The following is a 72,089-nucleotide window of genomic DNA, read 5'->3' on the forward strand; positions in this document are numbered from 1 at the left end:
ATTTAGATAAAAAGTATCTCAAGGAGTTATTATCTCAATCTCTCGATTTGATCTTTACTCAAGCAAATAGAAATCTGCGAGTCTTTATCAAAGAGAGATAACTTGGACGGTACCAAAATCCAATGTCCAAGGATCAATCAACTACAATCAACAACCAAAGGTTGGATTAGAGAAATTGATGATCTTAACGCAGAACCTGTATTATTTCTATTATATAAAATATAATGCGGAAAAGAAATAACACAGACACCAGAAGTTTTGTTAACGAGGAAACCGCAAATGAAGAAAAACCCTGGGACCTAGCCCTGATTGAATACACATTGTATTAAGCCGCTACAGACACTAGCCTACTGCAAACTAACTTCGGATTGGTCTACAGTTGAACCCCTACCAATCTCCCACTGATACAAGGTACAGTTATACTCTTGCGCCTCTGATCCCAGCAGGACACTGGGTACTTGATTCCCTTAGCTGATCTCACCCAAAACTAAGAGTTGCTGCAACCCAAAATCACAAACTTGATAATAAACGAATCCGTCTCACACAGAAAAGTCTATCAAAAGGATAAATTTGTATCCCACAGATAAATCCTAGGTTTTGTTCCGTCTTTAGATATAAAATCAAGGTAACAGGAACCAATTGATAATCCAGACCTATATTCCCGAAGAACAACCTAGATTAATCAATCACCTCTCTACAATCCTTCCTGACTACACAAGCGGATTGTCGAGGAATCACAAACAGTGAGACGAAGATGTTTGTGACTTCTTTATCTTGCCTATCGGAGAACTCTCACGATATCAATCCAATCAATCAATTGTAATCGTACGATAGAAGATGCAAGATCAGATCACACAACTACGATAAAAGTAGTATCGGTCTGGCTTCACAATCCTAATGAAGTCTTTAAGTCGTTAACCCGATTTTAGAGAAGAAAATCAAGGGTTAATGGAGATCGACTCTAGCGAGCTCACTAGTATCACACAGAAGTGTAGGGATTAAGTTTTTATCTAGCTAGATGTCTCCTATATATAGCCTTTCAAATCAGGGTTTTTCCTTAGGTACAAAGCAAACTCTATCCACCGTTAGATGAAAACCTGATTTAGATTCAAGCCAATATCTCTCAACCGTTAGATCGAAAGACATAGCTTGTCACACACACTTGGGTACACGTTTACTGGGTTTGAGAAAACCATGCCCAAACGAGTACACGTATGTTGGTTCAACATGATAACCCAAAAGGTCAACCATATGAGCATCTCATATTAATCATGTTCTTCTTCACCATAACTAGTTCAATTGACTTAAATGAACTAGTTAAGAGTTGTTCAATTGCTATGAGATCTTATGTAACTACACAAGACACAATTGAAACAAAGATGATTCGATTCGATTAGAATCGGCTCATGAACATTATAGCCACGGTTTGCATAAAGCATTCCTTAATAATTAATGTTTCATGTTCAGAGCACATCCTTAGATCATAACCTCTTAAGCTCACAAAAAAGTTCGCGGACTTAAGTTAATCGGTTGAGTTTTCCAAACTCAGTAGAAATTTTCGGGTCGAGAACTTCCGCCAGTTCGCGTACTTAGCACACAAACAAGTTTTGGAAATCTCAGCAGAAATTCTCGGCCGAGAGCTTCCGTCAGTTCGCGGACTTGCAAACCAATTCCACAATCTTACCGATTTCTCTTGATCAACAAAGTTCGAAAACTTCGGTTCAAGGAATACATGGTTATATAATCTAAACTCTCATTCCAATCATTGAAACATTCTTAGAGGGCGATATTCAGTCGTGAAGAACAACGGACCTTTCTCGTCAGAGCAATTTCCAAAGTGATTGAACCTTTCATGACTTTCGTCACTAGGTGAAGATAAACCTGATCAAAGTGAAACGCTTTACCAACACATGATTTCGAGTAAAATATAAGCAATGAATATTCAGCTCGAATTATCAAGTGTATATGATCTAGTCTATATAGCATACGACTTTTGTCTCATAAGAAGTAGGAGAAGAATAGATAGACTTTGGAGTGATAGATAAGTTCAAGTCTTCACATACCTTTTTGTTGATTAAGTTCCACGGTTCCTTGGTGTAGATCTTCGTCGTTGTCGTTGAATCACCATGAAGTCCTTGAGCTCAACTACACTTTTTCTATCCTGGTCCGAGACTTAGCTAAAAGGGTGGAAATCAAGACTTTATAGTTTTGATCACTAACATTGACAAACATGCTTGATATAGCAACGCATGCGAGGTTGACCGAGCTATGCTCTAACAATCTCCCCCTTTGTCAATTTTAGTGATAAAACTATTAATACACATGGAATACAAAAAAGATAAACTCTAGTGGCTCCTATTCCATAGTCCAATCTTCAACGTTCCTTGAAATCTTCGTCCTTACAAGTACTCCAATGATCCCAAAGGTTGTAAGTTTAGTATCACCGTTATTGAAGATTCGTAGCTATAACAATGAGAGAAATCTAGATTCTCGATCTTTATTATACAGTGTCATAGTATTATTATGAACATCAAAGTCCAGTTGCATCACGACTTTAACAATAATACTATGGTGATATGTATCACTCCCCCTTAGTCAATACTCCATCTCGATCATGGAAACCACTCCCCCTTACACAATGATCCTAAAACCATATGTATTTGTTGCGTGACCTACAATATTTCTCCCCCTTTTGTCAATAAAATTGGAAAAGGTACAAGAATGGGTTCATAATGAAATTTCCACAAGAGACATTTCATGACCAAAAAAAGACAACATATCATCTTAATTTAGATGCAATCTTATAGGCGAAGCTAACAACATTCATCAATGAGTTTTAAGACACAAGATAACCCCTTTAAAATTCCACAGTCGCACTCCCCGCAAGATATTACCATTAAGCACAAGTTCAAAAGAACTCTCCTCCATTTGATGTCATTCCCAAAGGAACAACAAGAGCGACCTTAATTTCGAAAGAAAAGAAGGATTTTGAACACTTAAGAGATACTAAAAAGATGACAACGACAATCCTACAGAAACTGAACTGGAAAGTACCTACTGGGGTTTCAGACTCAATTGCCCAAAAGATAAGGATAAACGAAGGGGCAAAAGTCAATGAAACGTTTTAATGGACCAAAACAACACCAATAGACTGCCTCAAGTGTTGAAAAGTTGCAGTGTCTAAGGGTTTGGTGAGAATATCAGCCAATTGTTGTTCGGAAGGCACAAATTCCATACTGATGATACCAATTTCATAAAGATTACGAATAAAATGGTACCTTATGTCGATGTGCTTTGTGCTTGAGTGCTCAAAAGGATTCTCAGTAATTCGAATCGCACTGGAGCTATCACAAAAGATTTTCATTATCCCAGTACCAATTTCATAATCAGCAAGCATCTGTTTCATCCATAGGAGTTGAGTACAACATGATCCAGCTGCAATATATTCTGCTTCACATGTAGACATGGATTGAGAATTTTGCTTCTTGATATGCCATGATACAAGATTGAGACCTACATAGTAGAAGCCTCCTGATGTACTTTTTCTGTCTTCTACAAAACCTGACCAATCAGCATCAGAATAAGCAGAATAATCAGCATTAGTATCAAAAGTGTACGAGAGACCATACCCAGCAATATGATTTATATATCGTATGATTCTCTTCGCAGCTGTAAGATGAGATTCTTTTGGATCCTCCTGGAACCTGGCACAACAACCAACACTGAAGAAAATATCAGGTCTAATGGCTGTAAGATACAAAAGGCTACCTATAATGGATCGATATAATTTCTTATCCACTTTTTCTCCTTTCTCATCCCTGTGCAATTTACCAGTAGTAGGCATATGATTCAGTTTTGGAGACGACTTATCCAGACCAAATCTTGACACAAGATTACGTGCGTACTTCTCTTGGGATAAGTAAATACCCTCCTTATGTTGTTGAATCTGTAACCCTAAGAAAATTTTTAACTCACGAACATTGCTCATTTCGAATTCTTTAGCAAGAGAGACTTGAAAGTCTTTTGCAAATTTTTCAGAGGTTGATCCATAGATGATATCATCTACATAGATTTGAGCAATGACAACATCTTTCTCACTCCATTTAGCAAACAATGTTTTATCAGCTCCTCCTCTTGAGAATCCTTTTCTAATAAGAGAGGTAGTGAGTTTCTCAAACCAGACTCTTGGTGCTTGTTTCAATCCATATAACGCCTTTTTGAGCTTCATCACATGATCAGGGAAGTCAGGATTTTCGAATCCTTTAGGTTGAGCAACATTAAATGGAAAATGATTCTAAAACAACATTTTAGACAACACTAAAACAACCCCCTCACATGGAATTAGTAGGGGGTCCGTTTTTGGACCCTGCAACTAGAAAGTTATGTGAGAGGATTGTTTTAGTGTTGTCTAAAATATTGTATGCGTCAATTTTTGTTAAATGAATTCTCGTTAAAGGGGAGGCCCACTAACTGAGTAATCTGGAATGACTTTTTTTAGGTTTATTTTTAGTAAGATATTTAGCAATAAATCTAAGCCACCTTTTATAGATTAAGAAGATCAGTTGAGAGGGTACATAGATTCATAGATAATGGGGTATCACTAGTGTTTCTGGGGGTATATAAAGGAACACCCTAATATTAAAGTTCCCCTCTGTAATTAAGTTTGTATAATGATTAGTTAGTGTAATTATTAGTTAAATGATTATGTTAAGCTAATTAATGATTAGCGTAAGATTAAATGGATGATTTTTTTAATTTAGTTATTGAGAGAGAAGAAGAAGGAAAATACAATAGTTTTGGAAAAACTCAATTCTTTTCTTCTTTTTATTGAATCTGAACCTTCAGACTACCCTTGCATACTTCAAATTTAGTTTTTTGTCGCTTGAATAAACCAAAATTTTCTGAAAATGAAATTTTTTATTGTTTGATTTGGGATAAGTCAAACACATTTGACTACAAGATCTGAAGAACATGTATCCGAACTTATCTACAAATGTTGTTCCGCTAGTGTTTATGAAAGCACATGTAGTTGAACTTATTTTTAATGGAGTTTTTGATTTCAGAGAAAAGTTCGGTTAGGAGAAAAAATTGCGACGTAACAGAACTCAATAAATAGGTTTTCAAAGAAAAGTCTGGTTTGGAAGAAATTTTTTTCGAAGTAACCGAATTCAATATATAGGATTTCAGAGAAAAGTGCGGTTTGGAGGAAAAAAATTTGCAACGTAACCGAAATTTTATCTGAAAATTAGGCTAGGAAATCAGAAAGTTCGGTTAGGAAATAAATAGTTCGGCTGGGAAATTAAAAAGTTAGGCTATAAATATGTTTTGCGAAATAGTTGAATTGTTCTTCGTGTTCGTCATATCCAGCAGGTTCGGCTAGTTCGATAAAGTTTTTTTCACAAATTTCTAGCCGAACTTTTCTATGCAGCGTCAATTTTTATGATTACTACTCCCTCAATTTATCAACCACAAATGTATCAAAAGACATTAGTTAGTTGGAAAGTACCTCTGGCATACAAATTTCTAAAATTCGTATTTAAAACGATTATAAAAATAGAAGAGAAACAAAAGGATGAGAGAAGAGTTTAAAATGAAATTTGGTTATTAGAAAAAATTATGTTTTTTTGTTACTCAGTTCCTTCATTATCCCTGAGCTTAAAATCAATCTTATCTGCGCACGTGAATCCTAAGATAGAGTCCACTATCTCAAGTTGTTCCACCTTCAATAAGGTACTTCTTTTATCTCAAATCCTTTGGATATAAACATTAAAGGACCAACCTATTTCAGTAACCACCTCAATGTGTATCGTCCAATCCTTTATTTGAGTATAAAGGATTTCCGTTTAATCAATATATACTCCTTTGATCAAAAGATCAATACCAAGACAAAGATCAGTCAATAATCTTTTTCTCGAGGAAAAGCCACTAACCAGTTTTCCGGATCTTTTCAAAAGTCTGACTTTCATTAAATAAACAACTTTTACATCCCGGAGAATTAAGTATGCAAGAAGTATCACAAAGAACATAGTACCAAAAATAAAAAATCTTGTAGTTGTCAATCTTGGAAGTACGCGTGCAAACAACTTGATTCCTACTAATGATCGATCACACAAAAAAGAAAAAAAACGAAGTATGTTTACGTTTGATGATCATTAATCCTATCTCCAAATCTCGAATCAAATAGATCTATAATAATCAACCCTCTTAAATAAACTTGACTACCCCCATATGAGAAAAGAAAGACCATCAAATAAACAAGCTTGATTTATTAAGGATTACTAACCACAATATTTTCAATATCAACCTATGCAAGACATGCCTTGTGTAATATAATGGATATAAGAAATGTCCAGGAGATTACTTTTTAAAAAATGTACACTTGGTATATAACGTAAGTTCGAACAATAACGTAAGGAAGAAAAACTATTCCAGTTTTGAATAGTCTCGTAATTAAGCCGTTATACAAAGACTACTACAACTTCGTATATTTGAGACCAAGTAATCTAACTCCAAATTACTCATTTCGTTCAGTATGCCTTCACCTACAACCAATATTGTTTATGCACGTGAATCCTAAGATAGAGCAAGATAGTAAATATTGGTTGTACCGGCTGATATTATAGGTTTTTATCCCGTATCGGAATATATCTATACGATATCGAAAATATCAGCGATACAAAGATTGAATGGTAATATCGTTCGTATCGGCCGGTAAAAACCGATATATCGGCTTCACTGATAGACCGATATTATCAAAGTAAGAGTATTTGTGTAATAAGAAACCATAATTTTGCTATCTCTACCTCCTGAATCTCTTCTTTTGTTTCTTTCAACCCAATTTTTTGAGGTTTTTATTATCTTCACTTCCATCTTCTTTTGTTTTTGTGGTTAGTCCTGTTTTCAGTCAACGACAATGAAACGAGGGTTTTGTTTTTGATTGTTTTACAAAAAAGCCTCTGATAAATCACATTTAATTTTAAAATTTTGAGATATGTTTATGGTTATTATTATTCTTGAACATGGTTTTGTAAATATTACAAATTCCACTTTTAATGATATGTATGTATCACCAAGGAAAACTGATAATATCTTTTTTACAGGTGTATCGGACCCGGCAGATACGAGACCAATACACAATATTAACTACTTTGAAATAGAGTTCATTATCTTAAGTTGTTTCACTTGTTGTGGATACTTCACCAATTCTACTCATATTTCTGTATGTAATCCAAACTATCAGGTAAAAGATAATCTGACATGGCTTCACGAATCCCTAAGTGAAGTACTATCTTTAAGTCGTAAACCTAATTATACATGTTCCTCGAAGGAAACCTAAGTTTTTTAAGGAACACTATAGCTAGCAACTAAGACACATAAGTGTCAGAGATTAAAAATCATGTTGCATGAGTCACGCAAACGCTTACTCGGTTTAAATTTCATTCTTATTAGGAATTATGTATGCATATAAGAAGTCCGCCTTGAAATCACACAGAATAATATACATCATATGGGTCATGGGTCGTAGAACCATGTACAAAGTTCACATTGACAAGTATGCCTTTTGAACTTTTAAGCATAAGACATGTTCATTATCACTCAAGACTTAAACGATAATTCACAAGCACAAATTGATTTAGTGATCAAAGTTGTTTTAGAAGTGTTTATGAGAGCTGTAGCAACACCAAGTATATTTTTGAAATTAGTTTATATGCATCTTTGTTGTTTGATACTGGGTAGTTACGCATACATATAGACCAGTCTGTGAAATCAGGCAGTTGGCATACGCGTGACTGTCTATTTTTTTATGAAATCATGAATTGTAAAGTAACTCATTTTTCAATTCTGAAAGAATAGTATTTAAATGGTGAAGCGCTGATTCGTGATTGATTTTTAGATGTAGAGTAGAAATTTATATGCATTAAATAATTAGCTTGAATAGTATATTTCCTAGCATCTTGATATTGTCACATTCAAAAATTGAAAAAGCGGGGGTCTAACAACACCACCCAATATTTAGCTTAGCAATCTGTATGGAATAACTCCGAAATACTTTGCTAGAGAATCAACTAGACAGTCATACTCAATCTAGATAAAAAGTATCTCAAGAAGTTATTATCTCAATCTCTCGATTTGATCTTTTCTCAAGCAAATAGAAATCTGCGAGTCTTTATCAAAGAGATATAACTTGGAGAGTACCAAAGACCAATGTCCAAGGATCAATCAACTACAATCAACAACCAAAGGTTGTATTAGAGAAATTGATAATCTTAACGCACAACCTGTATTATTTCTATTATATAAAATATAATGCAGAAAAGAAATAACACAGATACCAGAAGTTTTGTTAACAAGGAAACCGCAAATGCAGAAAAACCCCGGGACCTAGTCCAGATTGAATACACACTATATTAAGCTGCTACAGACACTAGCCTACTGCAAACTAACTTCGGACTGATCTATAGTTGAACCCCTACCAATATCCCACTGATACAAGGTACAGTTGTACTCTTGTGCCTCTGATCCCAGAAGGACACTGCGTACTTGATTCTCTTAGCTGATCTCACCCACAACTATGAGTTGCTGCAACCCAAAATCACAGACTTGATAATAAACGAATCTGTCTCACACAGAAAATTCTATCAAAATGATAAATCTGTCTCCCACAGATAAACCCTAGGTTTTGTTCCGTCTTTAGATAAAAAAATCAAGGTAACATGAACCAATTGATAATCCAGACTTATATTCCCGAAGAACATCCTAGATTAATGAATCACCTCTCTGCAATCCTTCCTGACTACACAAGCGGATTGTCGAGGAATCAGAAACAGTGATACGAAGATGTTTGTGACTTCTTTATCTTGCCTATCGGAGAACTCTCACGATCTCAAGCCAATCAATTGATTGTACTCATACGATAGAAGATGCAAGATCAGATCACACAACTACGATAAAAGTAGTATCGGTCTGGCTTCACTATCCCAATGAAGTTTTTAAGTCGTTAACCCGATTTTAGAGAAGAAAATCAAGGGTTAATGGAGATCGACTCTAGCGAGCGCACTAGTAACACACACAGACGTGTGGGGATTAAGTTTTTCTATAGCTAGATGTCTCTAATATATAGCCTTTCAAATCAGGGTTTTGCCTTAGGTACAAAGCAAACTCTATCCACCGTTAGATGAAAACCTGATTTAGATTCAAGCCAATATATCTCAACCGTTATATCGAAAGACATAGCTTGTCACACACACTTGGGTACACATTTACTGGGTTTGAGAAAACCATGCCCAAACGAGTACACGTATGTTGGTTCAACATGATAACCCAAAAGGTCAACTATATGAGCATCTCATATTAATCATGTTCTTCTTAACCATAACTAGTTCAATTGACTCTAATGAACTAGTTAAGAGTTGTTCAATTGCTATGAGATCTTATGTAACTACACAAGACACAATTGAAACAAAGATGATTCGATTCGATTAGAATCGGCTCATGAACATTATAGCCACGGTTTGCATAAAATATTCCTTAATAATTAATGTTTCATGTTCAGAGCACATCTTTAGATCATAACCTCTTAAGCTCACAAACAAGTTCGCGGACTTAAGTTAATCGGTTGAGTTTTCCGAACTCATCAGAAATTCTCGGGTCGAGAACTTACGCCAGTTCGCGGACTTAGCACACAAAGGATTTTTGGAAATCCCAGCAGAAATTCTCGGTCGAAAACTTCCGTCAGATCGCGGACTGAGTCTGCGGACTGGGTTCGCGGACTTGGCAAGACAATTCCACAATCCTACTGATTTCTCTTGATCAACAAAGTTCGAAAACTTCGGTTCAAGGAATACATGGTTATATAATCTAAACTATCATTCCAATCATTGAAACATTCTCAGAGGGCGATATTCAGTCGTGAAGAACAACAAACCTTTCTTGTAAGAGAAATTTCCAAAGTGATTGAAACTTTCATGACTTTCGTCACTAGGTGAAGATAAACCTGATCAAAGCGAAATGCTTTACCAACACATGATTTCGAGTAAAAGATAAGCAATGAATAATCAACTCGAATTATCAAGTGTATATGATCTAGTCTATATAGCATACGACTTTTGTCTCATAAGAAGTAGGAGAAGAATAGATAGACTTTGGAGTGATAGATAAGTTCAAGTCTTCACATACCTTTTTGTTGATGAAATTCCACGGTTCCTTGGTGTAGATCTTCGTCGCTGTCGTTGAATCACCATGAAGTCCTTGAGCTCAACTACACTTTTCCTATCCTAGTCCGAGACTTAGCTGATAGGCTAGAAATCAAGACTTCATAGTTTTAATCACTAACATTGACAAACATGCTTGATATAGCAACGCATGCGAGGTTGACCGAGCTATGCTGTAACAAAAATACTTGACTGGAAAAGTGGTGATGGTAGAGAATTCAATTTAGCACTTAAGGGTGAGGCTTAAGGCCAAGAACTATGGTCGGCTTCATCCCTTCCTTATCCCTCATTTGTAGGAAAGGGATACATGTCACAAGGAAGCTCCACAATGATGGCGTTACATCCCTTCCCTGCATGAGTTTCCGTCTGAATAGTGCCATATAGAAACTTAGTTTTCGTCACAGTCAATGGTTGACTTGACCAGGCAGAGACTCTGTTTTCGTCGCAGAGGAATAAAGTTCCAGGAGATCGATGCTTCCTCCCACTTCTTCTTCTTCTCTATTTTATTTGTCCCTAAAACCCCTCTAACCCCCTTTTGATTTCATGTTGATTCATTGCGATTCTTCAGCTTAAATTAAAAGGGTTTGATCATTACTCCAAGGTGAAACAAAGTCATCCTTCAATTTCAGTTTCCATCCAAAAAATCATCAAAGGTGAGTGATTATAATTTTAGGGTTTAAAATTAATTTGATTTTAATTTTAGTTGATATTAGGTTGGTTGGTTATGTAGTATGCAATTCAATAGTATTATTAAGACATTGATTTAGTGAAAAATTCATGATTATGTATTGTTGTGTGATGCATCTCTTGATTTATTAAATGAAATGTTTGTAAACTATTATTTTATTGATGTATTATCACGTTGATTAGCTTGTATTTATGTATGGTATAGACAAATTGATATTATGTTTGTCGTTTGGGAAGGTACAAAATGAGTCTTACGCGTGCTTATGTGAGAGTTAAATACGGAATATATTTGGATACTTCTAAGGATGAAGAAGAAAAAGCTTTGCTAATGTTTACACAATTATGTTTGGATGAACGCCTACGTATCATTCGACAACCGATACCCAGGGAGGTGCAGACATGTAGTGTAATTACCCGAGATAGAGCATGGCATGATGCGAAAATGATGATTGATTATTTTACAGCGGGATCTGGTTATACCTCGAGATAATTCAAACAACTTTTAGGCATGAGGGAAGAATTATTTGAGAAATTGTTAGGAAAATTGCTTAAAGTGGATCTGAAATGGCATCAACGTCCGGATGTAACTGGTACTATGGGGCATTCTCCACATATGTAATTAGTTTTTGTGATGAAATGTTTGTGCAAAAGTACGACAGCTGATAGTGTTGATGATTACACTCGTATGGGTGTCACCACAATATACTATTATCTAAAAAGATTTTTCCACATCGTTTGCATGACTTTTGTACAAAGATATTTGCGTTAACCCACTCCTGAAGATGTTCAGAGGATGTTAGCTGAGAATGTCGAACGAGGATTTCCAGGAATGCTTGGTAGTGTTGATTGTATGCAGTGGCCATGGAAGAATTGTCTGGTATCTTGGAAAGGAGTTTATTGTGGTAAAGACAAAGAGAGTACTATGGTATTAGAGGCGGTAACATCATATGATTTGTGGTTTTGGCATGCTTTTTTCGGAATGCCGACTCTGGGATTTTTTCCATACCTTTTCTAGAAAAAGGAGGGTAGCAATGAATGCGAAATCGCTCAACCAATTTGATGAAATGGAAAGATCTTTCTTCAATTTCCATTTACCAAGTTCGTATCTTTCTTTCGTATGTGAATTCGATAGCGCATACATTCTCATTGGATTTCAATTGTTCTTAACTGCGATGGCTATTCATTTAAGTCTTCGGGATTTAAATGTGTTGGCACATTCACCCCTTTTCGATAACATGCTAAAGGGTGTAGCACCTCCATGTAATTATGTCATCAACGGTCACCAATACAATATGGGTTCTTTCTTAGTCGATGATATCTATCCAAAGTTGACTACAATTGTACAAGTTTTCAGTCAGACATTGGACATTCCAGAGTGTGTGATATTCAACAAGTATCAAATGGCTAAAAGAAAGGATCTCGAGCATGCTTTTGGAGTGCTTCAAGCTGAATTCCGAATTGTCGGATCACCGTGTATGTATTGGTATGAATCTGACTTGAAACTAATTATGAAATGTTGTCTTATTTTACACAACATGATCATTGAGCATGAACGTCGAGGTACGGATTTGGGAAGAGTTATTCATGTTCTGATTCCATAATCTACCAATGAAGGTCGTGTTTTTATGTCATCTCTGAAAAACCTAGAAATGCACATACAATTAAGAACGGATCTTTTCAAGCACATTGCTACGCGTCCTGGTAGAGGAGGCCAGGCAGAGGACTTTTCTAATCTGGAGGTTTCAGATATGGAATAAGTGGTACTTCCATCATCAGATGGAAATTATGACGATACGAATTTAGAAGAAGAAATTGTTCCGGTGAAAACGAGGATGTTGCATTTGATTATTATGGAGATTACAATAACCAAATCCCAGATGACTCTGAACATGCAGATGAACATTTTTATGGAGACGGACATGGGGTAAATGAATATGAAGATGATGAAGATGATGATGGTGATGACGACGAGGAAGAAGGGGATGAATGATAACCCTTTAAATTTTGTGTTTGTTTAAAAGTTTTAATGCTAAGGCATATATAAGATGGACTTTAAATTATTTTTGGGCTTGAATTATGTATTAGAATAAATACGTTTTTATCTTATGGTCATGTTACAATTATGACTTGCTTATTTCAGCCTAATAGTAGATTACTCCATGCAATCTTTTTTTTACATTTTTTGGATATATGTATACTTATCCATGAAGTATCTTTGTACAGTATATAGATACATATATTACCAAGTGAAATCTCTTTACAAAGTAAGTGTAATCTTTTTGTACAATATATATGGATATGTATACTTATCCGTGAAATATTTTTCTACAGTATGTGGATACATATATTTCCAAGTGAAATATCTTTGCACAGTAAAGTGTAATCTCTTTATATAGTATATGGATATGTATACTTACCATGTATAAATAGATCACATATGGTTTACCAATGAACACATTAGTTCGACCTACTTTCATATGCATCTCAAAAAAAAAACACTTCCATTTCCAAGTTATATTTACAAAACAACACACATTTTTTCTTAAATAGAGTGGGTTATAATCTGGCAGAAGACGAAGTGATTGTTATTTCATGGATCAAAGTTTATCAACAGAATGAAGAAGGAGATAACACAAACATTTGGAAGAAGTTGCTCCAAAGTTTTACCATGAACACCGGAAATCCAAATGAAAGAACCAGTAGTTACTTAAGAATAAGATTAAACATTATAACTTTTGAAGTGACAAAATACATAACTATTCAAAAAACGTTATACCTATTTAGGGTTCCAGTACCATCCGATATCGTAATCCATTAACCTATTTATACCTAAGTATGGGTAGTCATTAATGTTTAGTAATTAAATTATAATTGATATTATTTTCTGTGGTCGTAGGAGGCGGAGGCTATGACAAGTTATTTCAAAAGTACCACTAGACTTTCCGCTTTTATAACTGCTACTTGATGTTGAAAAACAATATCCATAATGAGTATGACCCACAAAGTGCAAAAGATTCATCCTCTGAAGATTCATATGAAGGGTAAACAACTTAAATGATGAAAAGTTTTGTTGGTATATCTCTATTAAACCCTCAAGAGATACAACTCGTCCAATAGGATCGCATATTGGTTAAATGCTTGTTGCACGTGGTTAATTATTGTAAAATCACAGTACATCGTGCTCATCAAATTTAAACTCTTTCAAATAAGAACAACAACGATTTTACTAATTATAAAGCACATTACATCATTTCATATTCAAACTATTAATGATTAAACTAAAACATAACAACACTTATTCAGTTCATTCCACCGTTTCACATTCAGGACATTTCCAGAAACGTTTTCCATATGTTTTCTTTGCACTGGACCGATGCATTTCCATAAAGAAATTACAACCTCAGCTTCACATGGAATCCCCTTGATGCATTCAAACTCCACCTTTCCTTTAAGTTTGACGTTCTTGCAGAGTTCGTCAACTTTTTCTTGTTTGATTGCATCTTTCATCGCATCCTCCAAACATTGTGCTTCTCTAGGACAATTAGCATATTCGCATTCCAAATACCGTATCTTATCCGGTATGGACTCCTTCACCTTCCTAGTGCCGGTACAACCTCTTTGTGGACATTTTGTATATAGCCATGGGCATTGAAGCAAACTATGGCTATCCATGAAACAACATGGACAAACCTATGTTGTTTCCACACGTATTATTTGTTTTTCTTTTCTATTCGCGATGTTTGAATACATGATTGAGGTTTATATTTGAGAGTTATTTGAGTTTATTTTTGGTAAGACAAAATGATTTTCTTTAGTCTAGTTTTGTAGGAAGAAATATAGCAGTTGGGCCCGTGTTCTAAGAAATATAGCCGTTGGGAACGAGTTCTAAGAAATATAGCCGTTGTGTTCGTCTCTTTTAGAGATTGAGTATCCGTATATATAAGGAAGATACCTCAATTTTGTGTTCAGAAGATACTATTGAGGTGAAAATCAAAGTTAAACAAGATTTCAATCGCAAATCCATCATCAACTAGCAATTCGATCGAACACATACTTAGAAAATGCAAGCAAACTATCAAATCAATTACTGCAATGGAAGAAGAGATACAGAAAATAAGAAAACAAGCAACCAAGAATGCAACTACGTCTTCATCACCTTCCAAATATGAAGAGAAACTCAAGGTAAAGAATAAACATGGAGAAGAACAGTTCCAACTGAGGGAAAGATTAAAGGATGTTGAAGAAGAGACCCGATGGATCATAAATTATTACATTGTTAAGGATCTTTATAAAGAAAAAGAACATGATAGTATATTTTGGATTGAAGTTTCTTTGGGTCCTTTCGTTAAACAGATGAGCGAGTAAAAGGAACCATGCCATCAGTATACAACATACTACATTTGCAGAAGGACACTTCATATTAAGAATTTGTGCGTCAAGTATTGAGTTTCTCGCTAGAAACATAAGGGTGAGGTTTGCGGCATAAGATACATATACCAAAAGGATAAAGGAACCGTTTTATCATTTCGAAGCGGCATTGATAGTTGAATCCCGTACCGGGAAAAATAATAACATGTAATGTGTTCAACTTAACATTCTACTAAGATTAAATGTCTGGGTAGGGCGTGTAATTTATATTCTTAGTTAAACGTCTGGGTAGGGCGTGTAATTTCTATCAGTTGTAATTTCTATTCTTAGTTATTAATGAACAATGGTTACTCGAAATTCAAACCTTTCATTAATTCAAACAACAAATAAAGACAACACTTTTAATTTTAAACTAGACTGAAAATTAAAACTAAACTCAATTAAAGGAGAAAAAAAATTTAGAGATGGATTGCATCTTTATCTCCTGAATCTTCAACGCTGATTATATTCGACCTCTTCAAGACATCCTTTTGCTTGCGTCAATAATATATATTTTTCGATTTTGACCCAACTTACTAAGATCCATACTCATTATCACATCATCTTCGTCGCAATGCATTTGTGGTTGATGCATTTTATAAGCTTGGTGGTGGAGGTTCTGCAAATTGAGTTGTCACCCCATTTGATAACTCGGTTGTTGAGTAGATGCCCAAATTGTTTGGTATTGGGATTCTTGTTCCGCTTTGATTACTTCTTTCCTTGATCGTGTTTCCTTAAGATAATCCAAAATTTTTGCACTTTGTTGATAGATATTATCTTCTTCCATCTTAACCGAAGAACTCCCCTCATCACCTTCTCTGAATATACCGTTCCCCGATCCTTCTTCTATCTTGCTTGCAATTTGGATTTTTTTGTTCCTATAGGACGAGCATTATACTTGTAATTCCAACAAGTCTCTCCGTTAGAAAACCTTTTATACCGTCTTCGACAAAGTTAGAATGATTTTCAAACAACGGACTATTTTGGGTTACAGTGAGTTCATAATTAAATCCCTCGACCTTTTATCCAAACAATTCATAACAGGCATCAAACTTGAAAGGTTGGCCAGGTTGAAACTGAAATTGCTCCCTACCTTCTCGTGTCTGAAATGTTGTGTAACAAAATTTTAGTTAAATGCAACAAACAAAAAATTATCTAATAAATGTAAAAAAACTTACCAAATCTTCATGTGGCGCACCGCTTTTGTGTTGTCGATATATATTGCATTAAGAATGCCGACGAATTCTCTGACATCTTTTTTTATTGCTTTCATCTTTGTTTTTAAGGCACTTCAATCTCTTTCATTAGGATTTTTGTTGCGTTGGAAAAATACTTGATGAATACGTGTCCAAAATAACGATGTTTTTTGTTTCGCACCCACAATTTCATAACAATTTACATAAATATAGGTAGTAGTAAGATCACCTCTTCCTGATGTGTAAAATTATTAACCTTTTCAAATCTAACCAATAAATATAAGAACTTGAGTACAGTAGAACCTCTCTACATTAATATTCTTGGGCATCCATAAAATTATTAATATATGGAGGTTATTAATATACATACGTACCCATAGAAAATGTAAAAATTTAAGGTCAATGTATGTCCAATGTATTTGTAGTTGTATATAGATGACGTATATACACTTTTATAATTCTAATATACCAGTGGATTATATATCTTGGAACTTGTAGTTCCAAGAAGCTTGCAAGCTTTCAACATGCTCGACAAGTTGGAAATACTTTGCCTTCAACAAGAAGGTGTCTATGTTGATGAGATGTTACGCATCCGCAAGTTAAAAGATATCGTGGTAATCCAAAAAATTACTTATTTTTCTCAAACAACTATAGATAAGTATTTTGTTTGATTATAAATTTAATGTAACTAAATATATATATATATATATATATATATATATATATATATATATATATATATATATATATATATATATATATTAATATAATATTAATTATTACTATTTTGAGGTAAATTCTTTAAGACTGAACTGGAAAAAATCATTAATATTAAACTGGAGAGGTTATTACTCTTTCCCACTGACCCAAGTTGGGACCATAAATTTTTATTAATATGTAGAAGTTATTAATATATGGAGTATCAATATATGGAGGTTCTACTGTAGTAGAAGATAAGGGTAGAAATCAAACAAATATGGTAGAAGGAGAGAATTAACAAATCGATTGGAAGAGAGATAAGAAATCATTTGATTTGGAGTGATTCGAATAGAGAGTAAGGGTTTTATTTATAGAGTATTTTTGAGAATATGACCGTTGCGATCCGACGGTGGAGAGGATAGAGCCGTTACTAGTGATAGATGGTTAGGATGGGGTGTGGGAGAGGTGTTAAAAAAAAGGTCAAACAAATATATTTCCGAATACGGAAACTCAATTTCCATCAATTATGCTACGGAAATTCGATTTCCGACTCGGCGGCTTTACGGATACTGAGTTTCGGTAAAGCAGGAATTTTGACGCAAACTCAGTTTTCGTCACATTTTTCTTGGATCGTAGGGATACGGAAGACCATAATGGTTGCATTGTAAAATTTATCCCTACAAATGAGAGATAGGGAAGGGATGAGGCCAAGTCGGAATCCCCTTTTTGAAGTCAAGGGAAAGCATCTGAATCAAATATTTCTATTTTCAAAAGTCACGGTCGTGTAAGGTGAGATTCGATTCACTCATCTTGCCAAACGTGCCAAACGTGCCAAACAGGCCCTTGTTGTTTGGATTACATGCAAAAAATAGAAATTGGACGTACAATGCTTTAATCAAAAAAAATAAAAGTATACCATTTTTGGAATGCATATCTTTATTTTATGTTTTGATTTTGGGATACATTTCTTAGCAGTTGTCCATCTAGAGACGCCTTGCTTTGTGCTTCATTGCCCATTCATTTGCACCACTAACAAAGCTTTGGCCCTCATCATTTTCCATGTCCACAACTACTTAATGCATCTTGTATACAAAGTCTAAAATTGGGTATTGCAGTCCAACACATGGAAGCATTGCAAGATTGCCTGGTGTATGCTTTTGTATTTGATACTTGAATGGATATTTGCTCTAGTTTATGCTTCTGTATCTATGGAGCATGAGCATGACCCAATTTAGAATAGCATACTACTAGTTTTACCTTATCTTGATAACATATTTATATACAACCAGGGATATATTTTTTTTGTTATTCGAAAATATGTTCTATGTTTGGATATCTGATTTTATTTTGTTTCCTATATATTTTTGAGATGGGTGAGATGGACAAGAACAAACCTATGAAAATCTCCTCCAGTGGGGTGGAGCACTAATGGAACTATCTGTTTATGAAGATGCTGATGCTGCCAGAGAGAGACTAGCAGGTAATACGAAACCGTAATCATTGTTTCTATACTGGTGTTTTAAACATCCAAAAATATCAAATATTTGATTTATTTCTATATAATCGATTATGCTGTCATTACAGATGCAATTGTGAAGCTAAATCTTGCTAGACATTTGGAGGGTGGTCAGTCATCATCAAAATTATTGGCTGCGCATGCATTCAGACTAGAAATTAGTCCAGAGGATTATCACTTAAAGCAGCTAGACAAAGATCTTTCACGTCATTATTTCCAAGTCGCAAGAAACCTTGAACCAACAAATAAACTCTATGTCGAGTCAAATGAGGTAATTTCGATTCTCTTGCTGAATTTATTGTCTTAATCGTATGTATATGATTATAAGCATTTCTTTTTCTTTCTTTCCTTGTTATGTTCAGAATGCTGTACTGGCTTTTCTCAAGAACAAGCGTACGTGGGGTACTTTAGGTGCTGGTGCTCTTGGATTCTGTGTCTACAAGCTTGCCTTTGGCCTCGTCACTTTTCTTCTCTTGGCTGGGGGGAACTGAACTTTCATAACTTTTCTTCTCTTAACATATGCACTTTAGGTGCTGGTGCATTTCTTCTTTGTGTCTGCAAATATGCCTTTGGCTTGGCTAGATGAACGTAAGCAATATGTCGAGGGATATTGAACTTTCATAACTTCTATTCTCTCTCGAATCTCTGGAAAACGTATGCACGGTATTGTTATGTTAAAGGGTTACTTTATTTGGGTTTTCTAGTTTGTTATGACCGCAACATTTGCTTCTCTTGATTCTTCAGTTTACCCATCTTCTTCTTTTTTGTGAGCATCTGGCTAGGAGGTTTTCTCAAAATTTACTGTTGAGATCTTCTAAACTGAAAGTAAATCAAATGCTAATGAACTTCATGACCTACTATGAAACATAACACACTGACATTCATTTGGTCTCGTAATCTACTAGTGAACATCAACTTGACATTCACTTTAATTTCAAAAACAGTGGCGTGGCATGGTGGTTCACTTTAATTTAAGCCGGAGGTTCCAAACCCCTAAAAATGACTGGACTAAGTCAAAAAACGCATCAATTAAAGAAATCGCTTCGGAGCGAATTGGAAAAATCTGAAGCCAAGCGTAGCGTCACGATAGATTCGAGAGCGAATTAAAAAAATCTAGAGGGAAGCGATGCTTTTAAAAACCATGCGAGGAAGGATGGGCTAGCAGCTAGCTCTTGCTGATTGATATCTTCTTAATTTAATCATTCTCTGGTAAATCCCAAATGAGTTGGCACGATTTTCAAGTGGCTCATACGATTTCCTTCTGAGTTCACGGTTCTACTAAAATGCAAAAAGATCTAGAGGTGGCACTGTAAGCAAGGCGAAAGTTAGGGATACTTTTTCTGATTTTGCCCTGGAGCTTGCTGTTCAGAACTGAATTCCATTCATGCCGTCATGATTTATGCCAAGTCCCAGCAATCCATCCCAAGATACGCAAAAGGAAATTCATCAATACAATTAAATTTGTTTCTGCATATGAATCCCTAATTTTGATTCGGTTCAAATATAAGATTGAGATAAACAGAAGACCGAAATTGAAAACACACACAACCCATAGATCGACGTATCATTACATCAAACATAAAACATAGATAGATTAGATTAGTTGTTGTTGCTTTTTTTAGGGTATATAAAACCCTAATTCCATTTTTTAAAAAAAAAAGGCTTCTTAATTAGATCTCTTTTTCTTCAGCCAGAGTTGTTGTCACCATCTTCTTAATTTCTTCTTCATATTCATAAAGACCCCCTTCGCTTTGCCTTGACATATTCCATGGCAATGTTAACAGCGAGCGTCGCACCAACAGTTATGAAAGTAAGCTTAAGGATATTTTCTTCCTTTTGTCTTGTAGCCTCTTTAAGTTGCTCGTATTCCTCAAAGGATTCATCGAAACTCTTTTCCTTCGACGAACCACTCATTGTTTTACCAGTAAGAAAGAAAGAAGACATATCCACAATAACAAGAGATTTCAGATTTTTAATTAGTACTATAAAAAACACAAAGAGGAACAACTATGTTTCTATAACCTTCCTCGTATACGTGTCGCAATATAAATGGTCATTTCAGTTTCATACGGATCGACACTCACAGCCGTCCATCTATGTGCCAGTGCAAATAGCAGAGATTGTGCCTGTGTTTTTCTAATCATCCTAAATACTTGTTTTTTAATCATCCCAAGAGTAACTGCAATGATGCCATCAAAATCAAAGACAAAAAAAAAAAGAAACACGAGCAAATTTGAGTTTAATTTGCGGCGCTACGCATGGTAGCAGTGGTCGAGCGTGGATATAATGCTAGTCTGAAATGGGCGTACATATAACCCACATCTGTTATGGGGTGTGGATTAAATGAACGTATGTTGTGGAGCTAATATATAACTCATGCCCGAATAACATGCGGATATATTGTTCACGCCTGGTGGCGCGTGAGGTTAAACATACGCCTGATTTCAGGCGAACATATTAGAGCATCCCAAAATCACACACGTACATCACACGTGTGAGGGTGTTAAACCCTATTCTTCTTCTCGAGTCTTCTCCTCTTTTTCTACTTGTTTCTACCGCTTAATCAAAAGCACTTCTTCTATCTGTGTTCTTCCATTCTCAAACAGCACCAAGCAATAAAAAAAAACGAGAAATTAACCCTGGTATTTCAATCCCAGATGAGAGGTATGTTTCTTTAGTTTTCTTCTCCTTCCTTAAAATTTTCACATACATGTACATGGCATAATTAGATTTGACAATTGTTTATAATTTGTTCTTTTAACTTTAATTCTTGTGAATCAACAGTATGAGTTCGTGGAGTTTCACCCGATTTGTGTTGTATTGAAAGGAATATGTGTTTCCATCTCTTTTAACTTGGCAACTCTAGAAAATGTGATTCTCTTTTATTGATATCTTGAAATCTAATGGTTGGATCGGGATGAATTTTATGTATGTGGTACTTGATTGTGTAATGGAGGTACTGTTAAATTTTCAAGAAAATCATGTATCGTTTAAACAGTTCGTGTTGATTCATCAATAATATGGATGGTGCTTAGATTTCGTTTAAACTATACTGTTGATTGTACTGTTAAATTTTCAACCATATGCGCATATTGGGTTTCTGAAAAAGCGGGGGTCTAACAACACCTCTCAATATTTCGCTTAGAAATTTGTATGGACAAACTCCAATATACTTTTTATGATAATCAACTAGACAGTTAGACTCAATCAATAAAAAGATATATCAAAGAGTTTACATCTCAATCTCTCGATTTGATCTTTACTCAAGCAAATGGAAATCTGCGAGTCTTTATCAAAGGGAGATAACTTGGACGGTACCAAAGACCAATGTCCAAGGATCAATCAATATCAATCAACAACCAAAGGTCGGATTTCCAATTGATGATATTTAACGCACAACCTGTATTATTTCAATTATATAAAAAATATAATGCGGAAAAGAAATAACACAGACACCAAAAATTTTGTTAGCGAGGAAACCGTAAATGCAGAAAAACCCCGGGACCTAGTCCAGATTGAATACACACTATATTAAGACACTACAGACACTAGCCTACTCCAAGATAACTTCGGAATGGACTATAGTTGAACCTCAATCAGTCTCTCACCGATCCAAGGTATAGTTGTACTCCTACGCCTCTGATCCCATCAGGATACTGCGCACTTGATTCCCTTAGCTGATCTCACCCACAACCAAGAGTTGCTGCAGCCCAAAATCGCATACTTGATAATAAACAAATCTGTCTCACACAGAAAAGTCTATCAAAGGATAAATCTGTCTCCCACAGAAAAACCCTAGGTTTTGTTCCGTCTTAAGATATGAAAATCAAGATGAACGTGAACCAATTGATAATCCGGTATTATATTCCCAAAGAAAAGCCTAGACAATCCTTCCTGACTACACAGGCGGTTTGTCGAGGAATCACAAACAGTGAGACGAAGATGTTTGTGACTTCTTTATCTTGACTATCGGAGAACTCTCACGATCTCAAGCCAATCAATAGATTGTACTCGTACGATAGAAGATGCAAGATCAGATCACACAACTACGATAAAAGTAGTACCGGTATGGCTTCACAATCCCAATGAAGTCTTTAAGTCGTTAACCTGGTTTTAGAGAAGAAAACCAAAGGTTAAAGGAGAATAGACTCTAGCGAGCGCACTAGTATCACACAGACATTTGGGGATTAGTTTTGCACAATGCTAGATGTCTCCTTTATATAGCCTTCAAATTAGGGTTTTGCCTTAGTTACAAAGCAATCCATATTCACTATTAGATGAAAACCTGATTTAGATTCAAGCTAATATTTCTCAACTGTTAGATCGAAAACTTAGCTTGTCACACACACTTGGATATACGTTTATTGGGTTTGCGAAAAACATGCCCAAACGTGTACGTGTATGTTGGTTCAACATAGTAACCCAAAAGGTTAACCATATGAGGATTTCATATTAACCTTGTAATTCTTCACCATAACTAGTTCAATTGACTCAAATGAACTAGTTAGAGAGTTGTTCAATTTCTATGAGATCTTATGTAACTACACAAGACACAATTGAAACAAAGATGATTCGATTGAATCGTCTCATAAACTTTATAGCCACAGTTTACATAAAGCATTCCTTAGTAATTTAAGTTTCATGTTCAGAGCATATTTTTAGATCATAACCACTTAAGCTCACAAACAAGTTCGCGGACTTAAGACAACCGGCAGAGTTTTCCAAACTCAGCAGAAAATCTCGGCAAAGAGACTTCCGCCAGTTCGCGGACTAACACGCAAACGAGTTTTTGGAAAATCCCAGCAGAAATTCTCGGTATGAGAACTTCTGTCAGTTCGCGAACTGGGTTCGTGGACTTGGCAAAGCCAATTCCTCCGGTTTCTCTTAATCAACAAAGTTTGAAAACTTCGGATTAAGGAATACATGGTTATGTAATCTAAACTCTCATTCAAATTATTGACACATTCTCAGAGGACGTTATATAGCCGTTATTCACTGACCGTTTCACGTCAGAGCAATTCTCAAAGTAATTGAAACTTTTCATGACTTTCGTCACTAGATGAAGATAAACTTGATCAAAGCAAAACACTTTACCAACACATGATTTCGAGATATAGATAGGAGAGATATACTCGGCTCGAAATATCAAATGTGTATGATCCAGTCTATATAGCATACGACTTTTGTCTTATAAGAAGTAGGAGATAGAAGAGATAGACTTTTGAGTGATAGATAAGTTCAAGTCTCCACATACCTTTTTGTAGATGAAGTTCCACGGTTCCTTGAGTAGATCTTCGTCGTTGTATGATGAATCGCCATGAAGTCCTTGAGCTTAACTACACTTTTCTATCCTAGTCCGAGACTTAGCTATGTACGCTAAAAATCAAGACTCATAGTTTTGATCACTAACATTGACAAACATGCTTGAGATATCAACGCATGCGAGGTCGACCGAGCTATGCTCTAACAATCTCCCAATACATACGGAATACAAAAAAGATAAACTTTAGTGGCTCCTATTTCATAGTCTAATCTTCAACGTTCTCTGAAATCTTCGTCCTTCCAAGTACTCCAATGATCCCAAAGGTTGTAAGTTTAGCATCACCGTTGTTGAAGATCCGTAGCTATAACAATGAGATAAATCGAGATTCTCGATCATCATTATACAGTGACATAGTATTATTATGTAACATCAAAGTCCAATTGCATCACGACTTTAACAATAATACTACGGTGATATGTATCACTCCCCCTTAGTCAATACTCCATCTCACATGGAAACCACTCCCCCTTACACAATGATATGAAAACCATATGTATATGTAGTAGAACTACACATTAATTCTCCCCCTTTTTGTCAATAAAATTGGCAAAGGTACAAGAACGGAATCCTAATGAAATTTCCGAGAAGAGACGTTTCATAGACTAAAAGAAAAAAATACATACCAACTTAATTTAGATGCAATCATAAAGCCGAATCTAAATGCATTCATCAAGGAGTTTTAAGATACAAGATAACCCCTATAAAATTCCACATCCGCACACCCCGCAAGATATTACCATTAAGCACAAGTTCAAAATAACTCTCCCCCCATTTGATGTCATTCCCGAAAAAACAACAAGAGCGACCTTAATTTTGAAAGAAAAGAAGGATTTTTAATTGGACACCAAAAACCATAGGAATGATTTTCTATATCCAAAACTCAATCAAATTAATCACAAGTAAACCCATGACTAATTTAATTGGAAAATACGCAATTAAATCAAACCACAAAAGTGATCAATTTAATTGAGAGTGCTCAACATAAGTAAACTTACGGAGCTAAGATTAAGGTAATCATACGGAGATGACTAACTTAATCGTTCACATACTCAACATAAGGAAAACCTTACGAAATATACGACTACATCAACCAATAGAACATGGTTAGTATGGATGTTCATATACTCAACACAAGAATTTGTGGAATATACGAAAACTCAACTAGACTAATTACAAGAGAACCCATAATTAATCTAATTGGAAAAAAAACAACCAAAATAATCATGAAAGTAATCAATTTAATTGTCAATTGTTTTGCTCGACAAAAGAAAACTTTCGGAGCAAATAACTAAACAAACAATCAAGATGATTAATTTAGTTCAAAAGTGTTCGACATAAAGTACCTTACGGAACAACCAACAAAGCTAATCACAATGTAATCAACTTAGTTGTATCGTGCTCGACATAAGACACATTACGGAGCCTCACAGTAATAATAAGATATGGATCAGTGATGATCATTTCTGTGGAATACATACAAGGATCTATTCTATTTTTCCATCACTATTTGCATAACGACATAATGATAAGTGCATAATTCATATGATTTTAGTGTCCATTCCATACTTGTTTTAGCTATTATTCTTGCATATTTTCGTATTATTATTCTTGTTTTCTCTTGTTTGCCTCTATTAGGTGAATCATCCACAAAGGAGTTACAAAGTGCTGAAAATAGGTAGGAAGAGAAGTATCCCAAGTATCCAAGTGCCAAAGTCCAAGAGAAGTGGAAGAAAAGCCACAAAAAAGAGCAAAACACACATAATCAAGAGAAGGGCCAAAGACTGATCTTAACTCATTCAAATTAAGTATTTCTCATCACCATCTTTAAGATAATTCAAATATAAAAATAATTCAAAAAGAATTAGGTCATTCCGAGTTCGGATGAAGAAGTTGTGGCCAAAACAATTTTATTGAAAACCGAAGATAGTGCAGTCCGCGAACTGGGTTTGCGGACGGGGTTCGCAGACTTAATTCCGAAAATTTCTGCTGGATTTTGAAGTTTGCGGACTGGGTTCGCCTCACTTAGCAAAGGGAAAACGTATATTTACTCCTTGGAAGACTTAAGGACACGCTTGGGAACGTTATTTCGTTATTTTGGGTCAGTTCCTAAATCTAAACCTAATACGTGAAGGCCAAGAAATGTAAACCTATAAAAAGGTATTAGGTTATGAGACAAAATACATCACATCTTTAGGTCACGAAATTGTTAGGGTTTGGAGAGAAGAAACGTCATACGGAGCGATTATCAATCGTAACGTTATCTCTTTACTTTTCTTATATGTATATCATGAATGTTTCTACATCCATGTGTAGCTAAACACCTATTGATTGAGGATGAATTCTAAGTTGTAAACTTGATTTGATTTAATATATGAATTTATTTTTATTTCTTCATATGATTATCGTTAGCGTTTACTATTAAAATACTTACGATTGATTGATAGATTGTTTAGGTGGACAACTAAATATATTTGTTAGTCCAATCTATTGCTAGTAAGGATTAGGATATCCGTAATTGTCGAATAATTCCTTACACGAGTAGAGAACGCGAGACCTTGCGGAGGGATTCTATAAAGCAATCGTGTGTAGACACACCCTAGCAAGTAGACCGAGCGTACTGAGTCTAACTACTAGGATCAAACATAAATTCACAAAACCTAAAGCATTCGGTTGAGTTACACCTTGTAAGCGTACCTCGGGGTGGCTCAGTTGAATAGAATCTGGTAACTAAGAATACATGTTATCCAGTGATTTAAGGAATTTTGAGAATAGCTAAGCGTACCTGTTATTCTACGGTTGGTGATAATATATGATTAATGACGAATAGATAAATATATTAACTCATTGACGGTTTATATACGAAGAAGGATTCCTCGATCATATCTCTCTCTCTATTGATTGCAATACAACTTTATTTGCTTTGATTATTTATTTTGTTCATAATCTAAAAACAAAACCCCCCTTTTTGTGACACTTTGACAACTAAAACTCACTGCTCTTCGTGGGAACGATCCTTACTTCCATTATATTACCAGTTAATTGTGTGGAAATAAGATTATTAATTTGTTGAGGCTACGACACCCATCACATAATAGACTTTATCCTGTCACACAAAAGATTTTTCCCTATTTTCCGTCAAATAAATGACTGCATAGGCATAATTTTTGTATTTGTCAAAAGTCCATTCGTCCTTTCATCAATACGAATACCAATTTATGAATGGCTTTACTTTTGACAACATATGGGACCTTCAAGTTCACGGACGCAAACAATACATATCCCATAAAAAATATTGCAATACTTCAAAATCAAACAGATTAATACTGCAATAACATCATCCTCCAAATATTTTTAGAATTTAAACCAATAAATCTAAAAATATGAAGATGAAAACATTGGACATAGCTATGTGTAATCACAATAGTGGCTATTCCAAACTCTAGTAATCCTTCTCAAAAACAAGAATAAATTCTCATAAGAGGTTTCCTAGGCATCAAGACAAACTCGTGATGCACATATAAGATGATTTGTCCTTAAAGAGTAGAATCAATCTTTTTCGCCCGGATTTATACCAAGAATAGCTACCAAAGGCGTATAAAAATATTTTCAAAGAAGAACATACAAAGTCATTAACGACCATGCACCATAGTTCACATAAAATGATTGTGAACATTCAAGAATCTCATAGTAATGCGTACTACTTCCCATTCTTGAACTTCCTTCTTTGTGATTCACCAACAACATTCTTGTAAAAGCTAAAAATGACCTTAGATGAGTAGTACTCCAAGAATCCAAGTGCCCAATTCCAAGAGAAGTGGAAAAGTGACGAAATAGAGTAAGACACTCAAAAACAAGAGACAGGACAAATACAAATCTTAACTCATCCAAATTCAAGGTTTCTCATCTTCATTTTGAATAGAATTCAAAGAGGAAGAGAATGCAAAAAGAATGAGTTCATTCCGAGTTCGTACGAAGAAATTACGGCCAAAACAAGTTTACCGAATATCGACGTCAAGCATGCACACGGGTTTGCAAACGAATTTTTCAAGTCCGCGAACTTAAACCCCTGGATTTTGATTTTGAAAGATGCTATGCATACCTGGTAGGTGTACCATGTAGTCCAAACATCCCGAACTATTATTTTCAAACCTAAACATTTAAGAACCTTAAACACAGATCAAGTTATGTAGAAAAGAACGATAAGAAAGGTACGTGAATCATTATAAGTTCTCTAAGAAAACAAAAACACAAATCTTGCTCAAGTTTATAGACATACCTTTTTAGATGAATCCAGTCGAATTCTAAAGCCTTAACAAACATAAACTGTGTGCCACAATTCTCGTGCTTCCCTCACTGTATACATAACAGCGAATTCCTTGGTGAGGATGCACTTACAACACAATCAAGTTGTGTTGGGGTGACAATGTCTTGCTCACCACAAGTGACCTTTGGATTATCATGAAAGAGATCGCTTTTAGAACCTTTCACATCCAATTCCCTTTCCCAAAAAACTTATTAAGTTCCAGCATCATGGATATTTCCTTCTCCATAGTCATGGGATTTTCTGGGAGATCATTCCTTTTCACACTCAAAACATCATCGACTTTCTTTGGTATCCACTTTTGAGTGCGTTTAGGAACAATTGGAACCTTCTTCCCATTACTCTCTTCTAGAATTCTCGGAAGAAAATTGGATTGACTATTCTTTTTCAAGTTAGTCTTTCTCCAATTGGGAGCATCGGATCTTGTCTTCTTCTTTAAGAAGTTATCCTTTTGATAACCATTACGATTGTGAAAAGGATTCGTACGATGTTTATAGGCAAATCTAGGTTTACCACAACACTGATTCCTTTGCCTAAAGGTTGGAAAATTACAACCTGTAACGTTAAGGGGATTAGTCTTAACATATGATCTTGGTCTCACAACTTCTTGTGATGCCCAAACCAGAACATCATGAAGTTTCTCATTCCTTATACGGAAACGACATCTCCTTTCCAGGTGACCTTTATTTCCGCAATAGTGGCAAACATAAGGAATGTTCTTACCTCGATCCGTGTGTGCTGACTTTGGAGATTGATAAGCGTTGCTCTTTTGAACCTTAACTGCCAGTGAAGGTATTTCACTTTTGCCATCAATGGAAACCTTTTGTTGAGACGAATCACTAGCCTTGACAAATTTTACCTCTTTTCTAGTACTTGGAGCATCTATTCCCTTATAGCCCAATCCTCGTGTAGCACGATGATTTTTACTTGCTCCTAGCATAGTGGTTAATTTGCTTGAACTAGTATTGAACTTTTTCAAGTCATATTCTAACATCTTGATTTTATCAAGAGCAGTAGCTAAATCATCCTCAAAGCGTTTTTCTTGAACGAGACAAGCACTTTCTCTGTCATCAAAACTAATTTGTCGAGAGTTAAACCTTGCTTCAGATTCTGCAAGTTTCTCTTCTAACAAAAAGTACTTTTGATAACGATTATCACATTCAAGTGACTTAATACGTAGGTTTTCCTCAGAATCCTTGAGGATCGATTCGCAAGAGCGATTCCGACCATAAAGACCTCCGTAAATCCTTTTCAATTTCTTGTTTTCTCGACATAGAGAAGTTAACATGAGAAGTTGTAATCTTCTTCATTTTCCACGAATCCAAAAACTTAACGTACTCCGAGACTTCCTCATCAACGTCTCTATCAATATCTGAATTGCCTTCATCAGAAAGTTCATCCAACTGTTCTTCTAGGAGTGTTTCCCAATCAACAGTTTTTACATCAAGAGAATGTTTAGATATTGACTTATATGTGACAGTTCTCTCAGGTGAATCCAAGCTTTTAGAATCATCTGGTAATTTCTGAACTGGTACGTTATTAGAGATAGACTCGTCCATAATCAGATCGCTACAAACATAAACTTATAAGGTTTTAACGTGTTTTTCTTCTCTGATACCAATTGAAAAAGAGAGGGTCTAACAACACCTCCCAATATTTCTGTAGTTGCAGGAAATCCTACACTACACCCCTAGTATGATTTTAACATTAATCAACTCATTTTAGGTTTAAACTCTTTATTTTATTAAACAATCTTTGAATATTCTTACAAGAAAAGATAAAGAAATCAAGAATGATCTCTGTTCTAGACTTTCTCTCTCCTATTTACTTGTTACTTAGTCAAAAAAGATCCCCCTCTTCTTTACAACTCGAGTGACTATATATAAGGAAATACATAGTGGATGACAACTAATCTGTCCTTTATTTTCGGATATGGTTTGCGACATTCTAGCAACCTTACAAATGTTAATTTCGCAAACTCTCTAATCTTTGGAAGACTATCACATCTTTCTCGTGACCTTAGATGACGTGTCATTGATAACTTCGCTGAAACATTGTCATTGCGAAATTCTGATCCTATATCTTGCCTCTTCTCATATCTTCTCTGCAAAGTAGAGAATGATGTGAGAAATGCCGCAGCTGCTTATCTTTTCATATTCCACATTTATCACACGTACTCTCTCTTCCATTTATTTCTTGACACGTCTTGTGTAACCGCTCGCGTCTCTTTGTCTTAATGGTGTTTATTTCTTCGAGTAAAAAATGTTCTTTATATACTCTTCTTACCCCCTTTTTCCACTTTTCTTTTTACTTTCTCTTCTATTTTTATTCTCTCATCTCTGCAGCTCTGTTATTCTTCTGCAAATTCTGCTGCTGTAATTTTTTCTTCCTTCAATCCTTTTACTTTTTATACATTCCCATACTCTATATTCAAACATGGCTCCAAGTGGTCATAGATATGAGAAGAATTTACAAGATGTCCAAAAAGATCTTGCTGATAAAGGTTTCACACTCTCCACCATTCCTGGTGAGAATGCCAAATCAATTCTTTCTGTCAAGCTTTTCTCTGATCAATATTGTGATGATCAATCAATCATAATTTCGCTAGGTCAGATTGTCGCAGGTCTCCCTATTCCTCTTTATAACCCAGATCTTCCTTTATTTTATGAAATTCTCGCTCATTCGGGATTTTCGCGAGCCATCTTCCAACTAAGTGGGACTGCATCCGTATGATGCTAGAGTTCACTAATCGTGGTGCTGGTAGAGGATCTCTTTACTCCAAAGAACTTAGGGATCCAAAATTCGCAAACCTAGATATAGTTGCTGAGAAGTATACAGTGGCGAATTTCTTTGAGAACTACGAACTTATCTCCATGAAGAAAGAGAATACTTGCTGGGGTATTCGATTAAAAAGGAAAGATAATATTGATGAAGCCAAAATTCTTATGCAAGATATTGACTGGAATTCTGGTAAAAACACAACTCCTCGCCAATTCAAAGATGATAAATGGTGTATTTTTCCTTTAATGCTAAAGGGACCCTACATTGCTGGATCAAATGTTCTTCCTGCGAATCTCGCTGCATATCAACCTTGGGTTTTCTCTTGGCCCGAGAAGGAGAAAGAGGTATGTTTCTCCCATTTAACTCATTTTATATTTCTTTATTGATTTTTACTATTCTGTTCGCTAACTCTTGCGACATTCCGCAGATCCAAAAACTGAAGGATAGTTATAACAGGACTGGGAAATCTAGTACTCTGTTAGCTCTTCGCTCATACACAAATGAGGTAAGAAATTTTCTCTTATAAATTTAAATAGTACTGTTACTTCCACGCTTCCATTTCTTATTTCTATCGGTGTGTGAAGATTATTGCTGAAGTAGAAGAATCTGCTGATGCTGCGAAGATTGGTGATAAAGGTAAAGGTGCTCTTCGCAGGGAAAAATCAACTGGTCCTCCTCCAAAGAAAAGAAAAGTTTGTTCTTCTTCTCCTTCAAATGTTCCTCCTAACGAAAATTCTGAAAGTGACAAGGGTGATAAGGATAACGATGATCTTGCTGCAACTGAAGATTCTCCACCTGAATCTTCTATGGCTAAGCTTTCTGGCCTCTTTTCTGATTCTCTACAAGGAATGGGAGATAACCAATTCGCAAATACCTGCAAAGCTCTCGCTACCCTTTGTGATGTCCCTTTACTAGATGGTGATAGCTCTCTTCGTGGAGTTTCTAGATCAGTGACTCCCGACTTCTTGCATTCTCTCAATAGTCTGGTATACTTTTATCCTTTTACTTCTTCATTGTTATAACTCAAAATCTCTTTCTATATTAATATTTTTTATATCTTTTCGCAGGCTGGAAAAACTTCTTTTGTTGTTGCCTCAGATCTAGAGAGAAGACGCGAAAATCTTGAAAAGAAGAATCTTCAATTTCGCAAAAAGAATGAAGAATTAGAAGCTGAAGTTAAAGGTCTTCGCGAGAAAAATAGACAATTAGAAATTGATTCTTCCTCGTATAAGAACAAAATTTCTAGTCTTCGTCAAGATAATAATCATCTTTACGGTATGTTACTTTTCTCTTTTCTCTTTATTCATTCATCATGTTGTTTTATCTTATTTAAATGATCCTTTTTGCAGACACTTATGGTCTTTTTGATGAAGCTACCATTCTTCGCTCATTTCCTAATGCCTTGGATAATGATACCCTTCTTGAACGTCTTAACAATTCCTTAAATAGCTTCTCAAATGATAGAATTTCACCTCTTTCTCTAAATGAACTTAGATCGAAATTTCGCCTCTTAGAAATTGATCATAGATCCAGTTTAGGCTTAACCAACAGATTTAAGCGTCTCCTTATTGATTCCAAAGAGAAAACCAATGAGTTAAGAACCAAATTAGCGGTCTCATAGATGATAAGGATCGTATCTCTGATCAAGGTGCCAAGGCTTTGGCGAAATTCCAAGAGGCTCTCCTTGAAGTTCAACTTGAGCGAGATGAAGCTAACCGCAAGAATATTGAACTCTGCGAAAGGGAAAATCAAATTCGTTCTCGTCTTCTCATAAGTAGTGAGGATGAATTTGTCTGGGCTGCGAAAATTTTAGATGATGCTAGAAAAGATTTAGGCGTAAATGTTAGTCTCCAAGTTGAACATACAGCCTTGATTAGAGATATGATTTCTGACAGAGAAGGTTGCTAATTGCTCTTCTTTACTAATCTTTTGCTTCTTATGAATTTTCATCAAGTTAATAATTGATTGTCTTTTGTTCGCAGATTCTGAAAATAAATATCGTGAAAAGATTGAAGAACTTGAAGCTGAAAAGAGGAACTCGCAAAGAATCTTTCTTCTCGCAACGACAAGTATTCTAGATTAAAGAATCAAATCAAGATCACTGTTGCGAATTTTAAGAATGACGCTATGCATTTTCGCAATCAAACCATCCAAATGGTTTGTGATGATCATAATATCCCACATTCTGATTATCCTTGTTTTAGAAGAAATCCCACAGAATACTCCCAGTTTGATTATCTCTGATAGCGAAGCTGACGATGAAGAATCTGATAGTGATGGAAGTTCTGATGGTGATGAAGATTCTGACGCAGATGAAGAAGGAAACAAGTCTGATGAAGATAATGAAGGATTAACCAAGAAATAGTCTTTACTTCTTTCTTTGATTCTTTGTAATACTTGTACATTTATTTCTTCTTTCTGTATTTTGTTTCTTTCATTTTGACCTGCGTAAATTAAAACAATTCTTCTTTGCAATACAGTTAATCAATATAATCATTAATTCTTGAATTTTGAGTAAATCTCTCATATGGAGCAAATAACATTTTCTAATTTCATACATTCCCATACTTGCCTCTGTTATTTGAATCCAAATGAGAGATTTCATAAAAATTCTTATTGTATAATTTCGCAACCTTTTGCGAAGTGAATTTTGTTTCTTTTCAAAATCTCATTCCTGTGTGGTCTTATTTTGCCTTCCTAATTAAAGGTCTTATTATGCCACCTCTTGTCATTGCGATAAAATCGCAGGACGTCCTTGCACTTTCATGCAAAAACCCATTGATTTTGCCTTAACTTTTTCTTTTGTATTATGGCCTCTTCAGGAATGTTGCGACAATATGACAGGCCTAAATATTCTTGCGAAAATAAAGCCCCATGACATTGCCGTCTTGCGACGAAGTCGCAGGACGTCTTCGCACTTTCATGCGAAAACCCATTGATCTCGTCTTATCTTTTTCTTTTGTATTATTGCCTCTTCAAGATTGTTGCACAAATATGACAAGCCTTAATATCCTTGTGAATAAAAAGCCTCATGACATTTGCGTCTTAAGACACTTATCAGCTCCCCTAATGGAGGGTGCCGCCCTTATCTCCCCCCTGGTTGCCCCTTCAAGGAGGCGTACTTCTACCATACAAGGTTAGCTCCTCCCATCCAGTCTTAACAACAACCAGTTGTTTTCACAGTCTCTTATCCCTTTTACCTATAGGTATTATGGTTACGAGACTGCACCCTAAGTGGGGTTTTCTTCAGACCGAGTGCAGTATAAGCCAAGACTTGTCAAGAATGGCAAGGACGCTTCAAACGCCCCCGGCACTCTTGACTCAACCGTGTACCTCGGCGCCTTGATCAGCTTTTGCACTCCTTGGGAGAGTCCTTATTACCTTAGTCGCCCAACCTAAGTCATATGATTAAGTTGAGAATCCAAGGTGCCTCTCCCGGATGGGCTTCATTGACCCCAAATCTCCATGACTCAGGTTCCGGTGGCGGTGTAGCCTTTCCCTGAGTCATGCAATAGGTACCCCCTTATATGACGTACTTTAGGTCTTACATTTGCCTCTTGAGAAATTGTATTCGCGAACTATGGTGTACGCCATAAAGGTTCGCCTCTTTCTCTTTTGTCATTCTTCTCTGATTATTTTCTGTAAAATTCATTATCTCTGCGAGAGTTTCGCAAATCATTATATTGTATCTGAATTTCGCAATCTCAATTTTGTTGTTCAATCAAATTAATTTTTGAGAATTTTACTTATTGCGAGATTATCGCAACAACTTAATCATCATACATTTCTTGTTTTTATTACCTTTGCCATCCTTTGCTTCTTTATTATTTTCTGTTACTGCTTCCTTGATAGTGGTATGTTCATCCTTTTTATTCTGAGCTAGCATTAATTTCGCAACATCTCTTCTCCTTTTTTTCGATTGTATCCACCATCAACCTCTCACTTCTTTGTACATCTTTGATTTTGTGTCGCCAGTTTTCCTTCTTGTTTGCTCTTTCTTCGTAAGATTCTATCCCAGTTTCGTAACATCTCTTTCCTGCAACCCAATCTCCCTTTATGATTCCTACACCATTGGGGTGAGGGAATTTGATGCATTGGTGGAAAGTTGAAGCTACACCTAGAATCCCATGTAGCCAAGGTCGACCAATTAATGTATTGTAGGGTGATTATACATCAACGACACAGAATGAGATTTCAGAAGATATTCCCTTCAATGGAATTTGCATAGTAACCTCCCCTTTAGGCTTGTTAGCAGTACCATCAAAACCATATATCTTATATGTTGATGGTATAAGATCATCATCTCTTCCACCCATGGTTTTATAAGTATGATAAAATAAGATGTTCACAGAGCTTCCAATATCGACTAGAATTCTATTGATTTCCCATGAATCTTCAGCTTCACCATCCTCATCTTCTTTCGGTTTTGGATTAATTTCTAATTTTATTACCAATAGATTGTTATGCACCTCTTCTCCTTCGGGAATTTCTTCTGCAGTAAAAGAAATGATTTGTTTCTGCCATTCCTCTAGTGGCGAGATTTTCGCAATATTAATAATTTCTCTTCCATTATTATCTCTTGCGAACACCCTACTAAAAAATTATCATGAAAATCTTCAATTGTCTTATATGAATGTACGATAGAGTGACAGAATAGATTTTTTTCTTTTGCACCAACTTCTATGAAGAATGTTTCTTTCTTTTTCATCGTATTCACTTTGTGATGTTCTGGTAGTGGTGGTAATGGTTGAGATTGCAGATGCCTTACCAGAAAGTCGTTTAGTTTTCCTTGATCTATCATTCTCAAAATAATTCTCTTTACATTTCTGCAATCGTTTGTGGTATGTCCATGAAAATGATGATAAGAACAGAATTCATGACTTATGTGGTTTGGAGGTGGTTCCGTTCCCATGTTCCATGGTGTTGGTATATTCTCCATCAAAATTATAGCTTCCCATATCTTCTCCACACTTGCATTTAGAGGTGGCATCTTGATTTCTTCCCATATTACCTTGTGACCTCCTTGTCCTCTATTAAAGTTTGGTCTTTGACCTCCATAAGTTTCTTGCGGTTGATCGAGTATTTGAATCTTGTTATTTCCTCCACGATTGTAGAAATTTCTTTCTCTTTCATACTCTTCTTGATCTTGGCTCCCCATAGCTACCAATTTCTGCTGATTGTTACTTGTCACCTTTTCTTGTTGTACTTGTGAAGTATTCGCGACTGTGTTTATTAGCTTGGGTAATAAGCTTGCATTCGCTGTTTGTGAGCTGGTGTTCACAACTGGATATTATTCCATTTCATTTTGTCTTTCCTCTAGAGCAATGTATTCTTCTTGAAGTTCTCGCAATTCAGTCATTGTAATCGTATTCTTGACTCTGAAAATTTGTACATACAACAGGTTTGTTGCAAACATAGCATTGATAAATGATAATATGAGATATCTCTCATCTACACGGCCATCCATTTCGCTACACATAGTTCTCCATCTTTTAGTCAAGTGTTTCAAAATTTCGCCAATCCTTTGTTTTAATCCAAACACATCTTCTATACCAGGTCGTGAGGAATTATTACTTATATATGCTCCCAAGAATGTGGTTTGCAGATGATTGAAGGAGGTTATTGTATTCTATGGTAAACCTTCAAACCATTTTAACGCTTCTCCTGTTAAGCTGGATGCGAAATATTTGCACAATACCGCATCATGATTTTCCCATTGTAACATGCACCTCACATAAGCTTTAATGTGCTGAATTGCACAAGTTGTTCCATCAAAAATGCTGGTTAATGCGGGAAAATTGCATTTCAGTGGTATTCCTCCTAATTGTACTTCCCTTGTAAATGGAGTTTTCGCAGCTTCTTCTATTGCTTCATCCAATTGTCTTCTACCTACTTCTCCCCTGTTATTTAGCATTCCTCTCATTTCTTCTAATTCTTTCAAGATTTGTTTATTTACACCTGAATCTTGACCCATTGGTCTCTTTAATTTTGCTTCTCTTCTTCTGCGTTCACGTCTATCTTCTCTTGCGAAATTTTGTATCTCTTCTTCATTATCCTCATCTCGTCTTCTTCTGCGATTCTCTTCCTCATCCCTATCTTGAATTCGCAAATGATGATGTCGTTCATTTTCCCCTCCGTAATTTTTTTCATTTCTTATCAATTCAATTCGCTGTCTTTCAGCCATTCTATTTACTCTATCATACTCCTCATTGAGATTATCGTTATTCCGGTTTTGTATACGCCTTCTTTCTCGATTGTCATGATTTTTCTAGCGAATTGTCTCCTGAAGCTCTTGTTCTTCCATTTCCGCTCTCAATCTTTCACGTTCGCAGATTAAACGCGCTTGTTCAGCATTATGTCTTTCAATTTCTTCTTCAATTGTCTTTTGATTTCTTTGAGTTTCTCTCACATGTAAAATTCTTCTTCCTTCCTCTTGATTTCCTTCGCCATCTTGGTTATTTTGTCTCTGATTTTGCCCGTTCTCTTGATTTCCTCCAATTTTCCCATCATCAAAAGTTTCATTTTGTGGAATGTAACGATCATCAGTTCTTTCTCTATTTTCGCAATATTCTTCATTAGGATTTGATATTTCTTCTTGAATATTGTTTCCAGTATTGATTGTGGGTGAATTTCGCCTCATTTCTCTTCTAGTCGATCTTGAATATGATTTTGTAATACTTCTCGATCTTCTATTCTGCAGTCTTATATTCTCCATCCTTAATTCGTGATTTTGCCTTGTTAAATTCGCACGTTCTTCTGCCTCAGTTCTTCTTTCTTTATGTATTCTTCGCCTCAATGTTTCTAACGCTCCAATTTCCTCACCTCCATGAATTATTCCTTCATCTGCTTCTTGATTTCTCTCTTCCTGTCTATAATTTCTATTTTGTTGCTCTTGTTCTATTTCTTCTGCTGAATTTGATCGCCAAGTGTGTATGCTCACCCTGTCATAATCTGTATTCCTCTCTTGAATTAGTGTTTGTTGAATTGGCGGATGAATTTGATTTTCTCTATTATTTCTCATTCTAGTAGATTCTCCCATTTCACTTCTTTCTCTTCCAACAATTTTTTTGCTTCTTCTAATAGTAGTCGGTTGTTCGGATGTATTTCTTCTTCTATCCATTTCTTCAATGCTAATAGTATTGCAAGAAATTATGAAAAATTCTTAATCAATCACTTTAAATTTTCACAAATCTCAATATCAATCTTTAGCTTTTTCTAGAATAATCTTTAACTCGTCCCTGTTTCTAGCGCCATTATGTAGTTGCAGGAAATCCTACACTACACCCCTCGTATGATTTTATTATTAATCAACTCATTTTAGGTTTAAACTCTTTATTTTATTGAACAATCTTTAAATATTCTTACAAGAAAAGATAAAGAAATCAAGAATGATCTCTGTTCTAGACTTTCTCTCTCCTATTTACTTGTTTCTTACTCAAAAAAGATCCCCCTCTTCTTTACAACTCAAATGACTATTTATAAGGAAATACATAGTGGATGACAGCTAACCTGTCCTTTATTTTCGGATATGGTTTGCGACATTCTCGCAACCTTACAAATGTTAATTTCGCAAACTCTCTAATCTTCGCAAGACTATCACATCTTTCTCGTGACCTTAGATGACATCATTTATTCTATCATTTTTGAAACTGTTATGCGACGCTGTTATGCTGTGTCATTGATAACTTCTATGAAACATTGTCATTGCGAAATTCTGATCCTACAATTTCGCTTAGAAATCTGTATGGACAAACTCCAATATACTTTTTATGAGAATCAACTAGACAGTTAGACTCAATCAATAAAAATATATATATCAAAGAGTTTATATCTCAATCTCTCGATTTGATCTTCACTCAAGCAAATGGAAATTTGCGAGTCTTTATCAAAGAGAAATAACTTGGACGGTACCAAAGACCAATGTCCAAGGATCAATCGATATCAATCAAAAACCAAAGGTCGTATTTCCAATTAATGATATTTAACGCACAACCTGTATTATTTCAATTATATAAAGAATATAATGCGGAAAAGAAATAACACAGAAATCAGAAGTTTTGTTAACGAGGAAACCGCAAATGCGGAAAAACCCAGGGACCTAGTCCAGATTGAATACACAATATATTAAGCCGCTACAGACACTAGCCTACTCCAAGCTAACTTCGGAATGGACTATAGTTGAACCCAAATCAGTCTCCCACCGATCCAAGGTACAGTTGTACTCCTACGCCTCTGATCCCAGCAGGATATTGCGCACTTGATTCCCTTAGCTGATCTCACCCACAACCAAGATTTGCTGCAACCCAAAATCGCACACTTGATAATAAACAAATCTGTCTCACACAGAAAAGTCTATCAAAGGATAAATCTGTCTCCCACAAAAAACCCTAGGTTTTGTTCGTCTTAAGATATGAAAATCAAGGTGAACAGGAACCAATTGATAATCCGGTATTATATTCTCGAAGAACAGCATAGATTAATCAATCACCTCTCTACAATCAAGGTGAACGGGAAAGATAAAGATGTTTGTGACTTCTTTATCTTTCCTATCGGAGAACTCTCACGATCTCAAGCCAATCAATAGATTGTACTCGTACGATAGAAGATGCAAGATCAGATCACACAACTACGATAAAAGTAGTATCGGTCTGGCTTCACAATCTCAATGAAGTCTTTAAGTCGTTAACCTGGTTTTAGAGAGGAAAACCAAAGGTTAAAGAAGAATCGACTCTAGCGAGCGCACTAGTATCACACAGACGTGTGTGGATTAGTTTTGCACAATGCTAGATGTCTCCTTTATATAGCCTTCAAATCAGAGTTTCGCCTTAGTTACAAAGCAATTCATATTCACCTAGATTAAAACCTGATTTAGATTCAAGCTAATATTTCTCAACCGTTAGATCGAAAACTTAGCTTGTCATACACACTTGGGTAGACGTATACTGGGTTTGCGAAAACCATGCCTAAACGTGTACGTGTATGTTGGTTCAACATAGTAACCCAAAACGTTAACCATATGAGCATTTCATATTAACCTTGTTCTTCTTCACCATAACTAGTTCAATTGACTCAAATGAACTAGTTAGAGAGTTGTTCAATTGCTATGAGATCTTATGTAACTACACAAGACACAATTGAAACAAAGATGATTCGATTCGATTGAATCGGCTCATAAACTTTATAGCCACGGTTTGCATAAAGCATTCTTTAGTAATTTAAGTTTCATGTTCACAACACATCTTTAGATCATAACCACTTAAGCTCACAAACAATTTCGCAGACTTAAGACAACCGGCAGAGTTTTCCAAACTCAGCAGAAAATATCGACAAAGAGACTTCCGCCAGTTTGCGGACTAGGTTCGCGGACTAACACGCAAACGAGTTTTTGGAAAATCCCAGCAGAAATTCTCGGTATGAGAACTTCCGTCAGTTTGCAGACTTGGCAAAGCCAATTCCTCCGGTTTCTCTTAATCAACAAAGTTTGAAAATTTCGGATTAAGGAATACATGGTTATGTAATCTAAACTCTCATTCCAATCATTGAGACATTCTCAGAGGACATTATATAGCCGTTATTCACAGATCGTTTCACGTCAGAGCAATTCTCAAAGTAATTGAAACTTTTCATGACTTTCGTCACTAGATGAAGATAAACTTGATCAAAGCGAAACGCTTTACCAACACATGATTTCAAGATATAGATAGGCGAGATATACTCGGCTCGAAATATCAAATGTGTATGATCTAGTTTATATAGCATACGACTTTTGTCTCATAAGAAGTAGGAGATAGAAGAGATAGACTTTTGAGTGATAGATAAGTTCAAGTCTCCACATAACTTTTTGTTGATGAAGTGCCACGGTTCCTTGAGTAGATCTTCGTCGTTGTATGATGAATCGCCATGAAGTCCTTGAGCTCAACTATACTTTTCTATCCTAGTCCGAGACTTAGCTATGTAGGCTAGAAATCAAGACTCATAGTTTTGATCACTAACATTGACAAACATGCTTGAGATAGAAACGCATGCGAGGTCGACCGAGCTATGCTCTAACAGTTTCTTTTAACTTTAGTTCTTTTAACTTCCATGAGAGGTATGCCTAATTAGATTAGGTACTATTAAATTTTCAACCATATGCGCATATTGGGTTTGTGGATCGGGCGCATTTGGTGCTTGTAAAAATGTCTAAGCTATGGTTTGGCTGCTAGTAAGGCATAGGCACTGAGATTATTGTTGCATGCATCCATAGATGAATATGTTTATTGAAAATTCGTGTGGTTATGTAAAACAATTGTGGTAATATAAATTATGTGCGTTATATGTAGAAGAGCTAATTTGTATGTATGAAAATTGGGTTAAAATCAATTAACTTTCTAGTGATTTTTATGGAATTTTGAAGTTATTATTTTGAGTTGTTTTGAAGTTTATTTTTTGTTTTTTTTAATATGTTTGAAACACTTGTTGGCGATTTAATTTGTGTTTATGGAATTAATATAATTTGTGTTAAGGAATTATAGAATTTGGAATATAAATGTTTATTGACTTTTAAGAATATGGAAGTATGATGAAATTTAGTTTAGTTCAATATATGTGTATCTTGGTTTGAGGGTTGGTGTTTTAATTATGAAATTGCATCTATCTTGTGTGTGTGTGCAGATGTTGAACAAATTAACAGAGAGGTTCAATGGTCGCATGAAGACGAACAAGAAACAAAAATCTGTAGCCGACGAAGATTATCACTTAATCTCTACTGGTCAAATTAAGGAGGTTGATATTCCCCGGTTAGGGAGGTTTTTTATACTGGAAGATGATAAACAACACGCTTCTACAGACATCACATTTGCAGGGAATCAAAAATTTAAGTTTCAACATCGTGGATCACTGGTATCGGTAATTCATCACTATCAAACTATTTCAAAATAATGTCTTAGAGCTAAATATATTATTGAAAAAGCGGGATGACAAAGTTTCTTGAACATAGAATGTAGCGAAACCCAACATTCCATGGTTGATTATATTTTTGAGCGGTTTTGGGATATAACAAACACTTTTCACTTCCCATTTGGTGAGATGGGATTCACCCCCTAGATTGGGTCATGTTGACTGGACTGAGTATCGGTGATGGGCCTGACGTTCCGTATAATTCTGGGAAGTACCAATTTGAATATGTTCGTGAACATATCTTTCCGGATATCCATGATGTCACGCTCTGTCCAAAAGCTTCGTCGTGGGTTTCAAATTCAATTATAGTTAAATATTTAAGCTCGTATTTCTTAGAAGAAAAGTTGGTTGCGGCTGAAAATGATCCCACCCTTTGATTTTCTATTGCAGAGACCTATATTGATTGTGACACTGCGTAAAATTTTCTATTAGCTTTACGTCTGAGCCTAACCATTTGGCTAGAATTGCGCAGTGTGCACGTATGATTCCAAATATCAGATGCTTATAATTGTGGAGTGTGCCATAAACCCAACATGGGTGTTTTAAATAAAATAGGTTATCCCTTAGTAGCACTAGGGGACATAGTAGAAAAATTTAGAGAAATCTAGAAGTACTTAGCATGGATGGTACGTGTATATCATGAGAGCAGTTAAGGGTATTTAGGCCCTTTTCACTGTGAACCAATTTTAATGAGAGAACTTCTTTCCCTTGTTACTTCCGACACCATGACGAGCAACAACAACTTTTCTTTTCTTTTTTGTTGCTAAATTTTGTAAAGAAGCAAAATGAAATAAACCTAAAACCCATATTTGAGCTTGCTCTTCTTACTCTTTCTATTCTCTTGGCTCTGGAAATTAGATTACCGAAACAATAAATATTTGATTTGGATTATGCTTCGCCTGGCCTAAATCAGCAATACAGGTAGGGGGTTTCTTTCCTTTGATTTACTGTTTTCTTTGTGGTAATCAACTGATTTTGATGGAAGATTTGAATCGTTACGATTTGTGAAATTTGTTAAATGCATATGTAGATGATTGTGAATCCTAAAGGCAGCCATCTTCTTTCATGAATTTTCCTTCAATTTATGCATGCACTTTGCTGATTATCTACAATAAGAAGCATTGGTTGAAACACTATAGTTTGCTCTTTGTTAAATCTTTGCAAACTGGATTGTGTATAATTTTGAATGTTTAGAAACGTTTTATCCAGACTAGGAATGATTTGAGTTATTTAAGTTCTGATTTTTACTGAAAGTCAAGTACCCATTTGAGTTTCAAGATTGCCCATTGTATGTTTGTGAAAAGAACCTGAAATTTCTGAAGAACGAATTTTATGTCCTGTTTGGTGTAGACCTTTCGATACAGCTATCAAACTAGTTATTGTTTCTTATCATTTTTATATTAAATATGGTTTCCTCAGCTTTCTAAAGAGGCTAAATTTGCTGAATTCCACCACATAATGAATTTTCTACGAATTTTCTATTTGAGACTATCGAAGCTGAAAAATTCTGAACCTGTGTTGCTGTCCAGTTTTGTAGAGAGTCTTCGACCCAGCCATAGACCTATATTATTTCTCCTATTATTTTTGTATCAAAGAGGGGTTTCTTAGCTTTACAACAAGACGAGATTCGCCGAATTCTATTTCCTAATGAAATTTCTACGAATTTTTTGATTGAGCACTATCGAAACTGTAATTTTCCTGAAAACGTTATTCCTATCTTGTTTTGTCGAGACTATTACATACATCTCCGTACCTCATTTCTTCTTCTTCTTATTTTTATATCAAAAAGGAAGTTGTCAGCTTCTAAACGAATATAAATTTGCCGAATTTCATCGCCCAATGATTTTTGTATGAATTTTTGAGTAAGGACTGTCAAATTTGAAATTTTATGAAAACGTATTCAAGTTCTGGTTTTTATGTGAAGTTTTAAATTAGCAAACCACCTTATTATTTTTACTCATAAATTTTATGTGATGAACGGATTCCTTTGGTTTCTTAAGAGCTATAATTTGTTGAATTTCATCTTCAAAGAAGCTGGTACAAATTCTGGATTAAAGACACCCCCACTGAATTTATAAGAACATTCATCTCATATTTTAGTTTTTACTATGCTTTGATGTCCTTATTCTTTTAACATTTTGTTATACTTTCAATAATACTCTTTGTTTATACATCGTGGAAATATTGATTTCTTATCATTTGCGGCACTTGACTGTTTCTGAATTAAGTATGGATTCACACACTTCTCGATTGTTTTGAACCCAATATTACACTTGCGAAAATGGTTTCCTGGAAATGTTTTGAGGATGTTGCTAATGCTTACTGTTGTGTAAGTTTTTAGTTATGGATTTACCATTACTTGATTTTGTAGATGTTTCCTTGACCAATGCTGATTTGATTTGGAAACTAGCGGACTCTCCTATAGGACCGGCGGGCCTTAATTGGCACCCCATTTATGGATGGCAACCCGGAAGACCTTTTGTTTGATAACGATGGCTGGTATCAGACTACCCTGACGTTGGCTACGGCCATGAGAATAGTAGAATATCTTTATTTGCAGCTCTGAATATTTTTATGATCTATATTTGCTTAAGAATTACATTTTTACTTTGATCTGCTCATTGTCAAGGCCTTTATGTTTCATGTTGGTACTATGTCTTTCGTTTTCATACCCTCTTCTGGGCATTCACTCACCCCTTTGTTTTGTTTTCCCCCCACAGATTACGAAAGGAACTGGAAGTAGTAAGATAGATTGAGCGGGCAAGCTTTGGAAGCTTGAAGTGTTAGTATTTTTTTCTATTGTTTATGATATGTGTATCACGGGATCTGTCTGGGGTATTTGCATACCGTTAATGACTTACATTTTGCTGTATATATATATATATATATATACACACATTACTGGTTGGGTGCGTATGAGATTCAACATGGAACCTTTGTTTTGGAAAAATGTAACTGTATAAGCATGTCCTCTTGTATGTATTTCCCTTTCTAGATTTTTGTCCATGTACATCTTTTTTTTTATGTTTTGATAGTCAAAAGTGTAGTATACTCATGTTGTTTAAAACACTCGCGGTTCATTTAAATTTTTGGAATTGAAACTAGTCCAGCTAGGTCTATGGAATGAGTTTATGAAATCAATCATCTTTTTTTTTACTTATTTGGTCCCTTGTACACTCATATGATTAAGTTAGTGGTTTCGAAACTTAAAGGTGTTGTTAATTAACTATGATATCAAAAAATTTCAAATTAGCCTTGTCTTTTATCGCACATAATTTTTACTTCAAACATTTGTTTCCGAGTGGCGTGATAGATATTTTTCTTGTTGATGGGATGAAATCCAACCCATTGGAAGGAAAATTTTCTATCTGTTACATTGATGTTGGATGGTTGGCTGTTTTTGAAGATCTTGATGTAGTATCCACTTATGACTGGGGTGGTGCCGCTTTTTTGAGATTGTATGCGGCACTCCGTTTAGCTGGTAGGAGACAGCTTTTTTGAGATTGTATGCGGCACTCCGTTTAGCTGGTAGGGAGATTGTATGCGGCACTCCGTTTAGCTGGTAGGAGACAGCTTTTTTGAGATTGTATGCGGCACTCCGTTTAGCTGGTAGGAGACAGAAGGCACTGTGCGGTCCAGTTCTTTCTTCCTTTCAATGTTTATTTTGTTTCGAATTTATTAACCTGGCTAATTATTTTTATGTAGTAGTTTTGGGGTATGAATACCTGGGCATACGTCGACCAGACATCTCAAAGGCGAGTGAAGAACAAAAATGGCCTATAACTTCTAGATGGAATGTACCTAAGAATACGAATGATATTTTCCGTTATAGGAATTTACTGAGTAAGCTTACTGCTGAACAAGTGACATGGCGCCCATGGAAATCATACAGACAAGTCCTTGCATCTGATATGGGATGCACGACTACGAGGCTATCAGACTCGAGATATATATTTTCTTACATGGGCATTGTGCGTTAATAATTAAATTTTATTCGATAATTGTTGTTAAATGTCAATAACACTTTTTTTTAGTTTTTCATGCTTATTTAAATAATAACATACCACATTCATATTCTCTTTTTCTAACTGTACAACATAACATGTACCTCGGAGAATGGCGTTGGAGGCAAAACCATTATACATTTGTTGTTCCCAAACAACTACCCACAGTTATTGGGGATATCGGCGATAAGCAAGCGGAACACCTAAAAAAAAAGAAGGTTTACTCGATGCAACAAAAATAGTGCAAGTTGTAAAAGATTATGATATATATTACAGTAATGGAGAAAGGTAACTAACTACAAAGATTATGTGACTCATCCTAATTAGGAAGCCCAAACATGTGGGTATGTCGGTGACTTGTATACGGACTCAATTGAACAACCTGCTGAACATGTACCTATTCCTACTCCACATCAATTATCCCACGTAAGTGTACGTTCGACTTTTTATTATATCTTTCAGAAATATTCGTACTTATGTATTTTATTTTTTCATGAAAGCACGAAGCTTACACATTATTTCAAGAGCATGTTGATTTTAATCAACAACTTCGCGATTTTACATTAAAACAAATGAAGGAGAGGATGGACGTTATTATGACGAAAGAAGCAGAAAGACAAAGGATGAATAATATGAGCAAAAGTTTGCAGCTATAAGTGTCTCTTTTCCGTACGCCGCACCATGTCCAACGTCCCCTTGGATACGGTTCCTTTTCCCAAACAATGCCACCACAAGTTTGGAGTTGTATGAGTCAAAGATCAGCTTCAACAATGTCCTCAGTCAATACCACTCCGAGAATGCATATGCCTTTTATGCCACCATGATCTTCGCCTTCGGATACGGATAAAAGGAATGGTTAATTTTTTATGACTATTTAGATGGTATGTCTTTGGTGTTATCTTTATCTTTGTTGTGTGTACTCATACTAGACATGTTGATAGTTAATAGCTTATCTTATCTTTCAGTCGAATAGTCATTTCAAAAGTCTACTCTCTTCACTATCAGTGTGTCTAGTTTTTTTACCGTCAATTTAGAGAGTAGTCATATCAGGTCACTGACAAACACTTTCTCTTTCTTTTTGTTATTTATTACTGCACTTGGAAATGGGTTATAAATTCAAGACTTGATCACTCAATATATGAATGCCAACACAGCTCTTCTGCTTCATATAGTAATGGAAAACTATGAGAAAACCGCTCATTATTGCTCTTCTTCTTCTAATAGTAGTTTTTATTCCTTTGATGATGATGCAATAGCAATTATGCAAAATAACATGGCCATTAGTTTGGGAGTCCTTGTTACAAATTCAAAATGGCCTCAAACTCGTATCAAAATACCAAGAAATCGTGATGCAGGAGCTGAACTTCTATGGAACGACTATTTTTCTCCGTATCCAAGCCAACCACCTAATGTTTTCCGCAAAAGATTCAGAATGCGTCGACAATTGTTTAACCGAATAGTAGAAGGTGTTATGGACACAAACATATATTTTGTTCAAAAGGCAAATGCTTGTGGAGTTCTTGGATTAAACCCTCATCAAAAAAGTAACAGCAGTAATACGAATGTTAGCTTATGGATGTGCGGCATATGCAATAGACGAGTACTTACGCATAGGAGAAACCACTGTGTTGGAAGCTACTCGTAGGTTTTGTAAGACAATTGTCAATGTGTATGGAAAAGAATATTTGCGTGAACCAACTGTTGGTGATGTTGAACTGTTGCTCAATAAAAACAAAGATAGGGGATTTCCAGGGATGCTGGGTAGTCTAGATTGCATGCATTGGAAATGGGATAAATGTCCGTCGGCAGAATCCGGGGCTTACACCGCATATAAAGGGAGTAAAAGTATCGTGTTGGAGGCGGTGGTGTCGTATGATCTATGGTTTTGGCATGCATTTTTTTGGTATGCCCGGCTTTACCAACGATATTAATGTGATGAACCGTTCGTATGTTTTTCGAAGTCTTGTCACCGAAAAAGAACCACCAGTGAACTATGAGGTAAACAGACATTCATATGATATGCCGTATTATCTAGGTGATGGCATATACCCAGAGATTGCTACTATTATTATGGCCATTAAACATATGATTGGTATGAAAAAGGAAATATTTTCATCGATGCAAGAGGGTGCAAGAAAAGATGTAAAGCGGGGATTTGGTGTACTTCAACAACAATTTGGAATCATCAAACAACCTGCAAGAATGTGGAATACAGATGTGTTAGCATATATCATGAAAACATGTATTATCTTACATAATATGATAGTCGAGGATGAGCATCTACCCGGTGACTGGCCACATGTTTATGAACAACGTAGCAACCCAGCACCAATTAATATATTAAGAGGCAATAGTGAGGAGTTTTCACAAATTAGAGCTGAGCAACGCCGACGTGCAATGCTTAAAAAATAACGCATATTCGCTTGCATGATGACTTGATCGAACATATATGGTCAGAATATGAATTAAAAAAAATTGGAAAAGAGGAATTATTTACGGCTTCTGAAGAATCTAACGGAGGATACATCATGAAATGAAAGATGGGATTGAAGAAAAATGAATAGGTTAATGATTGAATTGGACCTAAGATCTATCCCTTCAAAATTGAGAAGGTTGGAACCCAGGTTTTAAAACCGTGCGATTCACGATTCGAATCGCACGATTCGCTCCATTTCATAACAAACCGTTGCGAATCGTTTGTTTGAATCCTATGTGCTTGAGAATCGTTAGTCAACCTTGGTTGACTACGATTCATGATTTAATGAGGACGTCCAAAATGTTTTAAATAAAAATGTGAGCGCTCAGTTTCAAACCCATAACCTGTAGCGTCACACGCTGGGCCTCCAACCAGTGTTCTAGCTCGGTTGTTGGGGGTTAAGATTCAGTATATTTTATATTTATAAGAATTCAACATCAAAAATCAATACCTAGGATTTATTTTGTATGGTCCAACGATATTTATATGCATACATTTACGATTTAATAATGAACCATGAATCTACGATTCACGATTTCACATACGATTCGATTCACAAATTTAAAAAACGATTCACGTTTCGATTCACGATTTAAAAACCTTGGTTGGAACGAATATCGAGAATCCAATTTTGCAACCGAGAGATTAATCTCCCACTGTGGTCGCCAATTATTTATGGGTGAAAACTATTTCTGCTGGTTTTGGTAATTTTTGGGGTGTGTGGATGAGAAATGAATCTAAACCTTAAACAAATGCACTGCACGGGAGTGCTTTTTGATTCGAGAGATCAATCTGTGCAATTCTGGCATAAACCAAGAAATGGCCGTTCCAGACTTGCTTCGGTCACAAAGTGAAGGAGATGGGGTTGATCTTAGGGAGGGAAGCGAAGATGGTGTTGAGAGTGTGAAGGTGTTGGCTGTTTATGACTTGTATCAGAAAGATGAACTGGCTTGCGAAAAATGTAAGCAATCAACTCTGGGTGTTTGAATACGTTGTATTAACACTTGGTTCTGTCCGTTTTCGAAATAGGGAGGAGAACCTATTTATACAAGTCATTGAGCGCAACCCTCGTCTCTCGTGGGAAGTGGAATGATGGAATAGTGGGGTCATGTTGTCACACGATCAGTCTCTACACACTTCTCCCATCATCGCTAACCATCCATGTCTTCCTGACACGTTCTTGTGATGGCGCGCTGCACGCTATAAACCGCCAGACCAATACCCCAGTAAGTATCCCCCAGTTTGTGACATGCTTGATGTCTCGAATGTGTGGATCGTGGGACCCACATGAAGTAGCATGTGGTGCTAGGTTAAATAACTGAGTTATTTGGAAAATCGATATTTATAAAATATCATGTGTATTCTATGCATGTAATGCATCAAATATATTCAATATGCATGAAGCATCGCTATTTTAAAGCTTAACAGATTAAGTCGCGAATTAAGCGTCTTAAAACATATGCATGCTTAGATATCTTCGAAAGATAGCTTGGAGACTGCACAGGCAAGCCCTCCCTTGGCCGATCTCATGATGTGGTAGAGTGGCGGATGGTAATCACCACGACATCTTATTGGCCATTTAATTACTATCCTGGGCTGCCTAACCAAGATGGTAGAGTTGGACGGACGAGATGATATATGACGCTCATCTGCGACCATTGATGAAGTTTTAGGGTTTTTAAGAGGTGTGCAAGCATCACTCTTCAGCTTGGTCGAAACAAAGCATGGGAGACGTTTTTGGCAGGACCGAATGGGCATGCGTGTAGACGGCTTGCCAATGTACATGTCCGTACCTCACTGTCTCATGAAGGTGCGATCTAGGCCACTCAATTTGACCGGTAAAGAGGAGTGTCCAAGATCAAATTTCGACAGGAATCCTATCCCGGAAAGGATTCTTAAAGGGGTGCGACATGCCACATTCAAGGCACACGAATCGAGGCATCCATCCATGGCTTGTCTTGGTCGGTCGGACATAGAGATAGACGGGCCCACAGTGATCATCTTGATACTCTCTGGACTTGCTTAGTCTATTCCTGCACCCTCTATCCAAGATGGCGAAGATGGACACTCGTGATCGATTAACGACACGTAACATGCCGCAAACCCTAATTAGGTTTTTGGATTAGTCGTGCGCATGCAACTTCATCCAATCGGTTTTGAAATCTATGCTCCTCCCTTGAGGAGGCCGATCGTGTGTGGCCCATATTGGGCCAGAGGTGAGCATGTGTGTACTTGTTACATGGTCTTATGTGTGATCTAAGCCATCCAACCATGCTTGCGAAGTTGGATGGTCGTGATCAATTTAAAACACTAGTGGGGTTTCCACGAATTTTAAAGCATCACGTCAGCCATGTTTTGAGCAATCGTTTATTGCTCCATGGCTTGGTCGTGAGAGAACCGATTAAGTAGGTGAGAAGTGGGCGCGCCAATGTGCGTGCCAGCGCCTCTACGGTCAATCGCGGGACGATCCAAGCCGTCCAACTTCTCTTGCGAAGTTGGACGGTCGCGACTTCTTTGAGACTGTTTTTGACAGTCTTACGCATACTAGCCACTCCATACCAGCTCGACCATCCCTCTTCAGGGCTGGTGTTTGGTGGAAATTTTGGGGCATAACATATGTTCGACCGTCCAGGACATAAACGGGCCCGCTGGTGGTCATTGCGGTGATAGCCTGCTCCTGCTGAGGATCGTCTAGGCTGGTTAAATCATGCGGCCAACCTGCGTGGCCGTGATCGTTTCTGAGACTGACATGGGAAGTCCAGATTTCCCTTAGAAAATATGCTCAATCGGGCTAGTATAACACACCGAGAGATATATGCTCAATCGGGCTAGTATAACACACCGAGAGATGTACCCTGTACGGGTATTTCGTGCATGCCTTACTATTGACACTTGGAGATTCGTGTTACTCTTCTAAGAGTAACACTCAGTCGTCATGCCGCACCAATAATGAGGGTTCTGCGGGAACAGCATAGGAAATACAAGGCTAATCATGCATTAATTAATAATGGTATAAATCCACAGAATATCGGGATTGTTGCTACATGCTCCGTTCTGGGTGTATTTAATTCACAGAATACTAGAATTGTTGCAACATGCTCCATTCTAGGTGAATTAGCAAAGTGAAGAATTATTCATCACTCAAATAGCTTTATCCTCTACAGGATGTCAACGCATAAAATTTGGCTTTTACAATTTTAGTCCTGAACTAAAATCCACCATCAACACACAATTTGGCTTTTACAATTTGGCTTTGTTATACCAATCATATGACATGTTACTACCGCTTAGTCTGTGATTTCACTCTTTCGTTAGATAAAACATTCAAGTACCAATGTTATTTTCCCTAGCGATGCCAATCAATATAAACATCAATGCCAGCATCACCTATTTACTCTATATGTTTCTCCCCCTTTTTGTCACAAAAATGACAAAGAACGAAAAAATAAAGGACAACACGAAAAAAATCTTACAAATATCAGAATAGACTTGCAAACCTATAGAGTTAGGCACGAGGGTTCCACACATCATGTTCTGATAACCAATATCAAAACCGAAACTATAAGAAGTCTTATTTTGATATGTTACCAAGGAAAAAATTGTCCAAAACAATTTTTCCAAATTAGTTTAGCAAACCAAAAACAACTAAGCACATTAGTTCCTTTGCTAAACCGATTGTTCAAAAACAACCTCTTAATTCGATATGACCAAAATAAAGAATAAACTCCATTTTTCTCATCAGGTTCTAATTATACATAAACTTAGACCTTTCAATTTTAAACAAGCCAAATACTAGGTTAGTTAACTAGCATTTCCTTGTTTAGGCATTCGATTAGATTTGAATAACCGAAACCTCACTTCGATAAGTCTAACTAAGATCAGAAATAACTTAGTTTCTTATACGGAAACGAATTGGACTAAACAACTCATCCGTACACATATTATTCCATTAAGCCATAAATAATTCATACAAACCAAAATAATTTAACTTGCATAATTATTCACCTCAACCGGAAGCAATTGAAACAACATAGACATTATAAGCACCGCAATTGCACCGTAATTTTGTAAGACTAAACGATTGATACCACACAAAAGCAAGATAATAATAGTTTTTCTTAACCCGAACCAATTGAATCACACACACACATCAATTGTACCGAAATTTTGTAAGCTTAAACAATTGATACCACACAATAAAGCAAGATAACAATAGTTTTTCTTAAAAGGAACCAATTGAAACCCACATCCACACACACACCATGGAATAAATATCAATTGAACGAAATTTTGTTAAGAAAAAGCAACAAATATATATAGTATAAACTCATGCTTTTCTTAAACAAGAAAACAATTAACTAATTAGATTATTACCTCAAATTTTGCATCCACTTCTCCAATATGATTGCATCTTCGTCCAGGGAGAATTGATATCGACATATCACCACGTTGTCATCCTTATGCGTAAACAAAAGAATAACAACACACCTCAACCTTTACCAGAGAAAGGTTGAAAATCGGTTTTAACTATTGCAAGCAAAAGTTGAAAACCGTCGAAACACATATGCTTTTATGCTAAACCAAAACCGATTCAACATATTGTGACTTTTTTACATATTGTTTCTAAAAGAAACCCTCATAATCCTTTGATAAAGCCTACCTCCTAGGGATAGAACTTAATCCCTCTAAATCAAAAAGTTACCCAAACCATGAGGGTTCACAAATATATGAGATCGAATATTAAGGTAGTAAAACCGAAATCAAACATCCATAAACATACATAGCAATAATGTAAAAGTAATTAAGCACAAGCTATGTAAACCGAAAAATATCACAAGAAAAATTACTGAAATAAATAATTTTATTCATAACAGTTTTATTCATAATAGACCAATACAATCAATGAAAGAAATCAACAATTGATGTCTATTATACTAGATTAAGTAATACAACAAATAACTTAATCTCTAGTGGTGCTCTTGTTGTTCACTGAGGTCTTTTCAGTGCTCAAGCTTTTAAAGCATGTCTCAATAGACTTGTCCGCAACCACTTCTTGTTTTTCAAGTCTTTCAACTTGAATTTTCATATCAGCTAAAACATCTTTTGTTTCCTCAATCTTATCCTTGAGCCAATCTTGATTTCGAAACGTTATAATGAGATTGGTTCTTAGTTCCTCAAAACCTTGAATATAGTCAATCATATTATCAGAATGAATCCACTTGGTTTTGGATGAATCTTGAAGGTTGTAAGACAACATACATGACTCATCTTGTGATCCAACTGAGCTATCAGAGTCATAATCAGACATAATGCCTTTCTTCTTTCTCTCTGTATTGATTCCTTGACAATCCTTAACCTTCTGAGCTTCCTCCTTATTAGTATTTGAGACACAGCGAGTTACTGGAGGCATGCTCGGTTATGGATAAATATATAAAAAAGTATTTCTCAGGGTTTCGAATACAGATAAGAGAAAGTTTCTCCTCTTAAAAGAGTCAACTTTCGGACCAAAAGACCTCTGGAAAATCCAAAATATAAAACAATATATTTCGTTTACTTAGTCCGAAAAACTCAGGTTGGAAGGATTATTAAAAATCCGAATATTCCCAATAACACCTAATTTTGGAAAATCATGTTAAACATGAACTTTTTTTTTTACTGCCATGGATTCGCAGCAACCCATAAATTATCACAGAGTTTTTCTGATAAACAACTACACAAGGTACATGTGCTCCTGTTTTATTGTGCCTTTCCCATCCAAGATAATGAGCACGAAGGATGAGAATGCACAACATATGATACAACTAAGTTGTATCGGAGTAAGCCTTTTCCAGCTTACAGTGATTATCAGAAACATAGTTCATATTTTTTCAGGGAATTTCTGCCCAAAATATTTTCTCCCAAGATGATGATCTTTTCTAAATCTAGAGACATGATCATGTGGAGAAAATGTACTAATGTGAGAATTCTGGTAGATATCTAGATCTCTCTTAATTCTTTCAATGAGATTTTCATAAGATTTTCTCATTCTAAGGACTTCCTTATTATTCACATTAGTGTGATCATCTGAAACAACTATCGGAAAATCCTGATTGTTTCTTTTGGAAGAGATCCGCTCTTTCCCTTCCTTCTGAAGTCGTTCCTTATCAAAACCAGAACTGTTTCGATATGGGTGCGGAGGAACCTTTTTCCAGAAGCGATTATCAACTCTTTCCTATGACTCTTTTGAGTTGATCTTATTGGTATGTAGTATAATCTGTTTTTCTACTGAGGAATAATCTTTCAGTTTTTTAAGACAAGAAACTTCTTTCAAAATTTTTACCACCGTATGTTGAAGAAGTATAAGTTTCCTGTCAAGTGACTGAAAGTTGTATTCCTTAGAGTCATCACGGAATCGGTTCAAAGTTTTCTTTGGAAAAGATTTGTTTTGATCATCAGTAGATCTAGAAGCTGGTTTCTCATCCTCTTCTAACTTGATGTAGTTAGGGAAACTACCATCATCTTGATCTGTTTCAGATGTGATCAACCCGGTTTTATCATAATCTGAAAAAGTAAAGTCGAGCAAGGACTTTTAGTTTCCTCATCAGAAGAAATCACAACAACATCATTAGTCAGAATCATGGGACGTGTCTCTTATCTGTAAGAGATTTACCAAGAGCTTCTAGTTTGAAAGCGAGATCTATTTTCTCTTTGGTTAGACAGTTCAGTTAAATGTCTTTTGCTCTGCTCTCCTGTTTAAGAAGATTTAACTCTATCTTCAAAATGAGCACTTTAGAAGACAAAGACTTTATAGGCTTTAGGAGTTTTACCAACTCTTTATCAGCTTATTCTCTTTCATCAGAGATAGACATAGATGCTGTCGTAACTCCTGGATCATGAGTTAACGAAGTGGTAACATCTTCAACATTTGGGTATTCATACTCTTGCATAACGTTAACTGAATCAGGCATTAGATTCAATTCTTATAGGTTGTATCGTACCAAACACATATTGTTATATCTTTTCGTGTTTTCCTGCTCTGATACCAATTGAAAAGGCGAGGGTACCCAAATATACCTCAAGCTAAATCTTTTCCTACCTATAAGTCATTTCTCTGAAAGTGATTGTCTATGGACTGAGTCGAGACAGTACAACTAATCGGTTCACACTTCGTGTGATCGTCTATGTATACGAGTTCGAGACAATACAACAACGAAGTATGTTTACTTGATACAAAGGTTTGGACTTAACCAAACACAATAGGGTTGTTTATCAAGTAAATAGGAGTTAACGTTTGTGTGATTTATTTTAATTATAATAAAACAATTATAATGCGGAAAATAAAAGTAAATGACACAACAAGATTTTGTTAACGAGGAAACCGCAAATGCAGAAAACCCCGGGACCTAGTCCAGAATTGAATACTCTCAGGATTAAGCTGCTACACAAAATTACACCTAACTTCGTATAGTTGAGAGCAAGTAACTAACCCTATAGTTCACTTAGTTCCATCTGTATTTCCAACTTATAAATAAGTCAAGTACTTGGAACAATTCCTTTGGTTCGTATTCCAAACAGTAAATGAACAACAAATCTGTTTGGTATCAACTCTATTCAACCAAGTGATATGAGTCGGACAAAGGCTCTTCCGTTCATCTTAACATAAACTCCTTCATCAGGTCCTTAGATCTATATTATGTTCAATCACTGATGGTTTTCAAATAGTGATTGTAGTAGTGGTAAAAACTGGGTCTTTTCAGACTTGTGAAGAAAACAATTTTTATAGATTTAAATTAAACATGCAAATAAATAAAATAGTTCAAACCTTTAGAGAAAATACCAAGACTAGGATTCCACCATTGACCAATTAAATAGTAAATTCTAAATAATATTCATGCAATTCTATCTTTAAAAATAATTCTAATATTTGCCTCAAATATATTTTTGAAGTAATAATTGTAATCACAAAGTATAAAACATCAAAAGTTTTTAAAACCCAGCATGCTTCATCAAAATAATTCACAACTATTCAATAAAAACTAATATTTCAAATTCAATTCCATGCAAATAATCAAATAATAATATTGCAAATAAATAAAAAAATTAGAATTATACCAATCAATATGGACCAATGGCTTCCTCCGTCGTCTCGGCTAATGGGTTTAGCTCCTCATCCCAAAGACACACTCACAAGATGAATTCATGGCTAAAATAGGTGTTTTTATTGATGAATATAAGATGAAACAGAAATTTGCAACGCTGTAATGGTGTTACAGCGCCACTGTTACAAAGGGGTAAGTGCTTTTAAGACTGCTGTAAACGATAAGCCATTACTGCTGTAAAACAACGACACTGGTATTGTTATTTAAGACTGCTAAAGAACGACTGACTATGTGAGTTTGTTCTTCGTGTTCTTCAGGATCTTCAATGGCAGCAGCAGCAGCAGCAATATCTCCTGTAACTTCTTCTTCTCGTCTATCCTCTACTCCCAATTCTCTCATAAGGGTTTCTAACCCTTCTATGACTTGAACCAACTCTTATATAGTCTTTTAATCCCCAAAAATCTCTACTGAATCCGACTTTTTCTTTTCTTTTTTCTTCTCTGCGCTGTTGAGAGAATATCTCTCTCTGATCTCCCTGTACGCGTTTATGAGCTATTCTATTGCCCCAAAATCTCCCAAGACTTTAACATGACCAAGTAGAGTTTTCTTTAGCGTAAAACTCTCCCAGAATCTCCTCAAAAAATCTTTGAAACGTAAACAGAACCATACGTGTCCTATTTGGACTCTGATTTCTTCTCCCGGCTATTCCAGCCCAATCTGATCGATCAAAACACATGTACCATCTCTGTTTAGTCCATTCACATCCATCCCAACTGATTTTAGGGGTTGAATCTCTTTAGAAACCGTCCATTAATCGAATCCAACTCTGCCAGTAAACATGCATGAAGTTTCCCGCCAAAACATTAATTTGAAAACGTGATCTCCCCCTATCCAGTTCTGGTGTCCCTTTAGCAGCTGCCTGGAAATGGGTCACCCCTTAGTAATTAGGTTACCCCTTATCCAAAATCAAGGGTCCGTATAGCAAGTGTCCTATGGGGCATTTTCGCACTTTTTTCGGGGTTCCTCCGGGGTATTTCTGGGATACTTCCGGTACACTTCTGAGGCTCTTCCGGTACGTTATCAACGGAGGTCCAAATGCCACATTTTTAGCCAAATTCGCCGCAAGAGATTATTTTCCAAAAACACCTACAAATACATAAAATAACCAAATAAGTACAATATCGAGTACTAACAATATATACAAATGAGCTATATTAGACACATAAATGCGTCTATCAATCACCAAAAGGTAATCGATTAAGATTAAGCCAACAACACCTTTAATCCGAAGAACCGTGTTGATGCTGATCTACTCAATTAATCAATCCAATCTAACACAAGGATAAACCGATTATTAAATGGATCCTCTATTACCGAAACAAGTATTGTGCACATCAAAGATTATAAAACCCAAGTCAGATCTTCAATATCTTCTTTTTCTTCAAATCTTCTTAAATATTCAATAAAAACATGCACACAATCACTTGAATATCTTGTGATCAATCACGCACATAACGAAGTCTGTTAACAATGAATTATCACAAGATCGTCTTTAGAACTAACAACAGTATAAAGATCCATGTCGAAACTCTGAACTAGTTTGAGTGAATCTTATATCAGAAGAGAAGATTCTCACGAATAAACAAACTAGGTGCAATCATATTTCAACCACCGTTAGTCAACTAAACCAATAGAAAACAAAGATAAACCGCGATTATCTAGTTTTCCACCAACGGGTCGCGCTAGAGCTTCTCAATCCCAAAGAAGAATTTAAAACGAGCGTCCGTAATAGATTTCACCTAATTAGATTACTCTCCTCTCCGATAGGCGGTTACACCAGTAACAAAGACAAAAGAGGAAGTCTGTTGTTACGAAGGATTAGTTTGCTAGAAAGGAAAACATCGTGTATTTATAGATAAGGAAGTTTGGACACCAAGGAATTTCCAAAACCGAAAATATTCTCAAGATATTCATGAAAGCACAAATTCGGTTTCCATAACTCCTGGAAATGCTCTGTCCAAAAATAATGATCGAAATCTCTCGGAAATTATAATTAGTAAATGCACATTACTAATTCTGGAATTTCCCTACAAAATGAAATTAATAACCTTAATTAAAAGATTCTTAACTTACTTAGGTTTCGATCCTGGGATTCTTTTCCCTTAGCCGTTAAGGAATATCTTTGAACAATTATAGAAATAAACATTCAAAACACATGTTCAAAGTTTGTCGACATCTTAACTTGGTAAGTTCTCTTTCGCACTTACAACCTTGAAACCGATTTTCCACACTTCCAAACGAGTTTAGAATTGGTTCATTTGACTTTTGATTGACTAGGTACTAGGATCGGTTCCTCACATATATTGGTATCTAACTTATATGTGTTGCACATGTCCATAGGATCGGTTACCCTTTCTGCTATAAACCTTGTTGCACCCTATACAAGGATCGGTTCCCTTTGATGTACTGCACCCCTAACTAGGATCGGTTCCCTTTCCCTTACAAGGATCGGTTCCCTTTCCCTTACAAGGATCGATTCCCTTTCCCTTACAAGGTCAGACATACAAAATTCGATCATACCACAAGTTATTACTTAAGATTGGTTTTACTAATAAAAGTTATACCAATACATAACTCAGGCCTTTGTGAACAGTTCTACCAAGAACACAACAAGTTGTGAGCGGTTATACTATATCACACATATTGGTTGTTCATAATATATGCAATGAATAACAAAACCAATAACACCTGAAAATTTCCTTTTCGGTTCAGAAACAAGTTTATGAACTTACTTCCTTAGAACACATGTAAACATTGTTCCCTAGTATGAAATCCTCACCTCATACCCATACATAATCACAATAGCATTCAAATGATTATGGCTATGTCTTATCTACAAAGTTTAATGGTTAAACAATAAACCTCGTATTGTATTCCTTAATACTATGTTTATCTAGAGTTCAAATATGCTTCGCAGTTATGTTTTCAATATGCACGACTTGAAATATACGTTAGGGAATGAAACAGTTCAAGTCAAATATCACTAACCTCAAGTGGAAGGATGATTGTTGTCGTTGTAGCTCCTTGCTTCTTCACATCTTCAAGTCTTTGCAATACTTGTAATGTCTCATATCCTAATACTTTCAAGCTAACCTATACGAAGTTTAACTCTAGTACATAATCAAGCGACTCTTAACATGAGTTTTGATTCACTAAAATATGACAACCAAACTTGACATACCAACGTTTGGTGGGTTCAAACGAGCCATGCTCTAACAACTACAAGTAGGTAGGATCATTTGAATGGCTCAATATCCACAATGGATATCTAACATGGTAATAGTCCCTAAAAGGAATGGAGGGGTCAGAATCTGCATCGACTTCAGCGACTTGAACAAAGCTTTCCCAAAGGACAGCTTTCCTCTCCCCAGCATCGATCAATTAGTATAATCCATAGTTGGATATAAAGCGATAACACTAATGATGTGTTAGAGCATAGATCGGTCGACCTCGCATGCGTTGCTATATCAAGCATGTTTTTCAATGTTAGTTATCAAAACAATGAGTCTTGATCTCTAGTCTACATAGCTAAGTCTCGGACTAAGATAGAAAAGTGTAGTTGAGCTCAAGGAATTCATGACGATTTATCATACAACGTCGAAGATCTACTCAAGGAACCGTGGAACTTCATCAATAAAAAGGTACCTGGAGACTTGAACTTATCTATCACTCAAAAGTCTATATATTCTATCTCCTACTTATTATGAGACAAAATTCGTATGCTATATAGACTGGATCATACACATTTGATATTTCGAGCCGAGTATATCTCGGCTATCTATATCTCGAAATCATGTGTTGGTAAAGTGTTTCGCTTTGATCGGATTTATCTTCACCTAGTGACGAAAGTCATAAAGTTTCAATCACTTTGAAAATCGCTTTGACGAGAAATAGTGTAACAACTATATAACGTCCTCTAAGAATGTTTCAATGGTTGGAATGAGAGTTTAGGTCTATATAACCAATGATAGATATAAGCATTGTGTGGTAACACATATGTGCATAAGTCATATTTCATATCTTGAAGTTTGCGAACTTTGTTGATTGAGAGAAACCGGAGGAATTGGCTTTGCCAAGTCCGCGAACTCAGTCCGTGAAATGACGGAAGTTCTCTTGCCTAGAATTTCTGCTGGGATTTTCCAAAAACTCGTTTGCGTGTTTAGTCAGGGAACCTAGTTCGCGAACTGGAGGAAGTCTCCTTGCCGAATTTTCTGTTGAGTTTGGAAAACTCTGCCGGTTGCCTTAAGTCCGCGATTTTTTTTGCGTACTTGAGTGGGTTATGATCTAAAGATGTGCTCTGAACATGAAACTTAAATTACAAAGAAATGCAGTATGCAAACCTATAAAGTTCATGAGCCGATTCAATCAAATCGAATCATCTTTGTTTCAATTGTGTCTTGTGTAGTTACATAAGATCTCATGGAAATTGAACAACTCTCTAACTAGTTCATTTGAGTCAATTGAACTAGTCATGGTGAAGAAGAACAAGGTTATTATGAAATGATCATATGGTTAAACTTTTGGGTTACTATGTTGAACCAACACACACATACACGTTTGGGCACGGTTTTCACAAACCCAGTAAACGTATATCTCAAGTGTGTGTGACAAGCTAAGTTTTCGATCTAACGGTTGAGAAATATTAGCTTGAATCTAAATCAGGTTTTCATCTAACGGTGAATATTGATTGCTTTGTAACTAAGGCAACCCTGATTTGAAGGCTATATAAAGGAGACATCTAGCATTGGGAAAAACTAATCCCCACACGTCTGTGTGCTACTAGTGCTCTCGCTAGAGTCGATTCTCCTTTAACCTTTGGTTTTCTTCTATAAAACCAGGTTAACGACTTAAAGACTTCATTGGGATTGTGAAGCCAAACCGATACAAATTTTATCTTAGTTGTGTGATATGATGTTGCATCTTCTATCGTACGAGTACAATCTTATTGATTGGCTTGATATCGTGAGAGTTCTCCGATAGGCAAGATAAAGAAGTCACAAACATCTTCGTCACAATGTTTGTGATTCCTCGACGTCCTTTTGTTTATACAAGTAAGACAGTGGAGAGGTGATTGATTAATCTAGGTTGTTCTTCGGGAATATAAGACCAGATTATCAATTGGTTCCTGTTCACCTTGATTTCATATCATAAGACGAAACAAAAACCTAGGGTTCTTCTGTGGGAGACAGATTTATCCTTTGATAGACTTTTCTGGGTGAGACAGATTTGTTTATTATCAAGTCTACGATTTTGGGTTGCATCAACTCTTGGTTGTGGGTGAGATCAGCTAAGGGAATCAACTGTGCAGTGTCCTGCTGGGATTAGAGGCGTAGGAGTACAACGTACCTTGGATCGGTGGGAGACTGATTGGGGTTAAACTATAGTCTAGTCCGAAGTTATCTTGGAGTAGGCTAGTGTATATAGCGGCTTAATACAATGTGTATTCAATCTGTACTAGGTCCCGGGGTTTTTCTGCATTTGCGGTTTCCTCCTTAACAAAATTATGGTGTCTGTGTTATTTCTATTTCCGCATTATATTTGTTATATAATTGAAATAATACAGGTTGTGCATTTGTGATCATCAATTGGAAATCCGACCTTTGGTTGTTGATTGATATTGATTGATCCTTGGACATTGGTCTTTGGTACCGTCCAAGTATTCCTTGTGTTTGATTAGGAATCGTTGACTTCTATTAGCTTGAGTAATATCAAAAAACAAGAGAGAGATATTAACTCCTTGAGATACTTTTATCTAGATTGATTCTGACTGTCTAGTTGATTCTCTAGCAAAGTATTTCGGAGTTAGTCCATACAGATTTCTACGAAAAACATTGGGTGGTGTTGTTAGACCCCGGCTTTTTCAATTGGTATCAGAGCAGGAAAACACGTTTAAGACTTTACAAGTCTGTGTTTGTAGCGATTTGACTCTATGGACCAAGGTGCCATCTCTACTAACGTACCACCAGTCTTCGATGGCTCTAATTACTTATGGTGGGAAATTTCTATGCGAGCCTTCATCCATTCGCGTGATTTTCAATCATGGGTATATGTTGTCAATGGCTATGATACGCCTGTTGTTGCAGCTGGAGACGTGAATGTTCCCAAGAATATTAGTGAATATAATGCTGCCGAGATTCTTGCTGCAAAGCAGAATTCTGAAGGGTTAAATGCTATCATACATGCCATTGCCCCAATTCTTCAACACCATGTGTCTAATTGCACTAGGTCTAAAGATGCTTGGGATATCTTAGAAAGCATATTTGAAGGTAACTCCAATGACAAGGAAGCTAGGATTCAAAACCTTAATTCCGATTGGGAAAACCTTCGTATGTCAGATGTCATTTGATAAGTTTAATCACAAAGTGTCTGAAATTGTTAATGCATCTTTTGCATTGGGTAAGGCTATTCCTGAAAAGCATATTGTGATGAAAATTCTCAGATCGTTGCCATCTAGATACGAGTCTAAGAAGCATGCCATCGTTGATGGGAATAACCTCGATAATCTTTCTAGAAACACCTTGGTTGGAAAGCTAAAGATCTTTGACCATGATCATACATCCAAAGTCGGTAAGGATATTGCCTTTAAAGCACAGAAGAACACTAAATTACTTGTCAAAGGTAAAAGTTTTCATGTCTCTGAGGATGATCAGTCTGAGGATGATTTTTAGGATGAAGATCTTGACAAATCAGTCTCCTTGATCACAAGACAGTTTAGGGATATTTTGATGAAGAGAAGTAAACAGTTTTCAAGAGACAAACCTAAGTCATCAGACAAACCTCACGGTCGCGTACCTCCTAAAAACAGGGATGATGACGAGGCTGATGACGAGGACGTGCCTCAGTGCTTTAAGTGTAAGGGTTTTGGCCATTTTACTAACGCATGCCCAAATCGTAGAAAATACACTGGGAACAAAGGTCTAGCTGTTACACTTGATGAAATGTATGAAACATATGATTCTGATGAAGATAGAAAATCAAGTGTGGGGCTTCTTTGTGAAAACATCGATTTTGATACTTGTAGCATTACACATATCAACCTCAATGGGTTCGGAGAAGAAGGAAACCCAATCAAGATGGAAGATTCACTGAATCCGGTAACTAGAAACCATATCAGTGATGTTTCAGGATCAACTGTATGTCTAGCTGCTTGCACATCTCAAATGCCTGAATACTATCCAAGATTGACGTGCTCGTTTTGTTCGATGAAGGGACATGAAATATCAAGGTGTTACAAATACAAGCACCAAATAAGGCATGCAAGCAAACTTCAACGAAGAGCAGATCGATTAGCAAGAAAGCTGAAACTTGATCAGAAGACCGCCGAGGTATGTAGGATCTTATCTTCGTCTAAGAAGTTGGTTTCCAGGGATAGAATAAGACCATTTGAAAAGAAAATATGGTCAAATCGGTTTGATAGACAGAGATCAGAAGATTCCTCCCATGAGGAAAAAGATGGACGAATTGTTGTTCATCACAACACAACTTGATTGTGTTGTTAGGAAAATCTTGTCTCATGTGCCTGATCGAAAAGAGACAAAATTAAGAGTTGATCCAGGCTTCAGAAAAGTTTTTCCTTCTTTTCTTAGATTTGTTATTTTTTGCCTATCAAATAAAAGAAAGGGTTATTATCGACAATTCTACTCTTTATAGGGTTTTAGAGTTAGGCGTATGAGAACCTGTCAATAGGTTTCGAACCCTACATTCCTTTTTCCTTTCGACATCCTTTATAAGGATGCTTGTTGAGTTAAGTGGTTCCATCACACAAATCCAGATTGCTAACCTGTCAATAGGTCTCAAAGCACCATGTCATCAGATGGAAAGGATGTCAACATGATTGTTAAGCCATCAATCGACGAAAAAGAGAAATCTCATGTTTCTAAGTCCCTGAAAAGAAAAAGAAGGAATACAAGAAAACCCAGGGCTTTTCCATCTAACTCTCAGAAGTTTTCCAATGTTCTTGATGAGTTAAAGGAAATAAGAAGGGAGATTTATGAAATAAAGACTTTCGTGTCTAAATCCTTGGAAATTCAGAGGATCCTAATTCGACCTCTTCAGCCAAGACAGTTCGTGGGTATTGACACTTATCTCCGTGAACCTTATGTCCCCTAGTATATCTTCTTTTTGGTTAAGTTGGAAGAATAACTAGTGCTTTCAATAGTTATGATTGTGACTACACATAGCTATTTTTTATTTCATCTTCTTATGTTATTTTTTAAGTTTATTGGTATTAAATTCTAAAAATATTTGGAGGATGATGTTATTGCAGTATTAATCTGTTTAATTTTGAAGTATTGCAGTATTTTTATGGGATATGTATTGTTTACATCCGGGGACTTGAAGGTCCCATATGTTGTCAAAAGTAAAGTCGTTCATGAATTGGTATTCGTATTGATGAAAGAACGAATAGACTTTTGACAAATACAAAAGTTATGCCTATGCAGTTATGTATTTGATGGAAAATAAGATAAAATCTTTTGTGTGACAAGGATAAAGTCTATTATGTCATTATACAAATAGTGATGGAAAGATAGAATAGATCCTTATATGTATTCCGCGGTATTGATCTTTACTGATCCATTCTTTTTGTATTACCGTGAGGCTCCATAATATGTCTTATGTTGAGCACGAGACAACTAAGTCGATTATTTTGATTGGCTTTCTTGGTTGTTCCGTAAGATGTTATATGTTGAGCATTTTGAACTAAATTAATCATCTTGATTGGTTATTTAGTTATTTGCTCCGAAAGTCTTCTTTTGTCGAGCAAAACTTTTAACAATTAAATTGATTACTTTCGTGATTAATTTGGTTGTTTGTATTCCAACTAGATTAATTATAGGTTCTCTTGTAATTATTCTAGTTGAGTTTTCATATATTCCACAAGTCCTTGTGTTGAATATATGAACGTCTATACTAATCACGTTCTATTGGTTAATGTAGTCGTATATTCCGTAAGGTTTTCCTTATGTTGAGTATGTGAACGATTAGGTTAGTCATCGCCGTGTGATTACCTTAGTCGTAGCTCCGTAAGTTTACTTATGTTGAGCACAATCAATTAAATTGATCACTTTTTTGGTTTGATTTAGTTGCGTATTCCAATTAAATTAATCATGGGTTTACTTGTGATTAATTTGATTGAGTTTTGGATATAGAAAATCATTCCTATGGTTTTTGGTGTCCAATTAAAAATCCCTCTTTTCCTTCGAAATTAAGGTCGCTCTTGTTGTTCTTTCGAGAATGACATCAAATGGGGGAGAGTTCTTTTGAACTTGTGCTTATTGGTAATATCTTGCGGGGTGTGCGGCTGTGGAATTTTATAGGGGTTATCTTGTATCTTAAAACTCCTTGATGAATGCATTTAGCTTCGGTTTTATGATTGCATCTAAATTAAGTTGGTATGTATTTTTTCTTTTAGTCTATGAAACGTCTATTTTAGGAAATTTCATTAGGATCCCGTTCTTGTACCTTTGCCAATTTTATTGACAAAAAGGGGGAGAATTAATGTGTAGTTCTACTACATATACATATGGTTTTCGGATCATTGTGTAAGGGGGAGTGGTTTCCATGTGAGATGGAGTATTGACTAGGGGGGGTGATACATATCACCGTAGTATTATTGTTAAATTCGTGATGCAATTGGACTTTGATGTTACATAATAAAACTATGTCACTGTATAATGATGATCGAGAATCTCGATTTCTCTCATTGTCATAGATACAGATCTTCAACAACGGTGATGCTAAACTTACAACCTTTGGGATCATTGGAGTACTTGGAAGGACGAAGATTTCAGGGAACGTTGAAGATTATACTATGGAATAGGAGCTACTAAAGTTTATCTTTTTTGTATTCCATATGTATTAATAGTTTTGTCACTAAAATTGACAAAGGGGGAGATAGTTAGAGCATAGCTCTGTCGACCTCGCATGCGTTGCTATATCAAGCATGTTTGTCAGTGTTAATGATCAAAACTATGAGTCTTGATTTCTAGTCTACATAGCTAAGTCTCGGACTAGGATAGAAAAGTGTAGTTGATCTCAAGGACTTCATGACGATTCATCATACAACGACGAAGATCTACTCAAGGAACCGTGGAACTTCATCAACAAAAAGGTACCTGGAGACTTGAACATATCTATCACTCAAAAGTCTATCTATTCTATCTCCTACTTCTTATGAGAAAAAGTCGTATGCTATATAGACTGGATCATACACATTTGATATTTCGAGCCGAGTATACCTCGCCTATCTATATCTCGAAATCATGTGTTGGTAAAGCGTTTCGCTTTGATCAGGTTTATCTTCACCTAGTGACGAAAGTCATAAAGTTTCAATTACTTTGAAAATCGCTTTGACGAGAAATAGTGTAACAACTATACAACGTCTTCTAAGAATGTTTCAATGGTTTGAATGAGAGTTTAGGTCTATATAACCAATAATGGATACAAGCATTGTGTGGTAACACATATGGGCATAAGTCCTAATCCTTAATCCGAAGTTTGCGAACTTTGTTGATTGAGAGAAACCAGAGGAATTGGCTCAGTCCGCGAACTGACGGAAGTTCTCATGCCGAGAATTTATGCTGGGATTTCCCAAAAACTCGTTTGCGTGTTTAGTCCGCGAACTCAGTCTGCGAACTGGCGGAAGTCTCCTTGCCGAGATTTTCTGCTGAGTTTGGAAAACTCTGTCGGTTTCCTTAAGTCCGCGAACTTGTTTGCGTACTTGAGTGGGTTATGATCTAAATATGTGCTCTGAACATGAAACTTAAATTACTAAGGAATGCAGCATGCAAACCGTGGCTATAAAGTTCATAAGCCGATTCAATCGAATCGAATCATCTTTGTTTCAATTGTGTCTTGTGTAGTTACATAAGATCTCATAGAAATTGAACGACTCTCTAACTAGTTCATTTGAGTCAATTAAACTAGTTTTGGTGAAGAAGAACAAGGTTAATATCAAATGCTCATATGGTTAACCTTTTGGGTTACTATGTTGAACCAACACACACGTACACGTTTGGGCACGGTTTTCACAAACCCAGTAAACGTATATCTCAAGTGTGTGTGACAAGCTAAGTTTTCGATCTAACGGTTGAGAAATATTAGCTTGAATCTAAATCAGGTTTTTATCTAACGGTGAATAATGATTGCTTTGTAACTAAGGCAAAACCATGATTTGAAGTCTATATAAAGGAGACATCTAGCATTGGGAAAAACTAATCCCCACACTTCTGTGTGATACTAGTGCTCTCTCTAGAGTCGATTCTCCTCTAACCTTTGGTTTTCTTCTCTAAAACTAGGTTAACGACTTAAAAACTTCATTGGGATTGTGAAGCCAGACCGATACTACTTTTATCGTAGTTGTGTGATATGATCTTACATCTTCTATCGTACGAGTACAATCTTATTAATTGGCTTGAGATCTTGAGAGTTCTCCGATAGGAAAGATAAAGAAGTCACAAACATCTTCGTCTCACTGTTTGTGATTCCTCGACGTCCTCTTGTTTATACAAGTAAGACTGTTGAGAGGTGATTGATTAATCTAGGTTGTTCTTCGGGAATATAAGACCGGATTATCAATTGGTTCCTGTTCACCTTGATTTCATATCATAAGACGGAACAAAAACCTAGGGTTCTTCTGTGGGAGACAGATTTATCCTTTGATATACTTTTCTGTGTGAGACAGATTTGTTTATTATCAAGTCTGCGATTTTGGGTTGCAGCAACTCTTGGTTGTGGGTGAGATCATCTAAGGGAATCAAGTGCGCAGTGTCCTGCTGGGATCAGAGTCGTATGAGTACAACTGTACCTTGTATCGGTGGGAGACTGATTTCGGTTAAACTATAGTCCAGTCCGAAGTTAGCTTGGAGTAGACTAGTGTCTGTAGCGGCTTAATACAATGAGTATTCAATCTGGACTAGGTCCCGGGGTTTTTCTACATTTGCGGTTTCCTCGTTAACAAAATTCTAGTGTTTGTGTTATTTCTATTTCCGCATTATATTTGTTATATAATTGAAATAATACAGGTTGTGCGTTTGTGATCATCAATTGGAAATCCGACCTTTGGTTGTTAATTGATATTGATTGATCCTTGGACATTGGTCTTCGGTAACGTCCAAGTATTCCTTGTGTTTGATTAGGACTCGCTGATTTCTATTAGCTTGAGTAATATCAAAAAACAAGAGAGAGATATTAACTCCTTGAGATACTTTTATCTAGATTGAGTCTGACTGTCTAGTTGATTCTCTAGCAAAGTATTTCGGAGTTAGTCCATACAAATTGCTAAGCTAAATATTGAGTGGTGTTGTTAGACCCCCGCTTTTTCAGGCTGGATACTCGGGATACAATCAGATTCCCCTGGTTCCCGAGGATCAAGAACATACGTCTTTCTTTACACCCAGAGGGTTATATTGCTACACTAAAATGCCATTCAGATTGCAGAATGCCGGTGCCACTTATCATAGATTGGTGGAGGACACGTTCGAGGAAAAAATACACAACACCATCGAGGTTTACGTGGACGACATGTTAGTCAAAAGAAAAGTGGCATCCAACCATATTGATGATCTTAGGGAAATCTTTCAAACCATGAGAAAATATAAGATGCGAGTAAACCCGGCCAAATGCACTTTTTGGGTTACCTCGAGTAAGTTCCTGGGATACATAATCACTGATAAAGGTATAGAAGCCGACCCGAAAAAGATTAGAGTTGTGTTGGAAATGCCTTCCCCGGTGATAATCAAAGATGTACAGCGGTTAAACGGAAACTTGGCAGCACTAGGGCGATCCATTTCACGGTCCTCGGATAAATGTAAAGACTTCTTCAGGACGCTAAGAAAAGGATAAAAATTCAAATGGAGCGAGGAGTGTGAGGATGCATTCCAAAAGATTAAGCAACATCTCGCGAGCCTACCATTATTACAAAGACCCGAGCCCGATGAAGTGCTTACCTTATATCTCGGGGCAACGAGTTATGCCATAAGTACGGTCTTAGTCAAAAATGTGGGGGCCGAAGAGAAGCATGTGTACTTCATAAGAAAAACCATGAACCCAGCGGAGAAGAACTACACCAGAATTGAGCAATTGATACTAGCCTTAGTATTTGCAACACAAAAACTTCGAACGTATTTCCAAACTCACAGAATTCGAGTGCTTACGAAGTCTTCCATAAAATCAGTGCTCGACAATGCAGCGAGGTCGGGACGGATCTATAAGTGGGGTGCTCAAATAAAACAGTTCGATATCTTCTATGAAATGAGAACGGCGGTAAAGGCACATACAATGGCCGACTTTCTGGCAGATTTCCCTCTAGACGATGAGGACGAAATCGAAGACATTCCAGGCATGGAAGAAGACCGAGAATATCCATACGACCTCCTTGAAACCTGCAGTCCGACGCGATGGGAAGTCTTCGTAATCGGGTCGTCCAATAAAGACGGGTCAGGCCTAGGGATAGTCTTCACCACACCAAAGGGGAAGAATATGGTTCACTCCTTTAGGCTTGAATTTAAGGCAACAAACAATGTCACCGAGTACGAGGCCGTAATACATGTTTACGGATGATAGTAGAAATGGGGATTCACGATGTGAGACTAAGTAGTGACTCTCAGCTGGTCATTAGGAAGATCAACGGGAAGTACACTATACATGACCCAATATTGCAGAAGTATTGGAAGCTCGCCCAATTTTATATCGGCCAGATGCCAAACATCAAGTTCCGACACATCTGCATAAAAGACAATTGACATTCAAACGCACTGGCATACATCGCCTCCATGCTAACAGACTCGAGCATTGAAGGCATCAGAGTCATGAGAATCCTGATACCATCTGTACCTGAGCCAGTAGACACAAAAGCATATGTAGCGGTAACTACGGCCGATAAATACGAAGACGGCGATTTGCGAAAACCCATCCACCAATATCTGGAGTCGAGAGAGTTGTTTAAAGGACGACCCGAGATAAACAAAATTAAAAGCAAAGCAATAGCGTACGAACTACGTGACGGTGTTCTGTATAGGAAGTCCTACCTAGGGACAATATTAAGGTGCCTAAGCAAAGAAGAAGTGCACTCAATACTGAATGAGATACATTATGGGGTCGCGGGCAATAACATCTCAGGTCGAAGCCTGGCGACCCGAGTTAAAACCATGGGATATTTTTGGGCCTACATGAACGAAGATGCAAAGCACATGGCATTAATTTGTGATGAATGCCAGAAGTTTGGAAAAAAGATACATGCGCCTGCAATAACTCTGAACTCAGTGATTAGCCCCTGGCCCTTTGCCAAGTGGGGGATTGATATCGTAGGACCCTTACATGTCGGGTAGGGGAAGAGAAAATATTTTATCGTGGCCACTGACTACTTCACCAAATGGGTGGAAGCTGCACCACTAAGGCACATTCGGGATAAGGACATTTTTCGCTTCATATGGGAACACATTATCTGCCGCTTCGGCATGCCAGCAACAATCGTTTTGGACAATGGAAAACAGCTCCAAGGAAAGAACATTTACCTATTATTTAACACCTACAACATCCGCAAAAGCAAGGAGACGCCCATTTACCCACAAAGTAATGGGAGGCCGAGATCACGAACAAAACCATAGCGGGCGACCTAAAGAAGAAGTTGGATGCAGAATATGACGAGCGGTGTGAGGAGCTCTACAATGTTCTGTGGGCATACAGGACCACCCGAAGGGATGCGACAGGCTTATCACCCTTTATGCTAACATATGGGACCGAAGCCATCCTTTCAACTGAGGCAATGATACCTACTACAAGGACCTAGGCGTGGATAAGGAACATCTCAGCAGACCTTATTTTGGCTAAGCTCGATGATTTAGAAGAGACAACAGAAATGGCCCTACAAAAAATGGAAAACTACCAAAGGAGATTACAACGTGAGTACAACAAACGAGTTCGACCGAGAGAATTTCGACCCGGGCAATTGGTATTGAAGGAACTACCCAGCAAAGGAGGGAAACTAGCGGCACGATGGGGCGGGCCATATACCATTGTGGAAAAATTTGGAGAAGGAGCGTATAAGATACTGAAACTAGATGGAACACCCAAACCACGACCGTGGAACATTCGACGCCTAAAGATATATCACCCATGAGAGATGTGTAAACAGGTATGATATTCTGTCATGTATTTCCTTAAAAATCCACTTGGGGTAGGGAATGTGACAATTGCATCTAATGGTCATTCGTACTCGGGTCGACGACAGTGTGCAAGTGCCGAGGTGACTTACACTCGAATGGACATTCGTACTCGGGGCGATGGCAGTGTGCAAGTGCCGAGGTGTCTTACACTCGACGGGCTATTCGAACTCGGGGCAGTGGCAGTGTGCAAGTGCCGAGGTAGTCTAAGGGACGTGGTGGTTGGAAACC

General features: G+C 36.4%; 1 protein-coding gene and 1 long non-coding RNA gene across 2 annotated transcripts; both read left to right on the forward strand.

The window, feature by feature from the left end:
• The first annotated feature begins 18,352 nt into the window (after positions 1–18,352).
• On the forward strand, positions 18,353–19,207 carry LOC113359031. The gene is made up of 3 exons (XM_026602729.1): positions 18,353–18,680; positions 18,785–18,987; positions 19,079–19,207. Exons 1-3 carry the CDS (start codon positions 18,629–18,631, stop codon positions 19,205–19,207), a joined length of 384 nt encoding a protein of 127 aa, XP_026458514.1. The 5' UTR covers positions 18,353–18,628.
• A 23,541-nt stretch (positions 19,208–42,748) lies between these two features.
• On the forward strand, positions 42,749–45,073 carry LOC113360945. Its single transcript, XR_003364879.1, has 2 exons — positions 42,749–43,000; positions 44,800–45,073. It is a non-coding gene; the product is annotated as an uncharacterized LOC113360945 (long non-coding RNA).
• Positions 45,074–72,089: the final 27,016 nt, after the last annotated feature.

The sequence above is a fragment of the Papaver somniferum genome, chromosome 3, assembly GCF_003573695.1.
Source record: "Papaver somniferum cultivar HN1 chromosome 3, ASM357369v1, whole genome shotgun sequence".
NCBI classification, from domain to species: Eukaryota; Viridiplantae; Streptophyta; class Magnoliopsida; order Ranunculales; family Papaveraceae; genus Papaver; species Papaver somniferum.

Bases quoted from the DNA above. Each gene is read 5' to 3' on its own strand.
- LOC113359031 (XM_026602729.1), top strand. From the start codon at position 18,629: ATGGAACTATCTGTTTATGAAGATGCTGATGCTGCCAGAGAGAGACTA. The intron at 18,681-18,784 runs GTAATACGAAAC...CTGTCATTACAG, and splicing joins TGCCAGAGAGAGACTAGCAG to ATGCAATTGTGAAGCTAAAT. The intron at 18,988-19,078 runs GTAATTTCGATT...TGTTATGTTCAG, and splicing joins TCTATGTCGAGTCAAATGAG to AATGCTGTACTGGCTTTTCT.